Raw genomic sequence first — 72,089 nt, forward strand, 5'->3', positions numbered from 1 at the left:
CTGTACGCGCCACTCAGCAACACCAGTATTGGAAGAGCAGTACGAAATGCAGAAGTCATCTGCATACAGAGAAAGTGAGACTGATGGCCCTACAGCTGCTGCTAGACTGTTAATGGACACTAAAAATAAAGAGGCACTCAATACAGAGTCCTGCAGGACTCCATTCTCCTGGATATGGGGGGGGGGGGGGGGGGAGGGGGGGGGAGGGGGGGGGGGGAACTATGGGAAGCACCAACTTGGACACGGAAAGTATGGAGCAACAGGAAGTTTCGGATAAAAATTTGGAATGGGTCCTGGAGACCCCAATCATATAGAGTGGCAAGGATATGGTGTCGCCAGGTTGTGTCAAATGCTTTCCAGAAATCAAAAAAGACGGCAACCTCGAAAAGGCTGTTCGATGGCATACTCGAGAGACACAAGATTATCAGTGGTAGAGCGACCCTGGCAGAATCCACCCTGGCATGGAGCCAGAAGGCCCTGTGACTCCAAGAGCAACACAACCGCCGACTTACCATACACTAACAGCTTACAAAGAACGTCGGTAAGGCTGATAGCTATCCACATCAAGCAGGTTTTTACAGAGTTTCAGCACTGGAATGATAGTGCTCTCCCACCACTGCGATGGAAGGCGCCATCACACCAGATCTGGTTGAAGATAACGAGGAGATGTCACTTTAGTCTGATGAGAGATGTTTAATCACCTGACTGTGGATGCGATCTGGTCCAGGAGCTGTATCGGGGCAACATGCAAGGTTTCTGAGGAGCTCCCACTCTGCAAATGGAGAGTCATATGGTTCACTGTGATGTTCAGTGGACAAGAGTACTTTCCCTTCCATCCACCGTTTGACGTTGTGAAAGATGGGGGAGGGGTAATTCTTCGACACAGAGGCTTGAGCATAGTACTCAGCTAAGTGCTTGGCAATGGCATTTGCGTCAGTACGTAACATGCCATTGATGTTAATGCCAGGGATACCTGACAGAGTTTGGTACCCAAGAACACGTCTGATCTACGTCCAGACCTGGGAAGGTGCCGTATGGCACCCAATGGTCGAGATGTACCTCTCCCAACACTTCTGTTTCCATCTTTTTATAAGCTGGTGAACACAGGCACGGAGCCATTTAAAAGCTATTAGGTGCTCCAGGGAAGGGTGCCGCTTATGTTGCTGTAGAGCTCACCGATGCTCTTTAATTGCCTCAGCAATTTCCGGCGACCACCAAGGTACCAACTTTCGTTGGGGGTACCCTAAGGAACAAGGGATTGCGTTTTCCGCCACAGAAACGATCGTCCTTGTGACTCACTCAACCACCACATCAATGTTACTGTGTGGGGGAGATGCAAAGGTGACAGCAGAGGTGAAACCTTCTGTCTGCCTTGTTTAAAGCCCATCTGGGTAGGTGTCCATGGGCATGACGCCAGGGGAGTGACAGGAAGATGGGAAAGTGGTCACTACCACACAAGTCATCGTGGGCTCTCCATTGAACAGATGGGAGAAGCCTTGGACTACAGATGGATAAAACAATGGCTGAGCAAGTACCATGAGCCACACTGAAATGTGTGGGGGCCCCAGTATTTAAGAGGCATTGGTCGAGTTGAGACAGTAAATTTTTAACGTATCTCCCTCGGCCAGTGAGCATTGTGCCACCCCATAAGGGGTTATGAGTGTTAAGATCTCCCGAAAGTAGGAAAGGTTTAGGGAGTTGATGAATCAGTTCAGCCAATATTCAGGGGTATTGCACCATCTGGAGGAGAGATATACACTGCAGACGGTTATTTCCTGTGTCATCCTTATCCTGACAGCCACAGCTTCAAGAGGAGTTTGAAGGGGCAAAGGTTCACTACATACCAAGTTCAGGACATAGACACAAACTCCACCTGATACTCTATTATAGTCTCTATGGTTCTTGTAATAACCCCTATAGCCACAGAGGGCAGGGATCCGCATTGCTGGGAACCACATTTCCTGGAGGGCAATGCGGAAAGCAGGTGTAAAGCTTAACAGTTGCCGTAGCTCAGCCAGGTGGTGGAAAAGACCGCAGCAATTCCAATGGACGATGACGTTATCGTGAGGCTGGGAAGGCATGAAATGTGCAAGGAGGCAGGTTACTCCTCAGGATCACCTGCTGCCACCGATTGAGTATTGGTATCCATTCCTACTATGGATGAGGCATCAGTAAGATCCAGGTCCTCAGTGGACGCTAAGATCTCCACCTCATCCTCATATGCACAATTGGCACAGGGTGGTGGTGTTGGGGCCGCCAGAGTGTCCTGTTTCTTTGCAGTCTTCTTCTTAGATTGCTTGCCCTCTCACTTCTCTTTTGGAGATTGCTGGGAGGACTTCTTCGAAGTAGCTTCAGGCATGGAGGAAGATCATGACGCTCTTTGTCCAGCAGCTTTTGGCTCATTTAGCCACCGGCGGGTGTCCGCTGTGGCATTAGTAGAGACCTTGGAAGAGAGGGCCCCAATGGACCCCTTCCGCATGAGAGCCAGAGGACACTGTTGCTTCTCTGGATGGGGAGAGGGGACTGATGTCCCTGGCATTTGGGGGGGCATTGCTCCTGAATTAGGAGCTTTGGGAGCAATGGGATAAGATTTATCCCCTACTGCCAAGGGGGTGGATGTATTCTGGAGGCCAAGAGGGCCCACTGCTTGTGGTACAGTGTGTGGAACTACTGGCATTTGTGATGGCGATACTGAAGTAGCTGCAGCTTGTGTGGACATCAATGTCGTTCAAATTTACGCTTAGCCTCTTGGTAAGTCAACCGGTCCAGGATCTTTTACTCCACGATTTTCCACTCCTTTTGGAGTACTGTGCAATCTGGCTAGTAGGGGGAGTGGTGCTCTACACAGTTGATGCAAGTGGGAGGAGGCGCACATGGAGTATCTGGATGCACTCGACATTTGTAGTCTCGACACGTGGTGCTCAAGTGCAGCGGGAAAACATGTGCCAGAATTTCCAGCACTTAAAGCACTGTATAGGGGGAGGGACGTATGGTTTGATGTCACAGCGGTAAACCACCACCTTGACCTTTTCAGGCAATGAATCACCCTCAAAGGCCAAGATAAAGGCACCAGTAGCAATCCTGTTTTCTTCAGGTCCCCTGTAAACGTGCCGGATGAAATGAACACCCCGCAATTCTAAACTAGAGTGGAGCTCGTTGTCAGACTGCAAGAGGTGGTCACGATGAACAATAATCCCCTCCACCTTGTTGAAGCTTTTATAAGGAGTGACGGAAACAGTAATATCACCCAGCTGGACACAGGTGAGTAACGCCCGGGATTGGGCTGGGGGTGCTGTCTGAATCAAGACTGCATCGTTTCTCATCTTGGACAGTGCTGTCACTTCCACAAACTTATACTCGAGAGGTTCAACAAAAAATTGAGGCTGTCGCTGAGCAGCTGTAACCTTGCAAGTGCAGGTGATCATTCATACAGTACAAACCTGATAAATATGGCATAAAATACTGCTTTTTGCGTGATGATGACAAGTGCTACATCCTAAATGGATTCCCTTACTGTGGGAAACCTAAAACTTATGATCCAAGCAAGAGTCTTGGTCACCATGTCCTTATGAAGCTGGAACAGCCATTCCTCAACTGTGGTCGTAACATCATGACTGACAACTTCTTCACTTCCGTGAAACTGGCGAATGAGCTGGAACAAAAAAGAACATGTTTAGTTGACAGACTTCAGAGATCACTCAAAGAGGCCCCTCCTGTGGCACGAAGTGGAGAATGTATTGTATGCTTGTATAAGTTAGGTGACGATCTTCTCACAGTATACCAAGAGAAAAAAAAGTCCTTATTCTGAGTACAATGCATGATGAATGTCAGGTCAATGACAATATGGAGAAGAAACTTCCAGAAACTATGAAGTTTTATAATGAAATCAAGGGTGGAGTCAATGTTGTTGACCAAATGGCAAGACATTACAGTGTCCGAGGTGGCATCCACTGACTGCCTGTACATGTCTTTTACAACATTCTTGACCTTGCAATGATAAATGCTTATACAATTTTCAAGTTATGTACCTCTAAGAAGATTTCATGGTGGGAACTTATTCTCAAGAGCATCAGTCGAGCTTGCTGCCCCCTACAAATTACAAAGCGGAGCCAGACTCCCCTCTCAAGCACTTGGCACAAGTGCTGGCCAATATAGAAATAGAAGACGTCAAATTCAGGTTTCCGGCAAGCAACAAAAGGTGAATAAAACATCAAACATGTGCTGTGTTTCAAGTGCAACAAGTACATGTGGAAAAGCTGCGAAGCCAAAACTCTTGTCCAATGTCTGAACTGTGAGCCCATCCCAGCTTAGACAATACTGTCAACTATTTGTTCCTAAATATTTCCAAACATTTACAAGTATAGACTGAAATAGTTTGTTCTTATGTTTTTGTCCCTTGATGTCAACAAGCAACAACACTTTTTGCATTTTAGACTCTTTTAAAATACTCCATACTTACCTTCTATGTCTGTAAAAGTAAAATTCCTCTGAATAATCATATAAACTGTGTGTTTTGGGTCTGTTTCAATTTTTTTATAAAAGTAAACATTGCAAAATTCTTTTATTTGTTTTAACAAACTTCTATGTAAAACAGTGGAATTCCTTCTGTAAAATTTAAAATTAAAATAAAATTTATTCACAAAAATTTGCTTTTGATGATGTATTATTTATTTTAGAGAATAAATAATAAGTTTTTTGCATGTTAGAGTCTTCTTGAATGTAATGTCAACATGGCAAAGCCCAAAATACCATCCAAAAACCAATAAAATTGTGGTTTCTTACTGTGGGTAAAAAATGACCCACATGGTACTACTAGGGGTACAGAAAAGTCTGGTACTTCTAGAATTAAAACTTAGTCCTAGATATTAAAGTTTATGATGATGCTCTATATGCAACAGTCTGCTACAACGTCTGGCCAATATCCCGAACTATTACTTCCTTCTCCCACCACCTCAGTAAGCCTTTTCTTCCTAATTCTGCTTAATTATTCTAGTAAAATTTTTTGTTCTTGCTCTTGAGCACATTAACGCTCAATAGTTACATTACATTTAGAGAGACTGTTTAAATGCTCAGACAATCTTCACATAACTTCATTAGGAAGAAGAGAGACGCAATTGTACATTTACGGTTGTAGATTACCTTTTCAGCTTCTGATGCAAATGGGGGAAGTGGAGACCTCTCACTTACCTACATCTCTTACCTTTTTATTACATCCAATAGCTAGAACATTTTCAGCCTTGCTGTGTGTTTTATTCACTGAAGTGCACTCCGAATTTTGCTGTAAGACAAGATCTTCATACTCGGGCAACTGGCAAATGCAAACTGGTGGTGAGGGACAGGGATATATTGAAACAATACAGTGATTTCAATTATCAACTATGTCTTTTGTCTCAGATCTTCAGAAGATTTATTTCCTGCATCAAATGGCCACTACATTTGCCACAATACATTATGTTAGTATCTGAAGTGAGTAGTAAGGTGCTGGTTCTGTTTCTTACTCTCATTTTATTGACATGAGAGATGTGAAAACAGAGGCCATCCACTAATGATCTGGCATCCTATTGCAAGAAATATATCATTGTTCTCAGTCTTAACAGTAAAGGATGTAGTTTCTCAACTGCAATATCTGTCACTAACATGCTGAGGGCAAGTCACAGGAAGAGAATTTATCACAGAATGACACCCATTAGCTTAATTACAGCAGTCAGGGCCACCAACAATAATGCATCCCATGCACTTAGTTCTCTTGTAGGGACTGCATTTGCTCAATCCCAAATCAAATACAACACTGAACACTTGTGTTTCATTCTCACCAGGTGGACTGATTTGAGTTTATTGTTTCACACTACATTATGATGGCTCTGACGACTGAAAGAAAATAACATCATCAGCCACAACAGCTGTGGTTGTCCTTGTGTTTCCCTCTCCATCTTTCACTTCTCCATATGTTAATCGGCCAGTGATGTACACCCTTTGTCCCTTTTTGAGGTAGTTGTAGACCACTTCTCTCAATGAGGGCTTGAAAACACAGATTCTGTGCCAATCAGTTCGTTGCACAAACTCACCTGGAACAATAAATGAAAACAAATATTTGTAATGTTACAAGAGTTGATATGTGTCATAAAAGCATTTTTGTAGTTGGATACAAATTACAAAAAATGCTTTTAGAACAACATAAAAAATCAATTTTTGACAATATAACGTAATTGAATAGATAAAAAAAATCTACTCATCAAGTTGTGGCAGGGGGAACACATTTATAAAAAAAAGGTTCTCCTGCTTCTGCTTGGTGAATAATTTTTTTTATCTATCCAATTACGTTATATTGTCAAAAATTGATTTTTTTATGCTATTCTCAAAGCATTTTTGTAATTTGTAATTTTATTTCAACAAAGGCATTAGGGAACAGTGAAAACATCAGATTCCATAGGAAGGTGTGAAAGGCACAGATATGCCTCTCTTTAAGAACCTGCTACCTTATTCATTTTAATTACTTAGGAGAGCAACAAAAACATTAAATATGAACGGTCTTCCTGGAAATTTGATCCCAACTCTTACCAAATAAAAGTACACTAAATGACAGCATGACTTTACACAATACACGCTGTCTGCTATTGACACTGAAGTCCTAGTGTAGTGCTATTTCATCATGTGGCTGTAGTGCATCAATAACGCAGAAAAAAATATACATCATGAAGAGCTTCTTATATTTCCCTGTTAAGGAAGTTATTTACTAACTCACTCCACCCATCAATATTCCTGTCAGTGTTGCATTTGGTAACTCTCAGGCAGACTATTAGACAGAATAGTGGCAAGAGAAAATTTAGTACATGTTGTAATGGCAGCAGCACATTTACATGCACAGTGCTTGTCTCATTGCTAGGGAGCATCCTGCTGAGGATTATTCAATGACAAGCACCCAAACTCCAGGCAGTACTTCATGGTGACAAGAAAAAAGTACATGTCAAAACAGTCAAAAGAGGGGCAGAAGAATATTCATTAGAAATCATAAAAGGTTACTAACATACATCTGTAGCACGTAACTACATTCTATTCCACTAACAAGGGGAGACCGCCAATTGTGAAATTCAGATTCGATTAATACTGCGCATAATAAAAGCTCATGGCCAGAGGTGTAATGTGGCAAAGCACCAAGATGCACTTCTCAGCCGTTGTCGAGAAAATCGACAGTTAAAAGAAACCGTTGCGGTGAAATACTCTCTACGATTAATAATTCTCTACAGCATCGTGGCGCAGCGGTAAGCGCTCGGGTTCGTAATCCGAAGGTCGCCGGATCGAATCTCGCGGCATGCAATTTTTTTTTATTATTAGTTTTTTGCAATTCAAATATATATGTATAAAGTGTTAATGAATTGCTTATGCATGTTGGTGAAGGCGGATCGCTCTCCAGTTGTACCGCCTCCATTTTTCCGTTTTTTTTTTTTTTTTTTTTTTTTTTTTTTTTTTTTTTTTTTTTTTTTTTTTTTTTTTTTTTTTTTTTAAAAACAGGGTGTACCAAAGCTCTCCCGTCCGCACTGATTTTCGACAATGTTATAAGTTGCGCTAGGGACCGCGTCTACCTTCTTTCGAAGTTAGCAGGCAACTACGCTGTTATGCGGTGGCTCGTTTCGGCCCATTCAACATCTGTCCTTCAAGTGTAACGAGCGAGTAACGGAGTCTATATTTCATACCTGCCACAGCAAATTTGTGTTCGTGGGGTCTCTATTCTAATTCGAACGTTTGACTTATGCTATACGTATTCGTTTCGGAATATCGTTTCTACATCTTCCGTTAACTATAAGTGGTTAACATTATGAAGACAATTAACAACATTTGTGAAATACAACTTTGTTTGCGGAAAACATAATGATGTTCGAAGTCGCCAGTTTTTCCACGACAAACGACTTTCAACAACTTATTATATGCATAATTGTTGCAACTGATTGCCGGGACTTTATATATATATATATCTAAAAACAAAGATGATGTGACTTACCAAATGAAAGTGCTGGTAGGTTGACATACACACAAACATACACACAAAATTCAAGCTTTCGCAACAAACTGTTGCCTCATCAGGAAAGAGGGAAGGAGAGGGAAAGACGAAAGGATGTGGGTTTTAAGGGAGAGGGTAAGGAGTCATTCCAATCCCGGGAGCGGAAAGACTTACCTTAGGGGGAAAAAAGGACAGGTATACACTCGCGCACACACACACATATCCATCCACACATATACAGACACAAGCAGACAATTTAAAGTACATTGGTCTTTAAATATGTCTGCTTGTGTCTGTATATATATATGTGTGTGCGCGAGTGTATACCTGTCCTTTTTTCCCCCTAAGGTAAGTCTTTCCGCTCCCGGGATTGGAATGACTCCTTACCCTCTCCCTTAAAACCCACATCCTTTCGTCTTTCCCTCTCCTTCCCTCTTTCCTGATGAGGCAACAGTTTGTTGCGAAAGCTTGAATTTTGTGTGTATGTTTGTGTTTGTTTGTGTGTCTGTAGACCTGCCAGCACTTTCATTTGGTAAGTCACATCATCTTTGTTTTTAGATATATATTTCCTACGTGGAATGTTTCCCTTTATTATAACTATATATATATATATATATATATATATATATATATATATATATATATATATATATATATATATATTTGAATTATAAAAAAAAAAAAAAAAAAAAAAAAAAAAAAAAAAAAAAAAAAAAAAAAAAAAAAAAAAAAAGAGGGTTGCATAGCACGAGATTCGATCCGGCGACCTTCGGATTACGAACCCGAGCGCTTACCGCTGCGCCATGACGCTGTAGAGAATTATTAATCGTAGAGAGTATTTCACCGCAACGGTTTCTTTTAACTGTCGATTTTCTCGACAACGGCTGAGAAGTGCATCTTGGTGCTTTGCCACATTACACCTCTGGCCATGAGCTTTTATTATGCGCAGTATGAATCTAATCTGAATTTCACAATTGGCGGCCTCCCCTTGTAAGTTCAAACTAATGGTAGACCTCCACACCAATGACATGTACAAGTCATTGACAATAAAGTTCTGCTGTTTTGTTATTCACATCAGTAAAAGTGCTACTACCTGCTCTCTCACAGTAAATCTGTCTGCTACACAATCACATGTAATTTAATTACGGAAGCAAGCCACGTAACTGTAAAGACAATGTACATGTTATGTCTCTCATATTAAGAGAACATCCTACTGGAATAGTTGTCGATACGGAAAAAGATTATTTGCAGTAAGAGAAAATTTGATAAACAGTTGTAGAAATACTGAAAATTATTTTCCGTACAGATGCCATTCAATATGTTCTATTATTATGTAATCATAGCTTGATGCAATAAGGACTTGACCAAGTAAGTGCTATTCTTAATCCTTCTGAGAATCTCTGTCAACATTCTTGAAAACCATTAGATAAGACTTAGCTAGTGACAAAATAATCTATTTAGTGCATTTTACTGATCCTCTAAGATTCATTTGTACACAGATTTTTGAAAATATTTTGATCCACAAAGCAACAGTAAAAGCACAAACTTCACTGAATATACAGTGGTGTTGCCACATTCAAGTAACGATTGGAAAACCATCTTATTAGGTAGCATCATATTCATCAACAAAATGTGGAAAAATATGTTTGGTTTCTGGAATCAGATTCCTGGCAAATTACAAATGATGGCTGAATAAAGCAACACATCTAAAATTTGGTCCAGATTGTTAAGCTAATAATAATAATAATAATAATAATAATAATAATAGATGCTGCTGCATAAGTGTGATGCAACTACCATTCTATGTATGTATTCAGCTATTTTTCTTCATAAGTAGGTGAGGATGAGTAATTTGTGTCCAGCACTAACAGATCAATACTGGTGAGCATTATTAATTTTTTTTAATAAGTTTCTCTTTAATGCCCTTAGAAATTCATGATGTATAAAGCAACTACACCTGGATAGCATAGTGCCAGCAATGGCCAACTGAGCACCAGCAAATACATGGCAGATCCGTGCCTGTTGCTAGAGCATAACAAACCTTACAAGAATTATCATGCTGAGAGCCTAGGCAAAATTTGCCAATACCAGTGCTTTCTTATTATTTAGTGAACACTGTTACAGTCCAGAAAGCGACGTTAGACTGTCACAGTGGCCATTTAGAACTGATCTCAGCAGATGTTTATACTCTGGTATATGAACATAGTTTGTGTAAGTGTATCACTGTCACCTTTTTTTCCATTTTTAACTGTGGTAGTGAATGGACTGGAAGCACTTTTTGTTGGCGAAGAAAATAGTTTATGTTTGGTGTGCACAGAATTGATAAAAAATTTTGCATAATTGTCAGAACATATTAACCAGAGCCAGTGCTAGAAGTAGGACTTTTTTGTGTAGCCAAAATGTAATATGGAGTGCAGTAGCAAAGCAGTCCTCGAGATATTTGTTTTATTTCTGTTTGGAATTTCAACACAGCTATTTCTTACAGCATGATCATACAGAATTGATCACAAATGATCAGGAACACCAAGTAAAACATATTGGGTTGTACAACTTTGCCTAACACGAATTAAAAAGAAGCTGTTCATTGTCTTCAAAAGGAAGGATTACAACATCCTGTACTAAAAAAGTTCACCACCGTAGTTAAGGGATGAGCATAGATGGCTGTCATATGGATGATCCAGGTTAGATTCCTCGTAATGACAACGATTTTTCGTTGGTGGAGGACTGGTACAGGGTGCACTCAGCCTTCGAAAGCCAACTGAGAAGCTACTTGACCAAACAGCAGTGGCTCCATGGTCTGAGAAGGGTCAAAACGTCCGTGAGAGCAGTGTGCTGACCAAATGCTCCTCCTCACCACATTCGCATGATACCGCATGACAGAGGATGACATGGTGACCGGTAGACATTCCTTGAGCCTTCACAGCTTGGTAAGGTGCTTTTACTAAAATAAATCCCTTTAACTTTGTAGCTGTTAAAGTCACTGTTATTGGTAACTAACACCTAAACTAATAAACACAGGAAGCTGTCAAAGTAAGCAGTGACTTCTTTTAATTCTCACAGTTGCTAAATCACAACACTGTATTTAAAGTCATTGTTAGTATTTGAGAAAAAGACATGTTCAGCCGAAATAATACTAGTGAGTGGAGCTTATAGGTGCTCGACACTGGAGTTACCAGTGCTTTTACACATATTAAACAAAACAAATGTGGATAAAATGATTAAAATTGTTGTCACACAGTGAGAAAGAAACCTATAAAATGACACTCATTCACTCACTCCCACCTGCTTGCACTGACCTACACAAACACTATCTCACAGGCCTTAATACAACAGAGAATGGTGAAAGGTGCTAAACATGAGATTAAAACAGAAATAAAACTACAGAAGAGATAAAACAAAGGCACAGGGGAACTGCGACTAGCTAACCACTTACAAAAAAAAAAAAAAAGCAAATGTGAGACAGTCACACTTTTAACACATTAAGAACATCACACGACCTTAGAACTCTAACCACATTCCTTTCAATGTCACTTAAAATAGAGGGCAGAGCTGTCGGCAAATCTGGTCTGAAAATAAAACATAGTCTAGTAAAATGTGGCACACATTATTTCTACACAACAAGCACCACTAGATGCAGCCACTGGTCTTCCACTGATGTAAGACTCTGTACGTCAACAATGAGGTGATATCATCCAGGGGGATAGCACACTAACAATTGAGGGTTGCTACACACCTCCTTGGATGCTATATCTAACCTTTCATTGCCTGGTACCCAGCACAAAGACATCTCCTTCCCTAGTCACTGTAGTTGAAGGAGGGCATCCTGGATATTGTGGACTACTGTATCTGCTTGGTTGTGTTGTAAGTGAAGGGCACTCAGAGAATTGGAATAATAAAGGACTTTAGCACATAAGCATGCCCGACTTGCTACAGTTCCTGCAAGATCACATTCAGTTCCGCATTGAAGACAACAAAGTCTTGAGGCAATCAAACCTTGAGGACACAATGAGCAAAAACAACAAAGCAACCACTGGAATCCCCCTGTTTTGCCCAAGCCATAAAGACAACTGAACAGTTGTGGTGCTCAGTTAAAATGGAAGAAAATAAAGCAATAAAAACGTATGCAAGAGTGCAATCTCTCCTGTACTGCACTAAATCTAAAATTACCAATCATGGTGGCAGGTGGTTAAAACACTGGATTTGAGGTCATATGTTTTCCACACCAAGTGAATCCAGCACATGCTGCATGCAGATACCAAATGGCACTGCAGCTCGTGGATGATTGGAGAAAGGTGTTCAAGAGGTGGACAAGCAACAGTATGGTGGGCAGGTGAATTTGGAGCTGCGAGGAACTTACACACCTGATGCACCACGAGGAGCTTCTGCTGGAAGGTGAGTGGCCGTTCCCAAGCCTCAGCACAGGGACTGGGTACGGGGCCGGTCCTACAGGTGCCTGTGGCCAGCCTAATCCCCTCCTGATGGACAGCATCAATAACCTTCAGGTAAAAAAGTCTCACTGACCTGTACACTGTATATCCATAGTCTAGCTGTGAATGCACAAAAGCCCTATAAAACTACAGCAGGTGCACCTTCTCTACTCCCCATGACCTGTAGCTAAGGCACTTTACGACTTTACGATACTCAATGCCTTCTGGGTTCTGGTTTTCAGGTCTCTCAGATGTGTTAACCACGACAGTGTGGAGTAAAAAATGAGGCCCAGAAATCTTACAGTGTTTTTAAAATGCAGAATGAATCCAGCATATGCAAGTCATGTAAATTACAGATACGACAAGAACAATCAAAATGCGCACACACAGCTATTGCTACAAATGCTAACAGCAATAAAATCAATGTAGCTTTTTACAAACTACTTCTTCTTCAGTAGCTCTACAGCCCTTGGTGAGCCTTGGCTTCTTCAACAATCTTTCTCCACACTTCTCGGTTATTTGCTGCTCTTTTCCACCCCCGGACTCCCACATTGGTGATATCCATTATTACCTCATCGATCCATCTTCTTCTAGGTCTCCCTTTTCGCCTAACTGAATGGATCATACCTTTCATCATTTTCTTTGGAATTCTATCCTCTGCCATTCTCTCCAAGTGTCCTAGCCATCGTATTCGCTGTGATTTCACAAATTTTACTATGTCCCTGCCTTGTATTAACTCTTGTAATTCGGCATTGTAGCGTATTCTCCAGCCTTCTTCCTCCCTTATTGGCCCATAGATTTTGCGTAGTATTTTCCGCTCAATGCTTCTTAGAGCATTTTTATAGTGTTCTGTCAACGTCCATACCTCTGAGCCGTACGTGATAACTGGGCGGACTAGGGAATTATATATTAGCAGTTTAGTTTTTCTTGTAACAAGGCTATTTTTGAAAAGCTGCATATTTGCAAAGTAAGCTCTGTTTCCTGCTTGTATTCTTTCCCTTATAGCCTTTCCAATACTGTTATCATTTGTTATTAGGGCTCCCAAGCAGTTAAAAGAGGACACTCCATTGAAGCATTTCCCATTGATGTTTAGGTTTTTAGGGGTTCTTCTGGCCTCAGATTGTGACATTACCATATATTTTGTTTTGTTTTCATTTACTATGAGGCCGATTTTTAAGGCTTCTGTTTCCATTGCCCGGTATGTTTCTAGGAGTGTATTGGTATTTCTTCCTACTATAGCAATGTCATCAGCGTATGCACATATCTGGCTAGTTTTCATAAATATGGTGCCTCTTTTGTTGATTTTATTTACTGCACTATGCAGGGCTATGTTGAATAGGACAGTGGAGAGACTATCCCCTTGCTTCACACCTTTATTAAAGTCAAAGCTATCACTTTTTCTGCTAAGGACCTTTACTTTTGCTCTTGTCTCTGTCATTGTCATTCTGATTAGTCTTATTAATTTAGCACATATACCAACTTCTTTCAGTACTCTGTATAGTTCTTGCCGATTTATGCTGTCAAAGGCTTGTTTGAAATCGATGAATAAGAAATGCAGATCTATATCATATTCATAGAACTTTTCCATCGTTTGCCTTATCACAAATATTTGATCAGTTGTTCCTCTGCCTGGTCGAAAGCCACACTGATATTCCCCTAGTATGCCTTCTGCACACTTCTGTATCCTTTCGTTTAATATACTTGTGAAGATCTTATAAGCTGTACTTAGGAGTGTTACACCTCTACAGTTTTCACATGCTGTTCTGTCCCCTTTCTTATAAATGGGGACTATTATTCCAATTTTCCAATTATCTGGCATAGTTTCTGTTTCCCATATATCTGATATTAATGTGTGCAGTTCCTTTATTACAGCCTCACCACCAGTTTTTATTAATTCAGCAATTATGCTGTCTTCCCCAGGGGCTCGATTGTTTTTTGACTTGTGCACAGCCTGGGAGACCTCTTGTAGAGTTGGCTTCCTTGCCTCATTGGTTTCATTGTCTACTTCCAGCTCCACTCTCCCTCCTGTGCAGCTGTCTCTTCATCTTCTAGGCTGGTGCTTAGTGTATCTTTGAAATACTCTGCCCACCTTCCCACTATCTGTTCTTCCTCCCTTATCATTTTCCCATCATTACTGGAACAGGCCGTTGTTTTTGGATGGAATCTATTCTTCAATTTGCCTATGGCATGATAGAACTTTCTTATTTCACTCTGTTCCTTTAGTTCTTCTAGTTCTTGAAATTTCTTCTTATTCCACTCTCTTTTCTTTCTCTTGCACAGTCTGTTAGCTCTTCTCCTTAATTCTCTATATTGTTCCACATTATTTCTGGTTTCTCTCTGTAGCACTTTTGTTCTTGCCCTGTTCTTTTCCTCTATTGCTGACCTGCAATCTTCATCAAACCACTCCTGGGTTCTTCTGTTCCTTCTTATGCCTATTATTTCCTCTGCAGCATCCTTAATGGCTTTTTCAAACCTGTTCCACCTTTCATCTACTCCTACTGTGGTCTCTTCATTGCTCAACTTTCTGCTTAGTGTTACTTGGTATTTTTTTACTTCATCAGGAATGTTCAGTTTGTCTGTATTCCATTTCATCATCTTTCCCATTCTGTTGCTCTTTGTTAGTGACAGTTTCTCTCTCAAGACTGATTTTATCAAAAAGTGGTCTGAATCACAGTTTGGTCCTCTGCAGCTCCGTATATCCGTAACTGACGTGGAGTGGCGTGCAATCACTAAAATATGGTCAATCTGATTGACTACTCCATTGGCTGCAGACTTCCAAGTACCCAGATGGATCCTTTTATGTGGAAAGCAGGTACTTTTAATAATCATATTATTCCTTGCTGCAAATTGGCATAGTAAGTCTCCATTCTCATTGTTTTCTTCATGTAGTGAATATTTTCCAGAAACTCCATACGGATGTTCATTCCTCCCTATTTTTGCATTAAAATCTCCTATTACTAGCATCAGGTCATATTTAGGTACTGCACAGCATACTTTTTCCAAGTCTTCGTAGAACTGTTCTTTAATTATATCCTCTTTTTCCTCTGTTGGTGCATGTGCATTAACTATTGATATATTCCTAAATTTACCTTTTAGTCTGAGTCTGCACATCCTTTCATTTATAGGTTCAAATTCTAGAAGGCTTTTCCTAACTTCCCTAGTTATTATAAACCCTGTTCCAAGTTGGCCTGTTCTTTCTTCTGGTCCACTATATACCAATGAGTAATCAGGTTTATCTATCTGCCCATTCCCCTGCCATCTTATTTCCTGTAGCCCTACAATATCGTATTTGAATTTTAAAATTTCATTGGCTATTTCTTTCATTTTTCCAGGCTGAAGCATTGTCCTCACATTCCACGATGCTACAGTTAGATCCTTTATCCGTTTCCTTTGCCGGGGTCATGATACATGCTTTCCATCCAGTTTCCGAGGCTTCTGTTGAATTTCTGTAATATTCTTTTTTTTACAGTATGGGGTTATTAGCCCCATGCCCAACCCCCAACCTGGAGGACCAGGATTTGTATGAGGTTTACTCTTCTAGGGAAGCTGGCTTCACTGCGCCTCTGGAGCCCTCCCTGCCCTATGTTGTGGGGCACACTTTGTCTGGCTCCTCTGTCGAGACCAGACCGGCTTGGGAGACCCTGCCAGTAGCTATGCTACCGCCGGCATAGCTCTCGACTTCACCGAAGCACGCAAACCCTCCCGCCCGGCACTGAAGGTGCCTACTATAAGGCGGTGTCCCCTGGGAGGGCTTTTTACAAACTGCACTTCAGAAACTTTCAACATTCTTTAATAGCAATATAACCAGCACACTTCTTATTGTCTAACATTTTGAATGTTACAATTCCTGGGTAAGAATATCAAGCGCACACAATTAGGAGCAGCTGAAAATTTTAACCATAGCTTAAATAGAAGAACTTACCCCAATCAATGAAACAAATCAAGTTATCAGATTATCCATTGTAATAATTTTATATCGGTTGCAATTTCACCTTAGTCATATATTTACGATTCATTGCATTACTCACCCGATTCATATTTGTAGTTAGTGTGTGTAGCAAGTGAAAATATGACAACTGGATGTTCTTCAGTACCCCTCCTTTGTGGCTCAGCTCCAACACGACCTAGGAGTTTGACTTCATTTATTGCTGAAAAAGCAAAGATATGATATAGTATTTCTAGTGCCCTGAATACATCTGAGCTACGTACAAGGCATATGGCTCCTAACTCTAAAAATTGATGTAGTTTTAGTAGTTTGCAATATGCTAGATATACATGGCCAGTCACATTAATGTGACCAATGCCTATGTTTGACATCAAAGTGCAATAACCATTCACAGATGGCAGGTGGCAGCACTAGCAGTAAAGAGTATATAAAGCATGTTGGGGGGCTGAAGAAAATAGTGCAGTCATTGTTATAACATGGAAATGCAACAATTTTGGGCCAGGGGTGGAAGCATTTCCAAAACTGCTATGTTTGTAAACTACTCATGTGCTTGGTATACTGTGGTTCAAGTATACCATGCATGGCAAAACGGCACTATCAAAAATCGGCGCTGAACAACTGTGGTGCTGTAATAGAACATTATGACAATTAATCCACAGTCTCCCAAGATGTGAGATGATGTAGAAATTATAACCTCTGTGTAACATTGGTGTTGTGTTTCTGTTTTTAAAAACAACTGTCAGGTCTAGCTCACTTCTTCCTGTACCATTTACTTTTTGGTGCCTTTTCTGTCTGCATGGAAAAGTAGAAGGTGATTTTGTTCTACAACTTACATTAATTGCATTTGATTCAAAGCTGTATTACCTAATGAATTTTGTCTTTACTAAAACAATGACACTATTCATCAGCTGCCATTGCTGCTGCCTTAAATGCAAATTGCACAATCAATAAAAGAACTTGCGTTTAATCAAAATTTGTTTCACAAAGTCCGATCCTTTTAAAAGGAGCATGAAATACTTATGTTTCCTTCCACACACACATCACTCCATTAGTAATGGACCATCTATCACTGATTGTGTCAATTTTACTGCCACTCCCGTCTCTAAGATAATTCCACTCTCTCTTCTTGTTAATCACATCAACCCACCTAAACTTAATTATTCACCAAAGAGGAGGAGGAATAATAGTACAACACAGGCCAAAGATGACAGGTGTGAGTGACAGCTGCAGAGATGTGCATGGGCAAACAGACATGCAATTGTTAAGCAACTGACTGCACAGATTAACCCAGGGACTACCAACAGTGTCCCTCAATGACCGTCCAGCGAACATTGCTCTGTATGGGCTTCCACAGTGGGTGCCTGGCTCATGCACCCCTGCTGACTTCAGCAGTGAAGGCTGAAATCTGCAATGCCAACATTGCAACTGGACATCGACTGAGTGGCGATAAGCAACCTTCTTCAATGACTCACGTTTTATGCTCTTTTCAACAGATGGCGATTGGACTGTACAACATGAAATGTCTGAAAGCAAACACCACACAACTATCATTGGAGAGTCCAGTCCAGAAGAGGGAGTGTTATAGTCTGAAGAATGTTTTTTTGAAATTCCCTGGGTGATCTCCTCTTTCTGGAAGGCAGAATGAATAAACTCAAGTACTCATTTATCCTTGTGGATCATGTGCACCCCAAACATTGTTTACTTTTCTTCGGGACAATGGCATCTACCAGCAGAACAATGCAACATGAAGCACAGCTCACAGTGGATGCTTGTGGCTCATCGGGTACCAGGATGAGTATACAATATACCCCAGACCATCATACTCCCCAGATTTAAGCCCAACCGAGAATCTGTGGGACTACCTCAATGAGGCTGTTCGTGCCATGGATCCCCAACCGAGAAACCTGGCACAGGTGGCCACGGCACTGAAGTCAACATGGTTCCACATCCCTGTTGGTATCTTTCAGAACTTCATATACCATATTCCTGCATGTCTCACACTGCAAAATGGTAGTTATTCAGACTTTTGACAAGTGGTTACATTGATGTTAGTGAACAATGTAGATCTGATTGCCATACTTTTGACTTTAAGGCAAGATCACATGCCTTACCTTGGACACACAAAGGATCACGTGTTTCCATTCTACACAGCATTTACACAATTACAGTTACGATGTTGCAGCTTTCTCTCCCACAGTCACGTGATACCTTATGTGTGATTAATTTCCCCCACCCTTGTCAGGCATCTTACCAAGCTTTGAGAAAATATTTCCAAGTAAAAACATTATCTTATTTCTACAATTTAGCAAATGTCCCTCAATAACCCTTAGCCATTCTGAGCTTAAGAATTCCATAATCTTAAGACTTCTTACAATACAAGGAGATTGTGTTCCAGCTCTCTGCTCCTCTCCATCTACATGTTCACAATACTTTAAATTAGCACTGTAACTATGTGATGATAGTTCACATTAAAGGGGAGTACCAAGCTTTTTCTGTGTGTCCCCTCAAGATTCAATTTATGAATGAATTCATCATATCTGATGCACCATCACATATTATTTTAATTATGGAACACCCAAGACATGAGGAGCCACGGGAATTCATGTAGCGGCTCAATATCAATGCCCACAGAGAAGTAAGTTAATAATATCCTGGACCCCTTTTCTTCAACAAAAGTTGGGAAGAGGTGTTAGTCTGCGAGGGAACTGTAGTAAAAACTAGTATTAATTCCGTGAAGGAGGAGGGATGGAGAAAACTAAGCATTTCTTACAAAATAAAACTGAAAATGATTAAAAATATGTTTATTAATTACCAAACATACTAATGCTATCACTTCAGAGTAAGTGCCAACTAGGGATAATGTACTGAACTGCCAAGAGTATAGTTCTTATGAGAATTCTGTATATTTTTTTGCTCTCAGGTAGGTTAGTAGTTTATGACACTGGCTGTAATAAGATCATGAATTCGAAGTGCAATGCTAGAGAACCCATAGTCATCTGGCACTTTCAGTTACAAACAGTGAAGAGAAAAAATTCTGGGCGTACTTGTTGCTAGTTAATACCCATTATACATTTTGACTTTCTTCAAACTGCTGCAGGATTCATACATCTGACTGTGGGGTAATGCGGAACACGAGTTTGGTTTGTGAAGACTATTTTGTGTCCATGTGCGGGGGAGGGTGTGGGAGGGGAGGCTGTGAGTGAGGGCAGGTTATCCTCCCTGGGTACACCCTTGCCTGAAGGGGTACACTGTGACTCAACTGTCCCATCACGCACAGTGTCCACATCGTACAGGCAGACAGTAATGCAGTAACATGGGAGTGAATTGTTGGAGCTAAGAAACAATGAATTGCTGATGAGGAAATCAGTGGCTTGGTTGTTCTGTTCCCCAAAATGTGTGTGAGATACCCACATAAACATCCCCAATTAAACTGTTGAAGGCCGCTGTTGTTCCAAGTACTGCCACAGCTTCCCCAAGATGGGAGAAGACGCCAACCAAATATTGTATGAAGGCGCAGCCTATAGCAAAACTGTTTCCAGCAGTATCACCTATCAAGAATCCTTGAAGTCAAAAAAGGAGGAGAAATAAGCTGTTGACCATTCTAGAAAATGACGTTGCCATTGGTGACACAGCAATAATCTGTTTGGTCTTTTGGTGCATTTTAGACAAGGATCAAAGCAGTCTTGGACCACATTTAATTTAATTATTTATTTATGAATCATCTTACAATGATACAGGATTTGTCATTGTAATACAATGAAAATAAATAGCTCAAACATACTAATATGGCAGTAAAGTGCTATGACATCCAGATTTAATAAAATGATAAGTATTATTCATCAGTTGACTTTGAGGATGGAGGGGGGGAGGGGGGGGGGGCAGGTGGAGGCAATTGAAACAGCATTACAATGTAAGATTACGGTATAGAGCCAAATTCTGCACCTCTGATAGTGGATAATTCAGAGTTCATACGATGATAGGAGCATTAAACACTTGAAGGTTAGTTGAACTGAAGTCGTGACAGCCCCTCTACATAGCAGATCATCTGTGGAGGGAAGCTGCATCATTGTTGACTTGATACTGCCTATGAAATACCAGTGAGTGCGCATGTTATTTCTTTAAATGGTGTTGTGAGACTCCAGCATTAATATTACAGATACCAATGATTTAGAGCTTCTGCCAGAAATAATCTTAATTGGGTTCCACATTTTCAGGAAACACCTGGGCAGCTCCTCCACAGATGGTCTGCACTTTTTTGAGCTGATGCAGTGCTACTGCGCTTTTGTATAGATGTCACTTCAAAATAATCACTAGAGTGTCACTAGCTACTAAGTTTCGATGGGACATCAAAGAATAATGAGTAGCCAACAGTGAAGACACTAGACAGGCAATAAAGAAAGATCAACTGTGAACTTTTAGCATTCCCTCCAAAGTATTTGAGGAAATTACAAAAATAAACCTAAATCACCACTGTCAGATGGAAATTTAAACCACACTCCTCTAAAGTGTGGGTCCAGTGTCTTAGCCACTGTGTCTCTCGCTTCATCTGGTACATAAGTCTCAGTGATATGGTAACGACAGCCAACATATTACAGATGCTGTTTTTGTATTCAAACACAGCTCAACTTGATGGATGCTGTTTTTGTATTCAAACAGCTCAACTTGATGGATGCTGTTTTTGTATTCAAACAGCTCAACTTGATGGCAGTTTATTGGTGGGTGATTTGGGCAGAGGGGCCAAACGGCAAGGTCATCAAACCCATCAGATTAGGGAAGGAAGTCTGTCGTGCCGTTTCAATGAAACCATCCCAACATTTGCCTGAAGCAATTTTGGGAAATCGCAGAAAACCTAAATCAGGATGGCCAGATTTTCATCCACTTCCTATCCAACAGTATCAACAAGGAGAAGAGTAGTGAAAAATATTAATCATGTAGAACCATTATATGAGACTAGCTTGGTGCTTAACATGTGCTGCTCTAAAATGCACATACTACCTGGCGAAGCAAACTGAAGACCCATCAGGTTGGCAGTACCATTGTGTTTAAACCTGAGAAACTGGGTAAATAGGCAGTAATAGCATACACATCAGTATTGTTACAAATTGGGCACTGCCACACACTACACATCTACACGCTATGTCACGTCCCGCATAGCACAAAGATTCAATGTAGATCAGAACTTAGGTTTGACAACACTCCTAGGACACTATCAATTTTCCAGCATTTATTCACTGTTGTTATATGCATGAATCCAATTATAATCTAAATAGTCCGCTAGCTGCTTCAATTCTGGCACTTTTTTTTATGAAACAATATCACCTCGTTTATTTTTATTATTCTCCTTTTAGAAATCTCTGCTTGATAAAACATTTATGTATATCATCAACGGAATATGTACTGCATTAACTTCACTGTTTCTTCTCTGGGGTAGACACTGCATTTCCACTCATCTCAGTATCATCACTGTTCTGCTGCAATTTGCACAGCGCATACTTACTCAGTTTTAATATTCTGGTTACACATTCCATCAGCTTTTCCTTTACAATTGTAATTTCTTTCTTCTCCTCACTATCAATATACTTAATGATGTTAACAGCAAGCACACACTGCTCCCAAAGACACTTTCCAAGCTTCCCCATGGCAGCAATGCACACCACTCTGGACTGGAATTTGGCTCACTTAGTCATGTGCTCAAGTCATTTCTACTACCTGCAGACCTATGGTTTGGTTTTTTGGGTAATACATTCTGCAATTGATGTGACCCACCAACTCAGTCATTTGGGCAGACTGCTAATGCGCTTCAAAGCACAGTAAGCAAGTTCTGAAGTCCAAAAATTACAAAAGGTCGGGTAGATGATTAATATATCCTTTGATTTGTTCATATGTCACTAAGTTCATTTAGTAGTTGGAAAAAGCTTCATATACTCCCCTTGGATGAGGCACCTAATACACAAGAAACTCGAGAAATTGTAGAAAATACACACAAGCGAGGATGGGTATATATGATTTACAAATACGGCTATCCCACAGTTACTCCTATTGTCTCTGATGCCATCCTTGCAATGATGATTTACATGGGTCAACCACATGGTGTGGTACCACCCCATCTCCTTTGACACACGATATAACTGTGTTACGTTGTGCGACATTATTGGCATCTTTGAAATGGATTGTTTTTGCAGAGAGCATGTTGGAGTAAGTGTTGGTGCACTCTAGCATGTAATGTTTATGTTTCTAAATTGTTTGTGAGTGATGTTAATGTGGCGTTATACTTAGTGCTGTGTGGTACTCGGTGTTTTGGGAATTTGTATTTTTTGGCTTGTCAATGACTTCTTTCAATGTTGTTAGTTATTAGCCAACGTTTTTTTTTTTTCTTCAGTTTTGGAATTGTTGGTTTATTGTATTGTTAATGGTTAGAAATTTAATTTTGTTTGTATGTTGTTTTATGCTAGGTGTGGATCCTAAGACTAAAATTATTAGTTGTTCATTAGTTGCTGCTATGGGTGAGGACATCGCTGCTAGGATTAAATTTTTCTAGTTATATGGTCTCTTGGCAGCGTCTGTAAGGTGTCAGCAGTCCAAGGAATTTGTGAAATTAACCACACTGTTTCTTAAACCAGGGACGAGTACACGTAGAGTACGGGAGTTGCAGTATTTGGAGGGTATTAGGAAGGGTTTCTGGTTTGAGATCTCTATTATGGTTGTAAAAGACACTGTTTGGCTAACTTTTTATTGGTGTTATCATTTGTCAATTCAGTTTTGTTTCCCTGACATGTCTAGTTTAGATTGGTTTTCTTTTTGTCATGAGGTTTAGTGGGTTTCTGGGGCGTGCAGGGGTAGTTGTTGAAATTGACGAGTCTGCATTTGGGAAGTATGGAAGAGGCAGTGGTGCTGTGGATACCTGGGTGTGGGGGCTGTTGTTCCAGGTGCTGAGTTTTGATGAGGCTTTTTAAAGATTATGCAACAGGGGCTTACACCCATACTACAGAGGATGTATTGAGAGGCTGTGAAGTTTTTTACAGGGAGAACAAAACGGTGCTCTTCTACCCTACAGTCTCATCTTGATGGGTATTTTTAGAGGAAGAGTTGGACTGATATTTATTGTCTTGTCCAAAGGTTGTTAGTTACATTTGTGGACGGGGGAGAATTGTCTAACATCTTTCAGAGTATTGCGTTAGGAAAGTGGTTTTTTGTGGTGGTGCAGAAAATTAGGCTTGTGTTAGCGCGTTTTGTTTGTGTTGGATTTTATTTATTTTCCAAAGTTGTGAATGATATTCATATTTTTTTGTATAGGTATTGTGTTGGGGAAGGGAATTAGCTGGTTATTTTAGATTTTTAAGTGTATACACGTGTACGTGCGTGTGCACGTGTTTTTCTTTTTCTTTTTTTTTTGGATCAACCTATACAATCTGTGTGCTGACTTTGGCGATAAGAAAATTGTTATGGTTTTTTGTTCGATTGTACGAAATGTAATGTGTTTGTTAACATACATAATTTTCTTTGAGGTGTGCATATCTAAATTGATGTTGAAGCAGGTTTTTCATGATTTTATAGTTTGGCTTGGTAGCTGAAATTCATATTTAATAGTTTATGGTGTTGAGAATCATGAAGCATGTTGTGGTTATTTTCATCTTGTTATGTTTCAAGAATAGTCAGTTCTGCTAGTTGTGGTTTGTTGGTATTGTGTGCTTTGTTTCGAGCTGTTTAGTTCAAGTGAAAGTATTGGTACTGGGTTTTTGGAGTTATGTGTGGATTTGTGGTTTCGTGGACTCTGAGCTATATATATTATAGAGGGAAACATTCCACGTGGGAAAAATATATCTAAAAACAAAGATGCTGTAACTTACCAAACGAAAGCGTTGGTATGTTGATAGGAGACGATAAAAAACACACACACAAATTTCAAGCTCTCGCAACCCATGGTTGCTTCATCAGGAAAAAGGGAAGGAGAGGGAAAGACAAAAGGATGTGGGTTTTAAGGGAGAGGGTAAGGAGTCATCCCAATACTGGGAGCGGAAAGACTTACCTTAGGGGGAAAAGGGACAGGTATACACTAGCACGCGCGCATGCGACCCCCCCCCCCCCTCCCACACACATCCATCGGCACATTTCTCAGGTTTTTTGTTAATTACAGTTTAGTCGATTGCTGAGGTCTTTTTTCGTAGATTTCTGCATTAGTATTTGTCTTGTTATTTCTTTATTATTAGGATTGTCATATTTTTAGTTTGTCCCCAAAACAAAGCCCCCTAATGCCTCTACTTATCCCATTAGTTTCACATTATCTCTACAATTAAATAGTTGTCATATTTTTCATGTGTTTTCTTGTATGTAATGTGTGATGTCACTGTCTACACTTTAAACAGTGGTATCCAAAACCCAACAATCAAAAACACATTGAACAGTAGTAGTTGGGTTGGGTTGTTTGGGGATGGAGACCAGACAGCGAGGTCATAGGTCTCATCAGATTAGGGAAGGATGGGGAAGGATGTCGGCCGTGCCCTTTCAAAGGAACCATCCCGGCATTTGTCTGGAGCGATTTAGGGAAATCAAGGAAAACCTAAATCAGGATGGCCGGACGCGGGATTGAAACAGTAGTGGTAAAGTGGCCTCACAGAAAATAGTATTGACCCACAACCAACTACATAGCTTACAGACAGAAAACCAATAAACATAACTTCTTACACAAGAACTCAACAGGAAGGAATTTGCAACTAAAAGAACATTGACACAAGGATGAAAACATGCGCAAAGTGAAACACGGACGAAGTTTTGGGAAGATAAAAAAAAAAAGAAAGCCAGGTTCCATGTGCTTCTTAGAGGGCAAAATGCATATATAGTGGAATCTGCCATGTTGATGACATCATGGGTGAAAACTGACGTGTGGTACTGTAGTCTTTGGTAGGGTGGTCATTGGGATTCAAATGCATACACTAGACTCTTGCTAATCTGGCCAATCCTGGTACATATGGGTGCTGGATTAGCAGAAGTGCCGGATTATTGAGAGTCTTAAATCTATTTTATTAATTTATTTTGAAAACATAGGGGATATAGTACTGTACCTTATTAAACCAAAGGATACAATTTTAAAACAGAGGATATACTTTATTACATCCAAAAATACATTAATTTCCAAAGAAAACTTAGTCATTGACTGTATACTGTACATAATAATACAGTTGTATTACTCACTATGAAACATGTCCTAATTTTTAACTGTCACAATGATGATACGCGATGGTGGCATGCTCTATCACGCAACTGCTTTACAACCATTACAAGGGTACTGCATGTATCTGGTTGTCGCATAATGTATTCCAGGAGGAACTCGGTAGCTTCAGCACCAGCAGTGTGAGAAATCTTCTTGCTCTCTCCTCCTGTGTCCTCTTCTCCATCACTTTCATCATTACTTTCTTGCACACTTTTGATTATTTCTTTATCTGTCAAAGTGTGGTCCGTGTTACAGTTTTCCTCATTCAGCCACTTAGTATCATATCATCATCAATTTCTTCTCCTCCTGGAAGGTTGTGGAACATTTCAATGTACAAAGTAATTGATAATTCTGAACTGACTGGCTCATCGCTGTCACTCACTACTGGATCCAACTCGGCATTAATGGATGGCCACAGTTTTCTACAGCTCTTTATTATGGTAGCACTCTCCACTTAATCCCATGTTTCAGCTGCTTGGAAAACAATATCATGTATGTTAATTGCTTTCCACACCTTCAGCATAGTCTCGATAGTCATTTTCACTTACGTTCAGCAAGGAGACGAGAAGTAAATGTTGATAATGACATTTAATTGATTCTCAAATTCCCTGGTCCGTGGGCTGAATTAGGGCTATCACACTGTGTGGGAGAAAGAGTGCTTGTATACCATCGGACTCTAGAGAAACATCTGAAGGATGACTGGGAGCATTGTCAATTATAAGGATAGCTTTCAGTGGAAGCTTTTTCTTCTTTAGCTCTTTTCTCACTGCTGGTACAAACGTTTCATGCAACCACCGAGAGAATATCTGTCTGTCCATCCACACTTTCTTCTGAGCACAATACTGTATTGGTAGAGTACAGTCAGTGTGTCGAAAATAACATGGATGTCGGGATTTTCCAATAACCATAAGCAGTAGTTTATGACTCCCATTTGCATTACAACATGCCATTAATGTTATGTGCTGTTTCTGTTGCTTATAACCACAAGCTTCCTTCTCGTTCTTGGCAGCCAATGTTTTTGAAGTAAGCATCTTGTAAAAGAGTCCTGTTTCATCAGAATTGTACAAGGCATCAGCAGTTAAATCTTCTTCCTCTATTATCTTCCGTATCTTGCTTACAAATACATCAGCTTCCCTATTGTTAGCTGAGCGACTCTCTCTAGTGATTGTCAGCTGGCAAATGACATGTCGTTTTTTCCAGTTTGATAGCCAACTTTCGCTTGCTGCAAACAAGTTACTACCGCCAAGTTGTTTGTTAAATGCAGCTGCTTTTTCATTTATAATCAGGCCACTGTCTGGAATTCCTTTACTGCGTTGTTGTATGAACCATCTATAAACAGCTATGTCCAATTCTTCATTCTCACTCTTTCGCATAACCTTCCATTTTCCCAACTCACTATCCATTCGTGTTGAGTACTGTCTAATATCATCATCTTTCTTTTTGATGTCATACATTGCTTGAGGTCTAGTGTAACATGTTTCCTTTTAGAAGACATGATTCCAAACTGTAAAGAAAGCTACAATTTCAAATACACTATATGAAGCATTGTTTACTTACGCGTTGTTACGCACAATAGTTCATTGTTAATGTATTTTTGGATGTGCACTGGATTAATGAGAGCTGTATTAGTGAGAGTCTAGTGTAGGTGCATTTTCAACAGCTAACAGATTCAGTTGTGCACACATTTAAGTATGTTTACCTGTACACGGGCACCTTAAATGGAAGTTTCTTATACTTTATGTACAGTTTTTTCCACTGCGTGTTTGCCTTTTGTAGGTGCGGTGGAGAAATACAGCTCACAATGCAGGCTTTAAGAAATCTGTTGGCATGGAGAGATGGACTGCTTTATATGGTGCAATTTTGTAAGTGAACTTGCCTGCCTCTCTGTCAAGGTGTATTTTCAACAGTTTATGCAAACAACATTAACAGAAAGATGATGATTGAGGGGATTTCGAGATTGCAGTTGGTCGTCAAACTTCACTCCACAATATTTCAACTGGACACCTTCACACGAGCCATCGAAGACTGACAAAGATGTCTCCACACCGCCTTATATAGTGTGCTGATAGTATTGCCACACATGCATCAGTCATGGTGGCAGAAGGCCCACACCACCCGGCAGCAGCGCCATCACTGGTGGAACTGCAAGGATCAGCTGTCTTTAGCATTGCCACTCGAGCAGTCATCCAAGTATTCTGGCGTCTTTCGAGAAGACAGGGTTCCATGCATTATCCAACTGGTAGCCACTGTCACGATTCATTAGATTTTCTGCGCTGCATATTTCAATGGACTCTCTTATAATTGAGTCCCAAAAAGATATTACTGTGGCCAAAACTAGTGTCTTGTCATACTCCATTGAATGTTCCTTGGAGATACAATGTTCACGATTGCAGACTTGCTGAAGACGAGTGCAACCTTTACATTCAGTGTGACATTGTTCCACTGTGCGTATTGTTTGTCCTATATAGGACATACCACACTGGTAAGGTATTTTGTAAATTCTTACCTTCCACAATAACAAGTTATCCATCACTTTTCCCTGCAGGTCCAAAATCTTAGATTGGTGTGTGGAAAAGTACTTTCACTTGGAAATTACTACAGATCCTTGCTATTTTGAAGGAAATAGTTCCAACAAAGGAAAGAAAAGCTAGGGACTTTGCTGGTGTGAGGACTGTATTCTCTGAATGTCTCTCCCCTCAGTGTATGAGCTTTACTCCTTTACAAAATAATGTGGCACTGAAACTTCATGGCAGATAACAACTGCATACCGGACCGGGACTTGAACCCATAATCTTCCTTTCCCAGGTAAGTGCTCTACAGCTGAGCTACTCAAGTATGACTCACGCCCTGTCCTCACAGCTTTACTTACCTCATCTACTACCTTCCAAACTTTCCTGAGGTCCCCCTCAAAACTTGCAGGACTAGCACTCCTGTAAGAAAGAATATTGTGGAGACACAGCTTATCCACAGCTTGGGAGACATTTTCCGAACGAATTTTTCACGCTGCAGTGGAGTGTACACTGATATGAAACTTCCTGGAAGATTAAAACTATAAGCTGGACTGGGACTCAAACATGTGATCTTTGCCTTATCTGGGTAAGTGCTCTTCTGGCTAAGCTACCCAAGCATGACTCATAGTCCATCCTTGCAGCCTTACTCCCACCAGCACTTCATCTCTCTTCTTCCAGGAGTGCCAGTCCTCCAAGTTTTACAGGAAACCTTCAGTGAAGTTTGGGAGGTAGAAGATAAGGGACTGGCGGAAGCGGAGCTGTGAGGACAGGTAATGAATCGTACCTTGATAGGTCAGTCAGTAGAGCCCAGGTTTGGGCCTCGATCCAGTGTACAGTTTTAATCTGCCAGAAAGTTTCATATCAGCTCACACTCTGCTGCAGAGTGAAATATTCATTCTGAAAATGTGACACTTTCACACTAAATTAGGTGTTTGGAAGAACATTTCATGCAAACTTTTGGGGAATAATATTTTATCCTCATTTACTAACATGGCAAGACTACAATGTTGCATTTGGGAAGACATCCACAATTTGATAGGACTAGATCTAACGAAGACTAACATTCCATTAATTTATTCTGGAAATACTGCTGTGTTTAAAAATCAATGAAAAAGCTGTTGTTCCCTACACACATTCCTCCCATCAGTGAACAAACCCTTCTTAAACTCTCAGTTCCAGAAAACAATATCTTTGCCTGGAAAACTTAAACCATGTTTTACAACTCTGCCATAATCTGACATCAGTATAAGTGTTTCATTTGAAAACAAGATCATTTATTGGAAAGCAACACATGGTGCTTGGTACTGCTTCAGTTGGAAACAATGCATACTACTCTGCTGAATGAAGAGTATTCTCATTTTTACTTCCCAACACCATGCGATTTATGAAATAACACAAATTCACCCAGCAGAAGATCTCATTAGTAGATATAAATCATTTAGGAGTATAGAAGACCACTACTGGTGCACATATTGTGACCAAAATCAGACAAAACTGGGAAAGACTCGAGAACCCATGGAGACTGGCCATAACATCAATAATCAGCCACCAAAGAGTAACAGGTAGACAACAAGAGAGAAAGTCAGACAGTGCAGATGGCACAGCAGAATAACAAGTCCAGTGAGCAAACCAAGGTCATAAACCAAGACAATGATGCGTAGTGAAAGCAATACTGCACAGAAATCAGAGTTGACTGTCAAGTTCCTGCTCCGTTGGCTTTAAAGGGAAGCTGTGACCGTCAACAGGCTTTCACATCATGTGTGTCTCTGTGGCGGGTGCTCATGGTGGAAACAGCAGCACCAGCAGATGCAGCTTAGCGGCTGTCATTGATTCCAAATCATCCAACAACCTTCAAATATGCCGTGTCAGGATACCAGATCCCCCTGAAAAGGGCTTGTAGAGCAGGAAACACCCTAGCTGAGGCTGGGGAGGGCAAACAGGTGGCACAGGGCGAGGTCCAGGAAAATACTGGGGGACCCCCCAACATGCTGAGAGACTGGCTGACTGGCCCAGAGCGTCAACAGTGAGCCACCAGGAAGCAACAGGTGGACAACAAAAGAGAAAGACAGACAACGAACATTGCATGACATAATAACAAGTCCAGCAGGCAAATCCAGGTCGAATATTAAGGCATAGTGAATTCAGAACAAAGACAAAGATGTGTAGTGAGATCAATATTGCAGTGCAGAGAAATCATAACTGACTGCTGAGCCACTGCTCTACCGGCTTTTAAAGGGAAGATGCAAACATCAATAGGTCGGCACAGTGGCCACACTCTGCAGTGGTACTAGCAGTGCCAGCAGCCACAGCGGTGCGGCTAGCGCCTGTCATTGATTTCCATACTAATGTGCAAGCCTTCAAACACACTGGGCTGGGATACCAGCCTCATGCATGGTGCTGGATGGATGCTCATCATCAGGATTGAAGTTTGGGAGGTGGCTTGGGATGGGGTAGGGGTTTAGACATTTTGGTTTACAATTCCGTGCATCCTGTATTCTATTACTTTCAGCCACTAGACTCCAACAGCATAAATGAATTTGAAATTTGTCAAGCCCAGGAAGTGTTCTTATAGATTTCAACAATTTTCAACAAGATCCTTCAGTAACACCAAACACCTGATCCCTGCAAAGATTAGATTTATACTTACTGCCATTTGCTGTGATTGTCTACCATGGTGTAGTGTTCATGACTGCTGACCAGCAACATTTCTGTCACCAGTCTGGTTCATATCTACGACAGTTATTTATCATTTAACATTTGTGATTCTGGGAATTAACGTACTTATGGAGTATTGTACTTTCTAGAACACACTGTGTATGTATAAACAGGAGAACTTTGGCACAGAGAGGCAGTTCAACTTCATGTGTACCTGCCTCTGCACTCCATAAATGTTCTTTCAGTGAGAACTGTTAGTTACTGTTGATGACCCTTCTCTCGTAATTGGTACCAGATTGTTGATTGTAAATGACAGTTTATTAGAGATGCATTAACGTGACTTCAATAAGGCTTGCAAAAGTCATCATCTCTATTGGCAGAACCCCAGTACAAACAATACCTTCCTAATATGGTCTGTATAGTTGAAATACCAATGAATATAAAATCACTGGTTGGCCAGAAGCACAGAAGCACGTCAAGAATCTACAATTTTTTTGAGACATTGGCTAGCGTGTGCATATCAGTGTGTGTGCACAGAGACATTGGTTGGTTGATTTGGGGGAGGGGACTAAGCAGCAAATCATTGGTCCCATCGGATTAGGGCAGTATGTGGAAGGAAGTTGGCCATGGCCTTTCAAAGGAACCATCCTGGAAATTGCCTAAAGCGATTTAGGGAAATCACGGAAAACCTAAATCAGGATGGCTGGATGCAGATTTGAACCGATGTCCTGGCGAATGCGAGTCAAGTGTGCCAACTACTGTGCCCCCTCCCTCACGGTGCACCTGTGCTCAAGCACATGCAGGCGCGCGTGCGCGCCCACACACACACACTCACACACACACACACACACACACACACACACACACACACACAGAGAGAGAGAGAGAGAGAGAGAGATATGTCTATGTTCCTACATTATAGACAAATGGCATGCTCACAAACCCATAAAGACCTTCAGGATTAGTATAAAAGTAGTCACTACACGTTTTGCTTTTTTTTATAACTACAAAGAAATTGAGCCTTAAGGCTTTATAGAGGCAATTCTTTGGTTGCCTTGGGCAACACTGCTGAAACAGATCTTTTTTAACACATGAGAAAGTGAGTAACATTTTCTTTGTAAAACTTTATACTGGTACATTTTTTGAAATATAATCTGCTTATCATGACACTGGTTTGGGTCGGATGATCAAAAATGTTGTAATACGCATATGAAATGTGTCTAGGTTTTGAGGCATGGCATGCTCACAAACCCATAAAGACCTTCAGGATTAGTATAAAAGTAGTCACTACACGTTGTCCTTTTTTTTATAACTACAAAGAAATTGAGCCTTCAGGCTTTATAGAGGCAATTCTTTGGTTGCCTTGGGCAACTGTTTTATACAGTTAGGCTACTTCAGTACTGATAGAAAAGAAATATGGGGGCAATCTGCAGTGTAATAAACTCTGAAGAAAAATTTCAAAAAGCAAGAATCTCTAGTAAAGCATTCATTTCAATAACTGGTTTCGGTAAGACTATGTTATGACCTTTGGATCTACAACGGATGGAACCAAATTGGCAGTGTAATAGGCTTACATGTTGAGTACAATAATGTACAAAGTTAAATGTCCATAAACTTAGAAAAGTAACAGCTCAGCAAATTCACATTATCTCCTCTGTCTGTGCTATGTACCGTGTCACATCAAGAATAAGCACATGAAGATCAAGAAAGATCGTTGGATATCAACATGTCAAATTTAAAGTAAATAAAGAATAGTGTACTGTGACAAGAAGGTGAGCATTGGGTTGAAAGGGAAAGTGTACAAGTCGGTGGTAAGGCCTGCTATGACATACGGGGCAGACAAATGGCCAATCCCAGCAGCCCAGGAAAGGAAGATGGAAGTGGCAGAAACGAGGATGCTGAGGTAGATGTGTGGGGTAACAATGAAGGACAGGATTAGAAATGAATTTGTTAGAGTAGCTGTAAAAGTGGGACCCATGGGGAAAAAGATACAAGAGAGCAGACTAAGGTGGTATGGACACTAACATAGAAAAGAGGAGAGTATATCGGATACAGAGTTGAAGATATAAAGATTGAAGGAGCGTGAAGGAGAGGAAGATCGAAGATGAGGTGGAAGGATAAGATATCCGGGGACCTAAGGGAGAAAGGATGGAAGAAGGAAGAGGCAATGCATAGAATACTATGGAGGAGAAGGATCCAGAAGAGCAACGCCGACCCTACGTGATGCGGGACAAGGCGACTATAAAGAAGAAAGAAAGAATAGTGTACTGCATATAAGTGCTCATGCTCACATAATAAAAGAAACAAGCATTGAACTATTTCTTGAATTCGGAAATCCTTTAACATTCCGAAACATTGACTTGTGGGAAATTTTAGGTGGCAATTATAATCTTATTAGTGCCAATGGTAAAGTTAGTTAGTTGGTTGCGTTTTCCATTGATCAATCGCACGGTATGGTAACCGTTATGATGTGGAACGTGTCAAGTGCACAAGCATATGAAACTATATATATATATATAAGACAAACATTCCACTTGGGAAAAATATATATTAAAAAAGATGCTGTGACTTACCAAATGGGAAAGTGCTGATTAATATTTCTATTATTTACCCCATTCCCTTAAATGGCACAAAATGCATATACTATATTTATAGATTTATTTATTCCTAGTCAAGAATTCATCTATGGTATAGAAGCAGTTGTCAAGGAGATGTGATTTCCAACTTATTTTTGAAGCTACTACTGCTGTCTGTCAGACATTTTATTTCATCTGGTAGTTTGTCGAAAAATTTTTATAGCAGGATATTTTACCCCTTTCTGTGCCAAAGGTAGGTTGAGTAAAGGATAGTGAAAGTCTTTCTTTTTTCTGGTATTATAATCATGAATGCCACTGTTGTTTTTAAACTGAACCATGTTGTTGACAATAAATTTCATTAGTGAGTAAATGTACTGTGAGGCTGTTGTAAGAATTCCCAATCTTTTAAAAAGATGCTTACAAGATATGCGACTATGAACCCCACACATTATTCTAACCACCTTCTTTTGAGTAGTAAATACTTTTTGTCTAAATGTTGAGCTATCCCAAATTATTATTCCATATGACATCAGAGAGTGAAAGTATGCAAAGTATGTTAGTGTACTAATTTCTATATCCTCAAAATTGGCAATTATTCTGATTGCAAAAGTTGCTAAACCTAGTCGGTTTACAAGATCCAAAATATGAATTGTCCAATTAACATTCTCATCTATATGTACACCCAAAAACTTAGTATGCTCTACCCTGTCTACTGACTTCTGTTGATGTGTTATATTTATTGAAGGAACTGTACTTTTTGCAGCAGAAAATTGGATGTACTGCTTTTTTTTCAAAATTTAGGCAGAAAAACAACTAATGACTTTCCCAAAGACCTTATTTGTATCATTTTCAATTGGAGTTCCTTTTACTGGATTAATAATGATGCTTGTATCATCAGCAAACAGTGTCAGTTCAGTTTCCTGTTTCAGATAGGAAGGGAGGCCGTTCACTTGTATCAAGAACAGTAGGGGACCCATGATTGACCCTGTGGAACACCTAATTAATTTCATCCCAGTTAGATGAAGTGGCAAAGTTATTTAAATCATTTGACCCATATAAGGAAACTTTTTGCTTCCTTTTCTGTAGGTATGACTTAAACCGCTCATATGCTATTCCATTTATATCATAGAATCGTAATATCTATAACATAATGTCATGGCTCACACAATCAAATGCTCTGGGCAAGTCACAGAAAATTCCTATTGGTGACATTTTACTATTTAAAGACTATTATATGGACAGTGAAATTGTATATTGCTGTCTCAGTGGAACAGTATTTTTGAAATATGAACAGTTACTTACTAAGTATCCCATTACTGTAGAGATGCCAAAGCACTCTTGAGTACATTACTTTCTTGAAGATTTCTGAAAATGCTATAAGCAAGGATACTGCCCGATAATTATTGACATCTGTGGTGTCCCCCTTTTTGTAGAGAGGCCTAACAATGGCATATTTTACCCTGTCTGGGAAAATACCTTGAGTTAGTGATGCATTACATATGTGACTCAGAACATCAGCTGTAATTGCTCCACATTGTTTTAATATCTTATTAGAGATGTCATCTACTCCAACGGAACATTTATTTTTCAAAGATTTAATAATTTTACTTATTTCACAAGAGGTTGTTCGATGAAAGTTAATCTGACTAAAATTTTTCAAAACAGGCTCTTCCATGTACTGCCTGGCTTTTTCTTTTGAACTGTTCTCACAAATTTTTTCTCCTACACTTAAGAAATGGTTGTTAAATACAATAGCCACTTGTGTACTGTTGGTTAGGATGGTCTCATTCTCTTTAATAGTAACACTACCTACCCCAGTCGTTACTTTTCCTGTCTCCCTCCTAACAAAATTGCATATTGATTGTGTTTTCATTGGCGGAGTTGTTAATTTCTTCTCGGACATACACATTTCTTGACTTCCTTACAACGTTTCTCAGTATGTTAGAATAATTTTTATAGTGTAAAACTACTTCTGGAGCTTTACTAGTTCTTGCTGTCTGATACAGCTTTCTTTTCCTTTCTGAAGACACTTTAATATCTGTAGTAATCCAAGGTTTATTTAGGAAATAATGTTCAAAAAGGGATATAAATTTATCAAGAAATATGTTGCGTTTATAATTAGCATTTGGCTTATATATATATATATATATATATATATATATATATATATATATATATAAAAACAAATATGATGTGACTTACCAAATGAAAGTGTTGGCAGGTCGACAGACACACAAACAAACACACAAAATTCAAGCTTTCGCAACAAACTGTTGCCTCATCAGGAAAGAGGGAAGGAGAGGGAAAGACGAAAGGATGTGGGTTTTAAGGGAGAGGGTAAGGAGTCATTCCAATCCCGGGAGCGGAAAGACTTACCTTAAGGGGGATATATATCTCCGCACATACACAAGCAGACTATCCATGCCCACAGTTACATCGTGTTCAGACAGAGTGTATCAATCTCATCCTTATTTTTGAGATCATCTAAACACATTAACAGCTCATCTACTTTATTTTTTATTCCCCTGATATTTTGATGAAGTAAGTTGATACTGCCCTTAGCTTTACCCCTTTTTAATGTAGATGGCGTTTCTTTTGTTCTATTTATCTTGATTGTCATCTGTCTGGACTTCACCAACTGTATAATAGAGTGAATACACAACAGTCTTAATTCATGTATCGTAATCTCCATTTGTAAATTATAAGCTATTTACTGTCTTCAATCCACAAAGTAAAAACTGTCTCAACTGGGGTAACGAACGTAATTATGTTTAGAGGGGAAAAAGTACCTGCAACTGCTCACAAGTGTAGCTGATAACTGAACATTTAATTCCCTCAGTTTCGATGTGTCACTTCATATGTCTTCTCCATTTGTCTATGAAGCTCGCTAAACTTAATTATATGATCAGTGAACTGATGTAACTGTTAACCATGAATTCATTACGAAATCAGAATTTGTTCTGCTTGTCAACTGTCTTCACGAGAAGTAAAATGGATCCAGTGCCTATCCCTAGGAATACCCGCGAAGAATACGCACGCCTACAAGTTCTTGCTGTAGATCAAATACGCTACCTGCTCGACCACATACAGTACATGAAACAAAAGAGGCACAGTAGTTCTTATACTCACTTTTCTCGATGTTCGATGTTTCAAGTTTCTCGGCGAACTGTCTGTTACATCGTAAAATCGAGGAGTACAGCTGCTGACTCAGGAGCCCTGAAAACTGCCATGCGGCCGCATAATTCGTCAGACGACTGCTAAAATAAAGAGCGCTGTAGATGCTGATGGCGTAAAAATTACCTTTCTGCAAAACATGATAAAGTCGCTTCCAACAAATAAACTATTATTTTCGTCTCCTTCTACTCTCCCTCCTAATATTTTGAAAACACACCCACGTCCCAAAGTTAACATCTGCAAAGTGCTTTCAGTTCAAGATTTATTTTTTCGATCGAACAAGTATAATCGACATGGCCGAATTTAAGAACAAAATTTAAAATGGGAGGACACAATTGTATCAATCAGTCCTTGTTCAGTATTTTAAAAAGATACCAAGTACGATATTTCAACTAGGCACCTGCCAGAAATTGATGTGAACTCTTGAAAACTGTCTCAACGGCACCTGAAGATGTCTGGCAAGCGCGTAGGTGCGACTGGCTCTAATCCCAAACCAAGAGGGAAAATTTCCAAGATTTGTAAAACTGAACACAATCACGCCCTTTGATCCACGGGCTCTGACACAATTCGGTTTGCTAGGTATCAAGCGTTCATTTGCGAATGATATGTTAACATTTCATAAAAAGAAGCTTTCCATCTTGTGGAGTTCCAGCATGTACAGCTTACTTAGCCATGTCGTCTACTTTCTAATTTACATTAAATCCACAATGAGCTTTAGTACATATAAATATAATTCGCTTTTGTATCCTTAGCCATTCATAATACATAGGTCAAACTTTCAGTATATGTTGTCAATGTTATCCGAGAATTTAATCCGTGATAGAGCTTGTAGCGGATCCTTGTAGTCTGACAGAATTACAAAGGATGAGTACTTCAGACTCATGCTACTCTATATCGCTTTTAAGACTGTGTTAGTTTCAGCCATATAATTCGACATGTTTGTGGGTAAGTGAAATTTTTGTGAAACTGAAGATTCAATATGGAACATCCTATTTTATTTTCGTCGTCAGTCTTTAAGCCGTCTGTATATATGTGAATTGCTTGTTTTTATGTTCTTTCACTTTTGTTTCCCATGTTTTGTTTATACCTAGAAAGCCAGCCTTTCCATATGTCGTGTGGAATGGGATGTAATCTCTGAGAATGAAGTAGTCATATGAGAAAACAAGCTACTGTCTGTGTGTGTGTGTGTCTTAGCAATTTCGCTGTTCAGAACTGCAAGTTCATTGTATGCTAAAATGAAATTATTTGTTGTTTTGCCCCAATTATTTGGAGGTTTGTGGCAATATCAGAGTATCTGATGTATTGGGCGACGTGTACAGTATAGTTTCTCCACTAGGAACCGCCCCTTGAGAATTTTATTCCTTATATGAAGGTCTGTCTCACGTTCTCCAATCAATAGTGCAGTGGCTGGAATACTTTCCACTGCTCCCAATTAACTGCGTATGCAGCAGAATCGGAACTTCGCTACTTTCTCTAATAGCTACTTTTTAAACAATTGTAGAGTACGCTTATGTAATACAATCTGGATCGAATGAGAGAATGATACAGAAGTAGCAACATAGATAGATGCCCCCCCCCCCTTCCCCTCCCATAAATCATGTAGTAGTGAGAAATGTAATAATATCAAGAATCTGCTCACTAACTTCAAATCTGATGCTGATATGCACCGCCCAGATTGTTTATTGTCCAGCACCATTAATGGGAAATGAATATGTGTCTTCACATTTATAACATTACATGCATGTAGCACAATATTTTAGATAATACTTTGGTATGTCACCATTCTAAATAAATATTACTACTGAAGATTTCACTGGCGCCATCATCATATCACTGCCGAAAAGCCTGTGGCTCAAGTTAGTTATTGATGAGGTGAGTTTGTTTAGCATCCTGTAATATTTTGTGGGTAGTGGGAAATACGTATGCAGTCAGCATACTGAATGATACCAACTGACTAAGTTACAACTCTTCCCATATTGTATTTGTGGACTCCAAATAGGAGTGGGCTGAAAGCAGTTCGATAGGCTATGCTATTGTGCAGTATATGGTGACACTTGAAGTCATTTTCCACTCTGATATATATATATGGTTTGCTCACTGATTAGAGTTGTCATACATTTCACAAATTAATATGGTGCTCCTAACTGTTGTAACTCACCTAGTAGGACGCTTGTCTGTACATTATAGTAGATCGTCAAGATATCCTAGAACAGGGCAGCTGTTCATTTACGATTGCTGAAGCCAGGTGCTATGGAAGAGACTAACATAGACATGTTGTCCATACAAATTGTAGTTCTCTGAAATCCAAATTGAGAGTGAGCTAGTAGGGATAAGCATCCTAGCCATCATTCCAAGAACCTTCTAATCAATTTTTTTCAGTTTTTACTGATGCAAGATGATAATGCCATTGGTTTGTGGGCTGTAACTAAAGATGGGTCTTTTCCCTTTTTGTTAATAGGAACTTTAATCTGTGTCTTCCAGCCTTAAACCTGTTCTTGTCGCATATATATTAGCTTTATATTTGAAGAAGCTGTTCTAAAGCGTTCCAAGGCGTCATTTATATCATTTAGAAGGGATCTGATCCAGTTCTGGCATGAATTTGGACAGTCTTTGATGACTGGTATCAACTGGCCTACGTCAAATGATGCAGTTAAAATATGTTGGATCTCTGTACTTTCCTTTGCATCAACAGTGAAGACCCATGCTGAAGCAACAAGGTCGCTGAATTCTTCTATCCATTCGCATGATTGCAAGAGACTGGATGTGGGGGCGATATTTCTGAATCTGTTGATCTTGAACGATATCTCCAATAGTGGTCTTAGCCAGGATGTTTTAATATTTAATCCGGCTGTTCCTCTTGGTTGTCTTAAGTACCTTCTTCGTTTTAGCTGCAATTTGATTATAAATCAAGAAGGTGTTCATTTTAAGCTGCTGAATGTGCCTCATTTTGTTAATGCTCTTCTTCTGTCCTGTAGTGATTTGTTGCATTCTTCATTCCACCACGGATTACCAAGTCTTCTTGCTTTTACTATTAGGACACATCCAACATAAGCGACAGAAGTGACGAACAGCACACAACAGCTACAGATGACAAACCACAACCACAGGTTGCTGTTGTTGTTGAGGTCTTCAGTCCTGAGACTGGTTTGATGCAGCTCTCCATGCTACTCTATCCTGTGCAAGCTTCTTCATCTCCCAGTAACTACTGCGACCTACATCCTTCTGAATCTGCTTAGTGTATTCATCTCTTGGTCTCCCTCTACGATTTTTACCCTCTATGCTGCCCTCCAATACTAAATTGGTGATCCCTTGATGCCTTAGAACATGTCCTATCATCCGATCCCTTCTTCTAGTCAAGTTGTGCCACAAACTGCTCTTCTCCCCATTCTATTCAATACCTCCTAGTTAGTTATGTGATCTACCCATCTAATCCTCAGCATTCTTCTGTAGCACCACATTTCGAAAGCTTCTATCCTCTTCTTGTTCAAACTATTTATCGTCCATGTTTCACTTCCATACATGGCTACACTCCATACAAATACTTTCAGAAACGACTTCATGACACTTAAATCTATACTCGACGTTAACAATTTCTATTCTTCAGAAACGCTTTCCTTGCCATTGCCAGTCTACCTTTTATATCCTCTCTACTTCGACCATCATCAGTTATTTTGCTCCCCAAATAGCAAAACTCATTTACTACTTTAAGCATCTCATTTCCTAATCTAATTCCCGCAGCATCACCCAACTTAATTCGACTCCATTCCATTATCCTCATTTTGCTTTTGTTGATGTTCATCTTATATCCTCCTTTCAAGACACTATCCATTCCGTTCAGCTGCTCTTCCAGGTCCTGACAGAATTACAATGTCATCGGCGAACCTCAAAGTTTTTATTTCTTCTCCATGGATTTCTGTACAAATTGTAAATAGCCTTTCGCTCCCTGTATTTTACCCCTACCACCTTCAGAATTTGAGAGAGAGTATTCCAGCCAACATTGTCAAAAGCTTTCTCTAAGTCTACAAATGCTAGAAACATAAGTTTGCCTTTCCTTAATCTATCTTCTAAGATGAGTCATAGGATCAGTATTGCCTCACGTGTTCCAATATTTCTATGGAATCCAAACTGATCTTCCCTGACGTCGGCTTCTACCAGTTTTTCTATTCGTCTGTAAAGAATTCGCGTTAGTATTTTACAGCCATGACTTAATAAACTGATAGTTCGTTAATTTTCACAGCTGTCAACACCTGCTTTCTTTGGTATCGGAATTATTATATTCTTCTTGAAGTCTGAGGGTATTTCGCCTGTATCATACATTTTTCTCACCAGATAGTAGAGTTTTGTCATGACTGGCTCTCCCAAGGCTGTCAGTAGTTCTATTGGAATGTTGTCTACTCCTGGGGCCTTGTTTCGACTCAGGTCTTTCAGTGCTATGTCCAACCCTTCGCACAGTGCCATAGCTCCCATTTCATCTTCTACATCCTCTTCCATTTCCATAATATTGTCCTCAAGTACATCGCCCTTGTATAGACCCTCTATGTACTCATTCCACCTATTCGCTTTCCCTTCTTTGCTTAGAACTGGGTTTCTATCTGAGCTCCTGATATTCATACAAGTGGTTCTCTTTTCTCCAAAGGTCTCTCTAATTTTCCTGTATGCAGTATCTATCTTACCCCTAGTGAGATAAGCCTCTACATCTTTACATTTGTCCTCTAGCCATCCCTGCTTAGCCATTTTGCACTTCCTGTCGATCTCATTTTTGAGACGTTTTTATTCCTTTTTGCCTGCTTCATTTACTGCATTTTTATATTTTCTCCTTTCATCAATTCAATATTTCTTCTGTTACCCAAGGATTTGTATTAGCCCTCGTCTTTTTACCTACATGATCCTCTGCTGCCTTCACTACTTCATCCCTTAAAGCTACCCATTCTTCTTCTACTGTATTTCTTTCCCCCATTCCTGTCAATTGTTCCCTTATGCTCTCCCTGAAACTCTGTACAACCTCTGGTTCTTTCAGTTCATCCAGGTCCTATCTCCTTAATTTCCCACCTTTTTGCAGTTTCTTCAATTTTAATCTACAATTCATAACCAATAGATTGTGGTCAGAGTCCACATCTGCCCCTGGAAATGTCTTACAATTTAAAACCTGGTTCCTAAATCTCTCTCTTACCATTATATAATCTATCTGATACCTTCTAGTATCTGATACCTTCTAGTATCTCCAGGCTTTTTCCACGTATACAACCTTCGTTCATGATTCTTGAACCAAGTGTTAGCTATGATTATGTTATGCTCTGTGCAAAATTCCACTATGTGGCTTCCTGTTTCCTTTCCTTCCCTCAATCCATATTCACCTATTATGTTTCCTTCTCTCCCTTTTCCTACTACGGTATCGAATTCCAGTCACCCACAACTATTAAATTTTCGTCTCCCTTCACTACCTGAATAATCTCTTTTATGTCATCATACATTTCATCAATTTCTTCGTCATCTGCAGAGCTAGTTGGCATATAAGCTTGTACTACTGTAGTAGGCATGGGCTTTGTGTCTATCTTGGCCACAATAATGCATTCACTATGCTGTTTGTAGTAGCTTACCCGTACTCCTATTTTTTATTCATTATTAAACCTACTCCTGCGTTACTCCTATTTAATTTTGTATTTATAACCCTGTATTCACCTCACCAAAAGTCTTGCTCCTTCTGCCACCGAACTTCGCTAATTCCCACAGGTATAGTTACAGAAGTGTGCAAGGAGAGCGATGTGTGGAGTGCTGCTTGTCCTCCACTACAACTTGCGATGTTTGAAATCGTGTTGTGCACCATGTGTGAAATTGAGAGGAACAGCTACAAGCCTTCTTTGCAAAGCGCTGGAGCTAATGCACCAGCTACTATGAAATATTTATTATCCAATTTTAAGAATACTATTTCATATTTTCACTTGATAAACGAATAAATTTCTTTTCGTTATTCATCATAGTTACTGTGCAGCATGAATCTAAGCAAATGACTGAACGAAATTTTTGAGAGCTTGCACAGTTAAAAACACACTGTATAGACTTTCCTCATAGTTCATTTTAGGTCATACATATCTGCATGTGAAATGTAGCTGAGTTATCGGATTTGTATTTAAAGTTGAGAACAGAATGAAATCTCTCTTATTTCTCACGATTTTCGACTGTATATGTGGTGGATGGGTCGCGCACAGAGCACTTAATCGCACCCCTATGCATCATGCATCATATGGTAGTAAAAATCGTCATATTTCATAAACAGTTGAAGATAACGAAACGAGTTTTCTTGCAAATGACTGCACACAAAGACGACATATTTTGCAGTGTGATTATCACTCAAAACGCTTTATTCAGTTGTTTGGAAGTCTGGTTTCGAAATAAATATTCAGTTGCTTGAAAGTAACCAGGGTAATTAAGGAAAACTCCAGGGATAATTGAAATATTTCGTGAGCAGCGGCTGCTAGCTATGTAAATGATGTTTCAAAAAGTTCATCTCTTCAAGCTCTAACTATTTTGTGCATAAAATTACATTGGTACGATATTTAACTGTCAAAAATGCTTTCTTCGAATTAAGAATTAAAATTAGGGCATTTTTGGGAACAGGAGTCGCTAGGAAGACGAATGAAGCGTCAATAAGATCATGCTTTTCGAATATAACTTGAAAATAGAAAAATTGTGAAAGAAATTGATCAAAAAATTTGTGAAATGATTTGTCTAAAAGAAATAAAATACATTAGAGAAACATTAGACATGTGTCTGAATGATTCTCAAAATCACTTGTAGCTAATGAGGTGCATCAAATATACCTCCAATATACTCATACTTTTAGAAAAATCTTTTCACAAACGATTGAACTTTTTTAAAAATTTGTATTTATGTTTTTGTGCTTACTATTTTGATTAATTGAAGCTTTTGGTATTAATATTGACTTGTGATGAATTACATTATCAATAGTTAGTTATCAGTAAAATTTCACAGTTGTTCATTATGATTTGTTAGGAATTAAATGTGAGTGATTACTGGTATTGGTGTGTATACACTTGAACATCACTTGGGCAAGACATTAAAGAATCTACTTTGAGATGCAATGTAAACAATACAGATAAAACTTGCTACACAGAACATGTGACAGATTGTAGTTGAGTTAGTTAAAATATAAAATCATTAGTAAAAACCTTCGCTAAATATGTAAAAATTCTTTATTTTTAAAAATGGAAGCGCTTTCCTTTTTAGTAATAAATAGTTTTTACTGCTTTAGCAGCGCCTTCCTTTGTAGAAATAAATAATTTTTGCAACTGCAGCAGATTTTATTATTGATGATGAATATCAACAGTTGTGGGTGTACCATCAAGAAAAACGTGTGTGTAGAATAAAATGTAGCTGGGGACAAACCTGGGACCCACAACAATTCAGATTACAAGCGAAATACGCTCTCATGACCCCAAGAACATATTGTGACAATAACCAGCTATTTTTCCATATTTATATGAATTCATCATTCTTACACTCTTATCGATTGTTGAAAGTTCTTGATCGCATACGAAACACTTGTCTTTGATTCATTGATGAGGTAGTTGGATGTATCCCTCCCCAACAGCTTACATTTGAAGAATTAGTTTGGTAGTCTTTATAGTTGACGACATAAATTATGAAATTTTCCATGAGGTTCCTCCTTTTGTACATTTCATGCACAGCGCTCTTTTATGGCCTTATTATCCCAAGCAAAGCTAATTTTGCAGCTTTACTCTCCAGTTACAACGTTCCACGATCTATGGTGCCGTTTTATAGAAATAGCTGGTCAGCCCCAGTAACCATCTAGTAGCAAGAGTTTGTCACTCACATACAGAACACCAGGACATATCACCGAACTCTGCTAGTTGTAGTTGGAAGGGTGTCCAGATGTCGCGCACTGTTACTCACTTCTGTGCAATGGCCACAATGGTGTTGTTGTACATCTACATCGACATGACTACTCTGTAATTCACACTTAAGTGTCTGACAGAGAATTCATTGCACCCCTCTTTTCTACCATTTCTACTCTCAAACATGACCAGGTAAAAACACATACCTAAATCTTTCTGTGGATGCACTGATTTCTCTTATTTGTTTCGTCGATCATTTCTCCCTATATAGTTTATAGTAGGTCGTCAACAAAATATTTTCACGTTCAGAAGAAGAAGTTAGTAATTGAAATTTCGTGAAAAGGCCTCACCACAATGAAAAACGCCTTTGTTTTAATGGTTGTCACTCTCATTGCATGTCATGTCCTTGGCAATTTATCCCCTATTTCGTGATAGTACAAAACGATCTGCCCTTCTTTGAACTTTTTCTATGTCCTCCATCAATCCTATCCAGTAAAAATCCCATACCACATGGTAGTACTCCAGAAGAGGATGGACAAGTGTAAGCAGTCTCTTTAGTAGATCTGTTGCACATTTTATATGTTCTGCCAATAAAACAACTCCATTCATATTAGCCGAAATTTGTAAAAACAAGATGAAACGTGGTAGCCCAAGCAAGCTGCAAAACCTATTGCATTTGCATGGGATCGAAAATCGACTGCAGAATTGGAAAACCGGGAACCAGAAATGGATTTTCAGAATCCACTTTGAAATGCTGGTATGACCACCCAGAAGCGTTATTGGGAAATCGGTTTACGAAATCCGGTTTTGGGAGCCCCACGTAAACGAAATGATTATCTGAGTGGTCTTTTCAATTTAAGTTGCTTGTAACAGTAATCTGCAGATATTAAGTTGAACTGAAAAACAGTAGATTTCTGTGATTTATCGTGTAACTGAAATTTAACGGATTCCTCTTAGTACACATGTGGACGATTTCACACTTTACATTACTTGGAGTCAGTTGTCTGCAGCACACAGATGTTCTGTCTAAATCATTTTGTAGTTCATATTGATCCTCTGATAATTTTACTAGCCGGCAGTTGACATCAGCTTCTACAAAAAATCTATGAGTTGTTGATAATGCAATGTACCTAAGCTTCAAGAGACACAAACCAGATTAGCCAAATGTAGAGCAAGTGATAACGTCATTGAAAAATCCAATAATAAATAAGAGGCTGTTGTTGTTGTTGTTGTTGTTGTGGTTTTCAGTCCTGAGACTGGTTTGATGCAGCTCTCCATGCTACTCTATCCTGTGCAAGCTTTTTCATCTCCCAGTACCTACTGCAGCCTACATCCTTCTGAATCTGCTTAGTGTATTCACCTCTTGGTCTCCCCCTACGATTTTTACCCTCCCCGCTGCCCTCCAATACTAAATTGGTGATCCCTTGATGCCTCAGAACATGTCCTACCAACTGATCTCTTCTTCTGGTCAAGTTGTGCCACAAACTTCGCTTCTCCCCAATCCTATTCAATACTTCCTCATTAGTTATGTGATCTACCCATCTAATCTTCAGCATTCTTCTGTAGCACCACATTTCGAAAGCTTCTATTCTCTTCTTGTCCAAACTATCTATCATCCACGTTTCACTTCCGTACATGGCTACACTCCATACGAATACTTTCAGAAATGACTTCCTGACACTTAAATCAATACTGGATGTTAACAAATTTCTCTTATTCAGAAACGCTTTCCTTGACATTGCCAGCCTACATTTTATATCCCCTCTACTTCGACCATCATCAGTTATTTTGCTCCCCAAATAGCAAAATTCCTTTACTACTTTAAGTGCCTCATTTCCTAATCTAATTCCCTCAGCATCACCCGACTTAATTAGACTACATTCCATTATCCTTGTTTTGCTTTCGTTGATGTTCATCTTATATCCTCCTTTCAAGACACTGTCCATTCCATTCAACTGCTCTTCCAAGTCCTTTGCTGTCTCTGACAGAATTACAATGTCATCGGCGAACCTCAAAGTTTTTATTTCTTCTCCATGAATTTTAATACCCACTCCGAATTTTTCTTTTGTTTCCTTTACTGCTTGCTCAATATACAGATTGAACAACATCGGGGAGAGGCTACAACCCTGTCTTACTCCCTTCCCAACCACTGCTTCCCTTTCATGTCCCTCGACTCTTATAACTGCCGTCTGGTTTCTGTACAAATTGTAAATAGCCTTTCGCTCCCTGTATTTTACCCCTGCCACCTTTAGAATTTGAAAGAGAGTATTCCAGTCAACATTGTCAAAAGCTTTCTCTAAGTCTACAAATGCTATAAACGTAGGTTTGCCTTTCCTTAATCTTTCTTCTAAGATAAGTCGTAAGGTCAGTATTGCCTCACGTGTTCCAGTGTTTCTACGGAATCCAAACTGATCTTCCCCGAGGTTGGCTTCTACTAGTTTTTCCATTCGTCTGTAAAGAATTCGTGTTAGTATTTTGCAGCTGTGACTTATTAAGCTGTTAGTTCGGTAATTTTCACATCTGTCAACACCTGCTTTCTTTGGGACTGGAATTATTATATTCTTCTTGAAGTCTGAGGGTATTTCGCCTGTTTCATACATCTTGCTCACCAGATGGTAGAGTTTTGTCAGGACTGGCTCTCCCACGGCCGTCAGTAGTTCCAATGGAATATTGTCTACTCCGGGGGCCTTGTTTCGACTCAGGTCTTTCAGTGCTCTGTCAAACTCTTCACGCAGTATCGTATCTCCCATTTCATCTTCATCTACATCCTCTTCCATTTCCATAATATTGTCCTCAAGTACATCGCCCTTGTATAGACCCTCTATATACTCCTTCCACCTTTCTGCTTTCCCTTCTTTGCTTAGAACTGGGTTTCCATCTGAGCTCTTGATATTCATACAAGTCGTTCTCTTATCTCCAAAGGTCTCTTTAATTTTCCTGTAGGCGGTATCTATCTTACCCCTAGTGAGATAGGCCTCTACATCCTTACATTTGTCCTCTAGCCATCCCTGCTTAGCCATTTTGCACTTCCTGTCGATCTCATTTTTGAGACGTTTGTATTCCTTTTTGCCTGTTTCACTTACTGCATTTTTATATTTTCTCCTTTCATCAATTACCCATTCTTCTTCTACTGTATTTATTTCCCCCATTCCTGTCAATTGCTCCCTTATGCCCTCCCTGAATCTCTGTACAACCTCTGGTTCTTTTAGTTTATCCAGGTCCCATCTCCTTAAATTCCCACCTTTTTGCAGTTTCTTCAGTTTTAATCTACAGGTCATAACCAATAGATTGTGGTCAGAGTCCACATGTGCCCCTGGAAATGTCTTACAATTTAAAACCTGGTTCCTAAATCTCTGTCTTACCATTATATAATCTATCTGATACCTTTTAGTATCTCCAGGGTTCTTCCATGTATACAACCTTCTTTCATGATTCTTAAACCAAGTGTTAGTTATGATTATGTTGTGCTCTGTGCAAAATTCTACCAGGCGGCTTCCTCTTTCATTTCTGTCCCCCAATCCATATTCACCTACTATGTTTCCTTCTCTCCCTTTTCCTACACTCGAATTCCAGTCACCCATGACTATTTAATTTTCGTCTCCCTTCACAATCTGAATAATTTCTTTTATTTCATCATACATTTCTTCAATTTCTTCGTCATCTGCAGTGCTAGTTGGCATATAAACTTGCACTACTGTAGTAGGCATGGGCTTTGTGTCTATCTTGGCCACAATAATGCATTCACTATGCTGTTTGTAGTAGCTTACCAGTACTCCTATTTTTTATTCATTATTAAACCTACTCCTGCATTACCCCTATTTGATTTTGTGTTAATAGCCCTGTAGTCACCTGACCAGAAGTCTTGTTCCTCCTGCCACCGAACTTCACTAATTCCCACTATATCTAACTTCAACCTATCCATTTCCCTTTTTAAATTTTCTAACCTACCTGCCCGATTAAGGGATCTGACATTCCATGCTCCAATCCGTAGAATGCCAGTTTTCTTTCTCCTGATAACGACATCCTCTTGAGTAGTCCCCGCCCGGAGATCCAAATGGGGGACTATTTTACCTCCGGAATATTTTACCCAAGAGGACGCCATCATCATGTAATCATACAGCAAAGCTGCATGCCCTCGGGAAAAATTACGGCTGTAGTTTCCCCTTGCTGTCAGCCGTTCGCAGTACCAGCACAGCAAGGCCGTTTTGGTTATTGTTACAAGGCCAGATCAGTCAATCATCCAGACTGTTGCCCTTGCAACTACTGAAAAGGCTGCTGCCCCTCTTCAGGAGGCTGTATGGAGGGTAATTAAAACATAATTATTTACAGCTAGATTTTGTGAAAAAGTTATAAGTAATGTTAATGTCACTGCTGATGTATTTGACCTCTTTTTTGTCAATGCTGCAAATCGTAATTCCTCACCTTCTCATAAGAAGGGTTTTAAATGTGCAATAAAACCTAATTCCCAATTGGCCAATATAAGCCAGTTTTAAAAAGTTTTTCCTGGTGCTGTGCCAATTTGTGATGAGAGAATAGTGGAAGTGTGATGTAACTAAATCAGTAGCAAAATTAAGTGGCTCCAAATCAGATATTTATAGTCTCTTAAATTTTGTGATTAAAAGTAATGGAATTGATATCATGCTCTTCTGTGCACACTTATAAACTGGATGTTTGTAAGTGGTACTTTTGCAGAATGCCTAAAGAAGACAGTAGTCATTCCATTGCAAAATAGGGTGATGAATCCTACACTAATACACTGACAAAAAATTGCAACACCAAAAAGTAATTGATGCAGAGTAATGAAATAACGGAAATAAACTTGTCTAGATAACATATCGCAAGATCACTGGTTAATGTAAGCACGAGATAAGCCATTGCGAATGTGAAATGCTGGTATCTTAGTAGCCAGTGCAACTGCCAAACTGTTGGATGCAAGCATACAAATGTTCGTGCATTGTGTTGTACAGATGCCAAATGTCAATTTGTGGGATAGTATTCTATACCTGTTGCACTTCGCTGGTTAACATGCAGGCAGTTAAAGCTGTTTGTGGAAGTGACTGGAGTTGTCGTCCAGTGATGTCCCATACATGCTTGATTGGAGACAGATCTGGTGATCGAGCAGGCAAATGCACCATCTCAATTCTCTGTAGAGCATGCTGGGTTACGACAGTGGTATATGGGAGAGCATTGTACTGTGGGAAAGCACCTACTGGAATGCCATTCATGAGTGGCGGCACAAAGCTCGGATCACCAGACTGACTTACAAATCTGCAGTCAGAGTGTGTGGTATAACAACGAGAGTGCTCCTGCTGCCATATGAAATCAGACCCTAGAACATAACTCCAGGTGTAGGTCCAGTGTGTCTAGCACACAGACAGGTAGGGAACTGGGCTCCTTCTAACCAACACACAACATCACTGGAAACAAGGCAGAACCCACTTTCATCAGAAAACATAATAGACCTCCACGCTGCCCTCCAATGAGCTCTCGCTTTACGCCACAGAATTCACAAATGGCAGAGGTTCGGAGTCACTGGAATGCACGCTATCGGGCGTCTGGCTAGGAGCTGTCCTTCAAGTAACCGATTTGTAACACTTCATTGTGTCACTGTGGTGCCAGCTGCTGTTAAAATTGCTGCTGCAGATGCAGAGTGATGTGCCAGAGTCGTACGCTGAATATGATGGTCTTTCCTCTCGGTAGTGCCATGTGGCTGTATCGAGCCTGGTCTTCTTGCGACTATACATTCTCGTGACCGCCATTGCTAGCAACCATGTACAGTGGCTACATTCCTGTCAAGTCCTTCTGCAGCTCCGTGGAAGGAACATCCAGCTTCTTGTAGCCCTATTACACGACCTCGTTCAAATTCTGTGACATGTTGATAATGGCGTCTTTGTCGCCTTAAAGGCATTCTCAACTAACATCAACTTACCATGTCCATTCTCAAAGGTAACTAACACTCACGACCGTTACAGCGTGATTTTAAAGGAAACCTAATTTGCATCCTTATAGTTACACTACTAGCTCCACGCTTGAGCAACTGGCGTAAAATTTGAATACATCATCTTTCAGATAAAGAAACATGCATAACAACTTTCGTTGATCTTGCACAACTCCTCCTTGATGTTGAGATTATTTTTGACCAGTGTAGCTATCGTTCACCTTCTCTGCCACTTATTTTCTCAAAAATAATTAAATATTGCTTACAAAAGCAAATTTATCAGCATTTGTTAAATATAGACCAAGTCTCATATTGTTTTAGCCCCAGTTATCAACAATTAAAGCTGTTGAAAATATTTTTTCTAATATGCAGTCCTCTTTTGTATCCTAATTATCTGCTAAAGTTACAGCAGTGAACTTCAGGAAGGTATTTGATGCTGTAAAGCACACAATATTACTGGAGAAACTATAGTGTTATGGCATTAGGAACCTGGAATTCTTTCTCTTTAATTCCTATCTCAGTACCAGGAAACAAATTGTGAGCCAAAATGGTCAAGAGACACTGTTTCTGAATGTTATTACAGATGTTCCACATGGATCGGTGCTTGGGCCACTACTGTTTATAATATTTATAAATGGCGTACCCAGTAGAATGCCATGCAAATCTGTGCTTTACGTAAATGATAGAAGTTTCATCATTTCTCAGAAGGACATAAATAAACTAGGGGGCCAAGTAACGATTTCCTCAGATTATTCAGTACATGATTTCAAGCCAATAAGTTAATTAACTATGAAAAGACTGTAAAGATTGCTTTCAGTTTATCCTTTGTTGATGTTGAGTCCACTTCTACCAAACTCCTTGGAATATGTCTAGATAAAAAAATTAACTTCAGAGAGTCGCATAGATTATATATATCGAAAGCTATATCTGTTTACTGTAAAAAATCATGCACATTTCTTCTGAAAAACTGCTGATCAGCCTCTGTCATACCTTTTTTCATTGTCATCTAAGCTATGGCATTCTTCTATGTTGCAATTCTCCAGGCACCAGGAAAATTTTTGTTTGGCAGAAGAAAGCATCTCTTGGATTAGTAAATATAATATATCATTTAAGGCTGGTTTCAAAGAATTATGGATAATGACAGTCCCATCTCTCTTTATATTCAGCTCCCTTTTGTACATAAATGAGAACCTTAACAGTTACAACCTTAGGCAGTCTGTTCATAATCATAATATTCAGCCGGCATTAAAGATAGAGATATCTACAACTCGACATAAAAGAGCAAAAGCCAGTTACGAATACATAGCAATAAAGCATTTCAAAACATTACCTGTGTAGTCACATGCTGATTCTCGTAACAGCTTTGAAAATAAGACTCAAAAATGGCTAAAAGAGAAGATTTTTGCTCTCTTAAAGTACCTGAAATCTCTTCAAAAGTAGATCTGATTTACTAAATAACTCACAATACTGTGTCTCTGTACCTTTTGCTATGCTTCTTTGCTCCCATTCGTATTTTGTCTTGTGTATATAATGAAAGTGCAGGTGTCAAAATAATGTTCAGCTCATAATTTATTATTGACAACAGTGGGAAATTTTTGTATGTGCCCTCTATTCCTTCTTTGTCTGAAACTTACTAAGTAACTTAATTTTCAGTTACATATTTAACTGTTAACCATATGGAGACATCTTTATGTACTAGCTGTGTTGATTTGTCATGTACATTGTTTTATCACATGTCTTTTAAGTATGTGTAACATCATAATGCATGTAAGTATGTTTCTCAGCATATCATGCTTTATAAAAACTCTTGTACATTACCCTAGACGAAATCGAGTGAATGCAAATGCTTGAAGCTGGATGAATAAATAATTAAAAGAGAGCTGTCCGCATTGCCTCCCAAATCATTTATATAGATTAGAAACAACAGAGATCCTATAATGCTTCCTTGAGGAACGCCCAGATATCACTTATATTTTACTTGATGACATCCCATCAGTTATTATGAACTGTATCCTTTCTGACAGAAAACCACAAATTCAGTCACACAAATGAGACAGTACTCACAGGCATTCTATCTGATTAGAAGTCGCTTGTCTTTTGTGAGGAACTATGCCAAAGGCCTTCTGGAAATCTAGAAATATGAAATCAATTTGACATCTTCTGTCAACAGCAGCTATTATAATATGTTTGTCAATAAAGAACTAGTTGTGTTTCACAAGAATGATATTTTCTGAATCTATGCTGACTTTGTGTCAATAGATCGTTTTCTTTGAAGTAAATCATAATGTTTGAACACAGTGTATGTTCCAGACACCTACAGCAAATCGATGTAACTGATATGGCCCTATAATTCAGTCGAATACTCCTCTTTCTTTTCTTAAATACTGGTGTGACCTATGCTCCCAACCAGTCTTTAGTATGAATTTTTCATTGAGTAAGTGGTTTTATACGATTGCTGGGTATGTATCAACATACTCTGAAAGGAACCTAACTGGCATAAAGTCTTAACTGAAAGTTAAGCCTTTTTTAAGCAAATGTAGCCAGTTCACTACACTGTGAATATTGGCTCCTGAGTTACTCATGTTGGACGTTGTTTTTGATTCAAATTCTACAATATTTACTTCACCTTTTTTGTGACATAATTTCTGAAAACCGAATTTAGCAACACAGCTTTAGTGATACTGTCACTGTAATTTTACCATTGGTATCACCCAGCGAAGGAAATGATTGTGCCTTGCACTGGTATATTTTAGATACAACCAGAATTTCCTTGTATGTTCTACTAGATTTCGAGACACAGTTTTATTGTGAAAACTGTTAAAAGCATCATACATTGAAGCCTGCACTAAATTTCGAGCTTCTGCAAAGCTTCACTAATCCTGGAGATACTGTATTCTTTTAAATTTGGCATGCTTTTTTCATTGTTTCTGCATCAGAGTTCTAACATGTTTTGTGTACCATAGAGGATCAGCTCTGTCTCTATTAATTTATTTGATATAAATCTCCCAGTTGACATTGATACAATACCTTTATTTAAGCCATATCTGGTCATTACGGAAGAAACGGAGACTATCTCTTAGGAATACATTAAGTGAATATTTATGCACTTTTTTAAATAGATATATTTTGTATATAATTGATGGATTTCGGTATTGTGGTATTCAGTCTCTCTAGAACCACCTTCTGGTCAGTAATATATGTATCCTTGATGCTTCATATTTGAACAAGATTATTTGTTGCTAAGATCTGAGGTATGTTTTTGCAGTGCAAAAAAATTTTCAGAGAAAGAATTTAGTATAATTTAGAATGAACTTTAAACGTATAAGAATGAGTGCTGATATGTCCTTGACTTTATAAAGTAAAATGCTGGTTTGGATTTGAAAAAAAAATTATTTACACAAGATATTACCCCTTGAGCTCAACACATTTATGGCATCTTTCTTCCCGCTTCTTTAAACCACACAAAAAATTTGATTGTGCTGTAGACCAATCATCTGCAGCCTTTACAGCTTTCTAAATGTTCAGAAATCGTTTTCCCTTTAGATATTTCCTGAGATTTGGTACCTGGTAATAATATGAAGGTCGAAGGCAGTCGAATAGGGCGGATATTTGAGGATTTCAAATCGAAGATTTGCCAGTTTTTGCTCCCTTAGTGGGGAGGGGCAGTACCTTCCAGAAACAAAATTCCTTTTCTCAAAATTCCTCGAATTCAGTTGTTGCTTCAGTTGATCAAGAAGTTCAGAATAGTTTTTGCCACGACAGTTATACCATGTTGTAAGTAGTCAATAACTAAGATTCCATCTTTATCCTAAAAGATTTTTGCAAAGAAATTGTCTGGTGATTTTTGTGTTTTGAACTTTTTTCGATGAAAAGAACCACTGTGTTTCCATTCTTTTGACAGTTCTTTGGTCTCTGGATCACAAATGTTGTACATGTTTATCCATTTCGATGAGTTGATCCAAAAATCCAATATGATCCAAGTGAAAGTTAACAAAAATGGGCTGCAAAGCAAGCCCTCATTCACACGTCAAAAATCTCATGAATAATATGACCAACATGTTCTCCATATACACACAGGGTTTCTGCAGCCATTTTAGCAGTTATCATGAAATTAACATCATCCATGGTGTCTTGTGCTGTGACTTGAGTTGGTATTCCAGGACGCTTTTCATCTTCTGCGCTGAAATGCTCTGTTTTAAACGCAGCAACCCAATTCTTGATACTGAAATAGGAAGGGCAGTTACCACCCAATGTACCAGACATGTCATCATAAATTTATTTGGCCATGTTCCCTTTTTAAAAAAGGTAGTTAATCACAGCACAACTCTCTTCCATTGTGGATTCTCTGTTTTGTTGTGCCATGTGCCATGTGACCTTCAAGCACGCATAGAAAAATAAAAACCAATGTTGCCACTAAGCAATTACTATCACATATAATGTAAAAAACAAACCATCAGAATTAATCTACATCAATTTGAACCAGGAAAAGGCAAGGTCTTGTCAGCAGCACCTCCCTCCCTCCCTCAGTATTTTCGCCAACATATTTAGGGTAGACTGAAGTGACTACCAACGTTAACTGTATGAGTGAGGTACCTGTCTGAGATAATACTGTTACACCACAGAAGAGAAAAGGGGAAGAAATTAAGTGTTTCTTAAGTTCACACCAGCACAGCCAGAGGCGACACCAGGCAGAGGTGGTGACATAGCTATGCAGCAGAAAGAACAACAAACACTGTAAGTCAGTCAAATACACAAGCACATATTGCTATGTTGGCACTAATCGGCAGGTTGAAGTTACACGATCATCAAAATGTCGGTCATAAAAGAGAGACAGAGATATATTCGTTAGTGCTTGTTATGTGAAGCAACAAGCCTTAGATGAGATGTAATAACACCTTTCAGAGAGCTAAGAGCCTGTAAAAATTGTTAAGCAAACATAGTGAAATGAAGACTCCTGACCACTAGTAAAGAAGCAGGCCACATTCAGTCATAACGAACAGAGCCTAATATCGTCTCCATAAATACTGTAGTTCACCATCTCTAAATTCAGTTGATCATTAGGATTGAGTTCTTCCATTCTGAAATCAATTGGTTGTTAGGATTCATGGCGTTCATACCGAAGCATTCGATTAAATAAATATTGCAGTACAGTCAAATCCATGTATTAGATGTTCCAGTACTTCTCATGAACATGCTGCTAGCCATTCCCGAGATGAAAACAGTCAAGTAACCATGACATGCTGCCCGTGGGACTTTGGACTGGTTGCCACCTGCTACATGGCTGATGGGAAACTGAGGGCCTTCATCATCAGTACATCTCACAGTGCTTATTGCACAAATATCACTGCTGGCTATGAGGGCCATCTGGTGCCTCTGTTGCCAGTAATTGCTATAGGCATTTATGAGTTTTAAGGGCCTACCTGTCTGGTGTGGCCAATACCAGCCGACTACCTGACTTCTCACACTGTGATACATCTTGATGGTTCATCACAGGTCACTGTCTTCTTCCAGAGTGGGATCAAGTACGATCTAACACAATATTATACAAATAGTCACATTACACCTTCGCCTGCAGACTGTCAGACAGCAGCCCATAAGACTTTGGTTGAACTACTTGTGTAGGTCACGTGGCAACCAGCCAGCTGCACTGGCAACAGAAATCAGCGGATTTCCAATGAGTCACTGGCATCAGGCATCAGCCGAGGCTGATGAGAAGGCATAGAATTGTAAAGCTGAACGAATAAATGTTAACTTGTTAATAATGTATTATCAGCTTCGAAAGACGTTCTATAAGTTCCACCAAACCAGCCTCCCAACAATGAGATGTCTCTGCTCGTCACGCCTACAATTTGGCGCCACAAGTGATTGTTTGGTGACAACAATACAACATTGACGTCCTGGAGTGATTGACGAACCGAGAGAGAACATTGGAGCAGGAACAACAACCACCTAATGTCTCGAACATGGCTACACCCCTAAGATAAAGCCATAACTCGCTGAGCCCAAAGAACATTTCCTACTGGTCTTTTTATTTTATTGCTTTGTTATGCCCAGGATTGGACATAGAGATTGGCATAAAAGGAGAATTTATTTGGCGCCCACGAGATGTAAGGGCTGTAATTTTAACTGGTCATAGTTTACCATGTAGTAGAATGGTACCAGTAATTTGCACCACTCGTAGGAGTTATGCTAATTCAGCACACAATTGAACTGAGTGTTACTGGGCAATGAGCAGACATAAAGATTATCTGTATTATTATTTGTATGAGTTTTGGATGCGACTATGTCTGTAGAGTTTTGTTATCGCTTTTGAAAGAGGGTGTGTTTTGTTCGAATTAGTGCTGTAAGTGTAAACTGGTAATAAAGTGTACAAAAATGGTAGAAACACAAGCAGCAAATACGGTTGATACTATAGCCACTCAGATAGAGCAAGTATCGAAACTGTTAGAGGATATACCTCAGAAAAAGTAGTATAACGACGAATTAAGGAAGCAAATAGAAACTTTGCAGGCTGTGCAACAGTCACAATAAGATTCAGATAAGGTTAAGGCAGTAATGAGTGTACACTTCTCCTCCACAGATCCTTCATCAGCTAACCTAATAACATCCTCCCCCAGTAAAACAACAAAGGACTTGACAGTATTTATAAATGATGTTTTAGGCACAGCCAAATTGACTATCTGGTCAGATGAAACAAATCTGCAGATGGCCAATCTATGTCTAATGGCGACGCTATATCACTACAGAGACGGATTCTGCTTCATGAGCATAGTAAAGGGCAGGAAACAAAAAATTCTAGTAGACACTGGTGCACCTGTATCGGTCGTTAGTCTGGACCTCATGGGCAGGAGGACAGTAGACACTCCAAGGTACAGATTATGTGGAATGGAAACACGAATTCCTAAGGTGTCACCAACGGAACTGTGAACATCTTCATTAAAGATAGTTTTGCATGACAAAATACTGGCAGGTAAAGGGAAATTGATTTGGGTAACTGTGGATGTTGACGTACCACAAAGAGTATTATATGTGGCTGAGCCACTGCAGAGCAATGAGTCATTAGATGAAAGGCGTTGTTTTCAGTGCGGAAGTGTAGTGCTTGTAAGTAACATAAATGGAGAGTTCCTGGTTCCCCTGAGACTGGATAATTTTGGCATGGATGAAGTGAGTCTCCCAAAGTGATTTATAGTAGCAACTTTAGATATACTGCATGAGGATGATATTGATAGATCAATAGGTGATCGCAGCCTGAAGTAAACTGTCAGTGCATCTGCACTTGAATGACCGTGAATGGGAAGCCATAGAAACATTATTGGTGGAATACTCAGGCTTGTTTGACTCAGATGGTTCATTGCCAGCAACACCTGTAACACAACACTGCATCCAACAGGTGATAGGATACAAATCTACAAGAAGCCATACAGGACAGCAAAGGACTTACAACTGTTAGTAGGTGAATTTGAAGATCACCAACTAACTGAAGGCATTATTGAACGTAGAGATATACCCTGGTCAGCCAATATTTAAATTGTATCAAAAAAGTCATCCAGTGGAACCAAGATGAACAGATTCTGATATGACTATTTCCTAAACAGATGCACTATAATCTAAATCCTGAACATCATGGAAAGTTTGGACAACTTGAGACACTACAATTACTTTTTGACAAGGGGTCTTGCAATTGGTTACCACCAACTTGAAGTATTTCCAGAAGACAGGCCTAGAACGGCATTTGCAACACACTTGGGGTCTTCTCAATAGCACAGGATGGCATCTGGATTAAAAAATGCTCCTGCTGCGTTCCAACTATTGTTAGCCAGAGTACTTCATGGGGTTGAAACTGAAGATATGTATGGTGTACTTTGACGATATAGAGTTTTTTCAAGAAAGGTGGAAGAGCATGTTAAATGCTTGGATGAAATGTTCAGTAGACTGAGAACAGCATGTCTTACACTTAGCATAGAGGAGTGTTATTTTGCTCAAAAAGAAGTTAATTTCCACAGACATACTATCAGTCAAGAGGATGTTGGGACAGATTCTCATATCATGTCAGCCATGAATGATTTAGCAACATCAGAGACAAAAAATAACTGCTGCAATCCTTTTTTGGGTTATGTAACTGTTACTGTGAATTTTTAAAGAGATATGCCAAAATTGCCAAAACATTAACTCAGTTACTTTGGAAGAGAGTTAAGTTTCGGTGGATAGTAGAATGTCAGGAAGCATTTTAGACTGAAGAAAATACAAATACCAGATCCTGTGCTAGTTTTCCCTGATTTGTGGTCCTGCTGTGCTAGTAACAGTGTGTTAGGTTGTGTTCTGAGTCAGAATTACAATGGGGAGGAAAACCTGGAAGCATACACATATAGCCAGTTAAACAAGGCTGAGCGAAACTACTCAATAATCGAAAAAGAGATGTTGACATAATACGAGGGGGACCCAAAAAAACCAGATTTTTTTGTATAAAAAATTTATTCATGAATGTTTGTCAAAATTCCTTCTATCACTTTCAAAGTACTCTCCATTACATGGGATACACTTGTCAAGTCCTCTTGCCCACTGTTTGAAGAATGTCTGGAACTCTTCAACTTTGGTATCGTCCAGTGTCCTTTGCGAAGCTGTTTTTACCACCTTTACATCATCCTAACGCTTCCCTTTTAACGTTTTTTTCCGTTGTGGGAGTAGTGAAAAGTCATATGGGGTTAGATCTGGCGAATAGGAAGGGTGGAAATCGATAGAGCATCACTGATATTCCATATAGTGGGTCACTCATAGGGCTGTGTGTGTGTGGGGGGGGGGGGGGGGTGCGTTACCTCTGCATATCCCCTTGAAGACATCTTCAAGTTTTCAAATAAAACTGCTGGTTAAACAGTCTGGCCAAGAGGTACAAATTTCCAATGCACAACTCTATGTATATATAAAAAAGACAATGATCATTGTCTTGACATTCGACCTCACTTGCATTGCTTTCTTTGGTCTGGGAGAGTTGGGAGTCCTCCACTGGCTTCACACTTGTTTGGGCTGGGTCATACCCATAACACCAACTCTCATAATCTGTAACACTTTTGTTCAATAAGTTTGGATCACTTTCAGTCTCTGGCATACATTCATGCACATTGCTTTGTGCTCCTTTGTGGGACGAGCTTCAGCTTATGCCCATCTCTGTTGAAATTTGGTCGACCGTAGAATGACGATCCAGGTTCTGTAGATGCTGCTATGGAATACCTCAGACCAGACATTTCAACTAACTTCCATAATATGAATTTGATCTCACTATCCCAGCAGAAAAAATGTCCATCACAAAATCTTTAAAATAAAAAATACCTAGTGGGTATGATAAAATAGCAACAAAGTTGATTAAAGAATGTGATTCACAGTTAAGTAACATATTAAGCTATCTGTGTAACAAGTCGTTTATCAGTGGAATATTTCCTGAATGGTTGAAATATGCTGAAGTTAAGCCACTGTTTAAGAAGAGAGACAAAAAAATAGCATCAAAATTCCGTCCAATTTCACTTTTGCTAGCATTCTCAAAAATTTTAGAAAAGGTAATGTACAATTAGCTTTATAACTACCTTATCTCAAATAACATACTGTCAAAGTCGCAGTTTGGATTTCTAAAGGGTTCTGATATCACTGATATCACTAACAGTGATAATGTGCTTGATTCATTAGACAAAAAATTGCAGGCAACTGGTATATTTTGTAATCTGTCAAAGGCATTTGACTGTGTAAATCACAATATCCTTTTAAGTAAATTAGAATATTACAGTGTAACAGGAAATATTGCAAAATGGTTCAAATCTCTGGCAGGAAACAAAGGGTGTTATTAGGAAAGAGACATGTATTAAGCTATCAGGCATCATCCAACTGGGAACTAATTACATGTGGGGTCCCACAAGGTTCCATTTTAGGGCCCTTACCCTTCCTTGTGCATATCAATGACCTTTCATCAGCAACTTTATCAGATGCCAAGTTCGTTTTGTTGCCGATGATATAAACATTGTAATAAATAGCAAATAAAGTGTAGTCTTAGAAAGATCGGCTAGTAAAATTTTTGTGGACATTAATCACTGGTTCCCAGCCAATTCTTTGTCACTAAACTTTGAAAAAACACACTACACATCAGTTCAGAACTTGTAAGGGGTGTCCCACGAGTACATGCCTAACATACGATGACAATCAGATAGAAGAAGTGGACTGTGTTAAATTCTTGGGATTACAGCTTGATAATAAATTCAACTAGGAGGAGCACACCTCAGAACTGCTGAAGCATCTTAACAACTCTCTATTTGCAATGCGAATTGTGTCAGACATAGGGCATATAAAAATGAAAAAGCTGTCATACCATGCGTACTTTCATTGCATAATGTCATAAGGGATTTTTTTTTGAGGTAATTCATCCAGCCAAGCTGAAGTTTTCTGGACACAAAAACGTGCAGTAAGAGTTATATGTGGTGTGAACTCAAGAACATCCTGCAGAAGCCTGTTTAGGGAACTAGGAATACTAACTGCTGCTTCCCAGTGTATTTATTTCTTAATGAAATTTGTCATTAAAAATATATATCTTTTTCAAATCAACAGCTCAATCCATGGAATCAGTACTAGAAATAAAATTAATCTTCACAAGGATTTAAAGTCACTTACTCTTGTACAAAAAAGCGTGCCTTATTTAGGATACACATTTTCAATAACTTGCCAGCAGCCATAAAAAGCTTAACAACCAATGAAATTCAGTTTAAGAGAAACCTAAAGGATTTATTGGGGGCCAACTCCTTCTACTCCATTGATGAATTGCTCAGTAGGACCACCTGATTTGTGTATATGTGTTCATTGTAAATAAGTGTACATATATATGTGTGCTTGTGTGTGTGTGTGTGTGTGTGTGTGTGTGTGTGTGTGTGTGTGTGTGTGTGTGTGTGTGTGTACCTAACTTCTACATCATTCCACTTGGGACCTATGGAAGGTACATTAGCTTATTTTAGTTGTAAATATTTGTCATACGTTATTGTTTTTTTCTGACACGTTCCACATCCTGGAGAACCTCCTCACTATGGATCAATTGGAAGGAAAGTAAATCTAATCTAATCTAATCCTCGTTTTAGTTTTGGCAGATTTTTGCAATGTTTTCCTCTTTTTGCCATATTACAGTCCATCCAGAGCGAGGTTGGTCTTCAACACTCATCTTACCACGTTGAAAGCGTCCAAACAAGTCAAAAACTTGTGTGCAGCTCATTGCATGCTCCTGGAAAGCCTCATGAAGCATTTGATGAGTGTCTGTTGCCGATTTTTAAGCAGAAAACAAAATTTCACACACACTCTTTGCTCTTTTAAAATTGCCATAGCGACTTTGCATGCAGAAGACAGCAACAGTCAGAGAAACACAACACTATGTTCACATGTTTAAAAAGATGGGCACACAAATTGAGTGAACTGTGACACACAAGGGCTTACTGTGCAGGTCCACAAAGTGTAGTCCAATACAAAGTCACAGAAGTTGGAAGCTGAAAAGGGGTTTATAATGCTAAGACTTGTTGCATTTTAACCTATAACCATAAAATTCGATACTTGAGATATCGCTGTATTCGAACTATGTTAAATATCCCTGACAAAGGGAAAGAAGTAGCAAGTATTATTGCAAGAAACTAAAAGTGTAGTAAAGAATAATTTTCATCGCTATAATGACTGCAATATTCAGAGGTTATTTGAAAATGTATAAAACTTTTTAAACAAGCTAATAAGAAAGGCGAGGATACACTTTGAGTTTTCAAGTTAGCATTGTGTGTATGATCTTGGCGCTGAGTGGTGTGGAAGGGATGGAATGGAAAGAAAAGACAATAGTCAAGGGTTATGTAGCCTGGTGTATATAATTAACTGTGTCATGTCTGGTTATGTTAATATGCTTTTAGAGTTGAAAGTGGGCATACTCAAATGAAAGGTGGTGTGACAGTGGCATTTGTGTCACAAATTCATCTCCAGAATTTTTGGACTTGAAAAACAAGACTATCCAACATCAATCTATGAAGCATTTCAAGAAACATGGCTACTGCAAGCAATGTGGTAGTAATAAATTAAATCCTTTTCACTGGAGACATAAAGAGTCTAACCAGTTATCATTCTGCAATCTTAGCCAACAGCATCACTACAGTTATGATAAATAAGGCAAGAACTTGTTATTAAATCTAAGTGAGTAGAACGATATTGATAATTACAGTCCAAATTTTATATGCCATTACTAAATATATTCTGTTATTTAAAAAAATGTGAAACTTCCTGGAAGATTCAAACTGTGTGCAGACTGAGACTCAAACTCAGAACCTTTGCCTTTAACAGGCAATTGCTGTACCATCTGAGCTACTCAAGCATGACTCATGACCCATCCTCACAGTTCTACTTCTGCCAGTGCCTCATCTCCTACCTTCCAAAGGCAAAGGTCCCAAGTCCGAGTGTCATTCCACAGACAGTTTTAATCTGCCTGGAAGTTTCATATCAGTGCACACTCCACTGCAGAGTGAAAATTTCATTTTTAAAAAGATCTGTTAAAATCATTATCCTAAAGTTATAAACTGATCCTAATTTTCTTGTCATCAATTTTAAATAATTTGTGTGAATTATATGGTCAAGGGTTGTATAAAATGTTTTCATAATCACAATGACAGTTGTAAAAGTACTTAGCTAGAAAAGTTTTAAATTTATTTGTGCAAATATGAAATTGACTGGTCGCATTGCTAACTCACTTAATGTTTTAGATCTTGAAATTACTTACAGTTAATCTTCAGTTATTTAATTTTCATTGATTTGTAACTGCAAAACTTAAAAATGGTAGCTACTAAGCTACATCAGAATTTTACAGTTTGTATACATCTTGATTCCAAGTAGAGCATTGACAGTTAATGTTGTATCCGTAATTGGAGAAACAACAAATAACGATTGGCGTGAGTTCCTAATTCTGTTTATTGCCAACAGTTCGACAATAACAACACAACTTGGTGCTTGATCAAGAGCAGCAACTGGGCTGCAGAGTCCAAGTCCGGTACGGTAAACAGTCTCAGTGTAGCGTCGTTCTGGGGTGCGACGTCGAAGTAGCACATAGGTAGCCCAACACGAGACTGCCAGGCGTGGCGGCATATGTGGCTATATAGGGCGAGTGACGGAGGAATATGCCCGCCGTACCCGAGTCTGCTTGTTGTGTCTTGTTATAATTGGCAGTGCAGCCTAACGTAACTATCTCTCGGGAGGACGCCGGCCGAGGTTGCCCTGACAGTGCGGAGGCATTCAGTGTGTTTGAGGCCCACAGCTGCGCTATACAGCTGTGCAGAGCTGCGCATAAGCGGGGCGTGCCGCCCGTTGGCTGTATGACATAAAGACTGCAGCCACGCAGCTGCAGGCGCCATGGTGTGGGCATTGACTATACCACAGTTAATTTACTAAACTAAATTCATTTCAGTAATAGTTAAATGTCTTCTGAAATAAAATGTTTAATTGGTCCTTCAGAGACAGAGAGTTCAAATCTTCATATTGATATCTTTTTCAGAAGAATTGTCATATGGTAAGACTATACCAGTTTACAATCTGTTCACTACTGTATTGAGGATAAAACTACCAGGAAAGGGCGCCTATTCCCATGGGCAAGTAGGAGCCACATCCCCCTCCACCCCCCCCCCCCCCCCCCAGCTCTGAGGGAAAAGAAAAGAATATGAATTAGTTAGGTGTTTTTCTTTCAAGAAAAAGTCTTTATTATGTAATTCTTAACAGAAATGGGCCTTGAACTTTTTTATAGCTACTTATAAGCTGATATCTGTCTTCTAAAATGTTAGATGTGCTCCATACACCCAGGTCTTGCCCCTCCTACAAACAGTCGTCATACACCCAGCTCTCTTTCCCCCTCCCCCTCCCCACTTCAAAGTATCGTATGGGCACTCTTGCTACCAGTTAGGCAGTGAAGTTCTTATTAAATGACATATCCTTTGTTACATGCCGAAATTATTGCAAATTGAGCCCCATTAGCCTCATCATGCCTTGGAGAGAGATTCCAATATAAAAATAGCTGCCTAAAAGCTAACAATATTCCATTTGGTTATACATGGTGAAATCAATAATTAAATATTGTGAGATTCAGCAAAATAGTGACATTATAAAGTGCAGATGAAATGCTAATGATCAACTCAAGCCTTATACTACTACACTTTAGCTAAGGATGGTAGGATGTAGATGGGAAGCTACTAAAAATGTAGACAATGAGGATATAAGATATGACAGGAATTGTATAGGATATAGCAGAAACTACAAAAGCAATGGTGGGTTGGCACACGACACAGCTAACAAATATGTAGTAGTAGTAGTAATAGTAGTAGTAGTAGCTTTATTCATCCATAGATATCTTTCTAAAAGGATACAGGACATGTCAAAGTATTTACAAATTTAGATCAATTTAAAATAAGCTAATTCATATACACATATATTTACAGACTTCTAGTTACAGACAATCATTTGATTTATTCCTGGTATACTTTTTTTACAACTAACTTATTAAATAATGTAATGCCACACTGTTCCTCATAAATCACTATCAGTCATTGCACACACTATCCACACACTGTTTCATAAGCCTTCACTCACTACACATGCACGCGCACACACATGCGCACACACACACACACACACACACACACACACACACACACACACACACACACACACACTGCTGATCTCTGGGCAGTTTTCTGTACCGCAACTTCCCATTTGCTATCCTGAAAAACTGAGTCGGCATCCCTCCATCATGAGTGAGATGTTGAGCTCAGAAAGAGGAAGAGGTGTTAGTATTGTGCCATGTGTAGCTTGCTGATAAGTATTTCTTGAAAGGAAAAAAAAGAAGAAAAAAAAATAAAGTGAAGGTGTTATGTGGAATGTTGGCTATTTTATAATCATTAATATTACTATTTATTTGTATTACATTTTTTATAAAACCCCTACTCTGTTTTAGCTAAGTAATCATTCAATGTATAAAATGAATTGCATAACAGGTACTTTTTAGCTGCCTTTTTAAATAAGAGTATTTTTGCAATTTCTTTAACCTCTTTTAGTTATTTATTGTACAGTTTTATTCCTTGGTAGAAAATGCTGTTTTGAGTTTTATGTTTACTTCTTCTTGGTAAATATAAGTTGAGTCTATCTCTTGTTGTATGATCATGGACAGAGCTGTTTGTCCAGTAATTACCAATATTATTTTTGATGTGTACAACTGACTGGTAAATGTATTCACATGGAAAGGTTAAAATCTCCAGTGTTCTGAACAGATCTTTACAATGAGCTCGACTAGTATTTTTGGTTATTACTCTTATGGCTCTTTTCTGGAGTTTGAAAATTTTGTACATATTCTGTGCATTTGTTCCCCAAAAAAGAATGCCACACCTATGAATTGAGTGTACATATGAATAATATGTAACTAAAAGACACTGCATGTTACACTGTGATGATAGGATTCTAAGGGCATAACATGCTGATGACATTCTGTTTGCAAGTACTTTTGCGTGTTCACATCACTTCAACTGAGAATCAATATTCATTCCGAGAAATTTTGCATTTGTTACACATTCTATAGAGGTGCTATCTTAATTTAATTTAACATTGTAATTTTTCCTCTTCAAACTGAAATTCATGGCATTAGTTTTCTTTATATTCAATGTCACTTTATTACTTATTGACCAATCATAAACTTTCTTGAGAGTTTCATTTGCTTTCTCGGCAAGGAGTTCTCTTGTTTTCTCAGTGGCTATAATATTGCTGTCATATGGAACAAGGGATAGTGTATATTACCAAAACAGTGCTAGAGTAAACGACAGAATTAGAGCTTTACACATGGAGCACCATGGATACCCTGAATAGTAATCCAGAGGAGCTACAAAGTGACCTAAGTGCACGCAATGAAAGGATGGGAGAAGCGAGAGTTATTGGGAACAATAGCAGACAGCTTGAGGGACGCAGGTATTGCAACTGAAAAGTTGCAAGGCGTATTTCATCACGCCATCCATAGGCAATTGAGCACAACACTCCTAACACTACAGCAATTTCTGCTGGCTTACAACATGCACAGTGGGGCTTTCGCGCAGGGTTACAGGAAGTCGCACATGTAACAGAAAAATATATAGCTTTGTTTGATCACACAACTACTGTTACAGTTTGTACTGACCGAGCTAGTTTAGACATCACCATACGATTTCTGATGGTAGACGTAAATGCACGATATCGACGTTTTACGATCCATCCATATCTGATTAAGTGGAAGCCCATCAATAAATGGGTACAAGCAGAGAGAGTGTTACCATTTGTCCAGACAGAATATTTCAGACTGACGAATAGGCATGTGAAATGCAAGTATTTCTTGGAAATAATGGAAGCAGTAGAGTCTAAAAGGCCACATTACCAGAAAATTGGAGACCACTGGATTTACTCCATATTTTCACCAGAAACTGTGACTGTCAACTGTTACAGAAACGGAAAATCAACAGGGGTGACAAAATTAGAATTGTGAAATAGCGGATTACTAACCGACTGTACCAAATGTGTCATAGCCAGAACATAGTTTCAGCCTCCAGCTACTGTCATAGGAACAACAGCGATTACCTTTCCTTGACCAGTGTTGTGATGGCTGGAAGAACGATTAAGCATTTACCTGAACAGAACCTAAACTTCCTAAAGAAAACTTTGGATTCCTGTCTATCACACTCCTTAGGTGAATTGATAATCTAGAAACATGAAAGAATTTCACATGATCATATGCTACAACATATAAAGTAAAAACGTCAGCAAAACGTAGCTGTTAGTGTGTCTGCAACAAGTGTTGTCCTGATTCTAGTACTCACTTGTGCAATTTACTTCTGTTGGAAATGCAAAATGTCTCGTTCAAATGAATCATCAAATACCATCAAATGTATGGATACACACTACCGATAAGAACTAAGAATAGATACTGTAAAGCGTATTAGTAGTAGGAAAACACACCAGAAAGACAATGTAAAGTTTGATGTTAAGTTAAGACACACTAAGATTACGAGCCTTATGGTTCAGCTTGTGAAGCAACTAAGGAGTTGAACTCAGAGTAATATTAAATTGTAAATTTACAGACTAGTTTAGTAACAGACAGAGGAAGCAAACTTAGGATGAATTTCTTGTAGAAGAGGGGAATGTTACACTGTAGAGTAGAACAGGGGAAGAAATAAAAAAATTTTGAAATTCACTCTGGCGTAGTCATAGGTGACACCAGGCTGAGATGGTGACGCAGCTATATAATAGAAAGAAACAATTAACACTGTAAGTTGGTCACTCACATGAATAGATGTTGTTACATCAGCACCAATCATCAAGCACAAGTTGGACATTCAGGAAAATGTCAACTGTGAGAGAGAGACAGACATACATTCATTAGCTCTTGTTACAAAAAGCAGCAAGCTTTACCTTGGATGCAACAACACCTTTCAGAGACTTGATAGCCTGTAACAAATTGTTGAACAAACACAGTAGAACGAGGACCGCTGACCATTAGTAAAGATGCAGGCCACGTCTGGTCATAATGAACAGAGCATCAAATCATTACCTCTCACCTGTCTCCATGAATACCCGGTTCCCCAGTTCTGAATTCAGTTGATCATTAGGAATGATGGCGTTCATACTGAAGCAGTACAGTCAGTGATTGATATGGTGTAGTGACATCTGTGTGTTAGATATTCCAGCACTTCTCGTGAACACACTGCTTAGTGTTTCCAAGATGACAACATACAAGTAGCTTTGCAAATGTCATCTGTGGTCTTGGAGTAACGTCTCATCAATAGCAATCAAAAAATCCTTCGTCCCACATTCAAATCCTGCCACCACTTAAATTTTGGATTTATAATCAGCATTGGCAGCAGAAGACTTTTGGCGTAAGAAGTCACCCTCATCCTGCCAATGGCCTTGTCAAAGTGAGCGGAGAAGTAGACAGAGGTTCAAGGCATTCTCTTATCCTGGGGGTGGGAAACTATCCCTAAAGAATTAGCAATGATCAACGGCATGAGGGTGCAGAAGGCAATGAAAACCACTGCATTACAGACACATAACATGTTTCCACAGGACATGTGGTCTGTAACTGAAAAAGTGTCATGCGATCTCTCCATTGGCAAAAGAGTCTGGAGTAGCCACCATTCAGACGTTCAGGAGGGGGCTGCCATAGAGGAGGTGACAATGAGTAAAAGACTGAATAACCAACGAGAGGATAACATTCTACGAGTCAGGGCGAGGAATGTCAGAAGCTTGAACGTGGTAGGGAAGCTAGAAAATATGAAAAGGGAAATGCCTACGCTCAATGAAGACATAGCAGGGGTCACTGAAGTGAAATAGGAAGAAGACAAGAGATTCTGGTCACATGAGTATAGGGTAATATCAACAGCAGCATAAAATGGAGTAACACGAGTAAGATTCGTTATGAATAGGAAGGTAGAGCAGAGAGTTTGTTACTTTGAACAGTTCAGTGATTGGGTTGTCCTAAAAGTAATCGACAGCAAACTACATCGACAACGATATTTCAGGTGTACACGTCGATGCCGCAAACTGAAGATGAAGAGATAGAGAAACTGTATGAGGATATTGAAAAAGTAATACAGTACTTAAAGGGAGATGAAAATGTAATAGTCAAGGGGGACTGGAATGCAGTTGCAGGGGAAGGAGTAGAAGAAATGGGTGTGTTAGATGAAGATCATTTCGGCTTTAGGAAAGGTAAATGCACCAGAGAGGCAATTCTGACATTGTAGTTGGTAATGGAAGCAAGGCTAAAGAAAAATCAAGACACATTCATAGAATTTGTCTACCTGCAAAAAACGTTCGATAATATAAAATGCTGCAAGATGTTCGAAATTCTGAGAAAAATAGAGATAACTTAAAGGGAGTGACGGGTAATATACAAGAACCAAAAGGGAATAATGATAGTGGACAACAAAGAACGAAGTGCTTGAATTAAAAAGTCTGTAAGACAGGGATGTAGTCTTTTGCCCAATAGTTCAATCTGTACATTGAAGAAGCAATGGTGGAAATAAAAGAAAAGTTCAGGAGCAGAATTAAAATTCAAGGTGAAAGGATATCAATAATGCGATTAGCTGATGACATTGCTATTCAGAGTTAAAGTAAAGAAGAATTAAATGACTTCCTGAATGGAATATACAGTCTAATGAGTAAGAACATGAATTGAGAGTAAATCGAAGAAAGATGAAAGTAATGAGAAGTAGCAGGAACGAGAACAGCGAGAAAATTAGCATCAGGATTGAGGGTCACGAAGCAGATGGAGTTAAGGAATTCTACTGCCTAACCAAAGACAGACAGAGCAAGGAGGACATCAAAACCATACTAGTACTGGCAAGTAGGACATTCCTGGTCAAGAGGAGCCTACTAGTAACAAACCTAGGCCTTAATTTGGGGAAGAAATTTCTGAGGATGAATGTTTGGTAGTGAAAGATAGACTTTGAGAAAACCAGAACAGAAGTGAATCGATGCATTTGAGATGGGGTGCTACAGACGAATGTTGAAAATTAGATGGACTGATAAGACAAGGAATGAGGAGGTTCTACACAGAATCGGAGAGAAGAGAATATGTGGAAAGCACTGACGTGGAGAAGGGACAGGATGATAAGACATCTGTTCAGACATCAGGAAATGACTTCCATGGCTCTGGAGGGAGCTGTAGAGGAAGACAGATATTGGAATACATCCGGCAGATAATTGAGGATGTAGGTTGCAAGTGCTACTCCGAGATGAAGAGGTTGGCATCACATTACTATTAGGAACACTGACATTCTTCCAACACCAGTACGTGTCATGGTGCTTATCGTAGTAACATCACCGTCACCAATGGATGTATGACCCATCTTGTGCCTCTGTTCTGATCATCGTTGCAGATACTTCCAGGTGCCAAGGGCCTCCCTGCCTGCTGTGACCAGAATCAGCCGACTATACTACTTCTGATAGCATGGTACATCCTGACGGGTCATTGCGGGGTATTGTTATCCACCAGTGTCAGATTAAGAGTATTCTGACACAGTGTGAGGCACATACTCACGCTATGGTTTCCCCTGCAGGCTGTCAGTCAGCAGCCTCCAAGACTTTGGCTGAATTGCTGTGATAGTGGCCTTGGCAACTAGCCATCCATGCCAATACGACTCAGCAGAATTTCACCATGATCAGTGGCACGAGGCATTAGCCAAGGCTGATGAGAAGACACAGAACTATAAATTTGAACAAATAAGTGTTAACTTGCCAACAATGTTTTATTAACACCGAAAGACTCCCTATAAACTCCACAGGACCCTCCTGACAGCATAGAGGTGTCTCCGCTCAGCATTCCTGAATGCTCAAGTTGTATTTGAGTCTTTCAGCAACTGTAACTGGTAAAAGGAACCAATTATTAATTTATTCTAGCTATCAAGTAAAATTTATACCCATAGTAGCTCACAGCTATGACAGTTTGCAACCATAATGCCAATTGTTCTTGGCTTTGCCCTTGTCCTGTGTTTGCCTGCCCACTTTAACACCACAGCCTTATTTGTACTTTCTGAAGGTCCTGTAACTTCACGCAGCATCCACTATCTGTGCAGCCACCTCTGAGTTAATGTACCCCTGACCCACTCAGCAGAACCCGAAACCCCACTCACCTCATGGCACAAATCGAAGAATCTGCAGCCTACATGGACACTGAGCCATGTGACCCTCTGAGTTCTACCCTCATTCTACCCTCTACTCAGCTCCGCACCAAAGGTCCACAATAAGTCCTGCTGACGATTCTTGGAATGATTTTACTTGTTGTGTGGTATATACAGTCCGTAAGCTATGAATGAACTCTCTGCGATGTTTGGCTTTTATCAGCTGATTGTCAGGGATTTGGCGGCATTTATGCTAATCTCATTTTTTCGTTTTCCATATCGATGTATCAGAAAAAATTGTTTATTATTCAGACAGTGCATAGTCGTCCTTAGGTTAGTTAGGTTTAAGTAGTTCTAAGTTCTAGGGGACTGATAACCTCAGACGTTAGGTTCCATAGTGCTCAGAGCCATTTGATCCATTTGAAGTCTTATTTATTTTAATGGACATGTGTCAGACATCGTCCAACATCAGAGGTGTCATGGAAAATCGTAATATCAAAGAGAAGCTAATGTTATGTCTATTGCTGATGGCCTCATCAATGGGCCTTAGTTTAAAGTTGCAGAACCGACACTGTAAACAATCACGATGTAATAGTATACACAAGACATTATGGTCTTTCCTGCCTACTCATTCATATGGCATCCCCATGCTATGTGATGGGCACTGAAAGCACCACAAATTACAAATGTTGTGTTAAATCTTGTAGCATTGTACATAGGTATTGCTCAAAATTCCGGCAAGTTGGTGGACGATACACAGATGCAATACTACATTCATAGTTAGGAAGTGAGGTTCTATTACACTTATAAATAAGTGCTTTACTAATTTGTAAAGCTATTTTATGAACATCCCAATCTGATTTTATCACTCAATTCATGGTACTGATTGTTTCTATTGAAGGTTGACTTACTACAGCAATTGAATAAACACTGGAGTCATATTTGTACATGGAGAACTCTCTATTGGTGCAGAATTTTTATATACATTGGTTTATGTGAAAGTACCAGTGTTGTTATATCTGCATATATGCATTATTAATCTTTGAAGATTATCAGTTACCATCACAGAAACTTCTTTCATTCACTTCAGAATGGTGTGTGTAAAATATATATATATATATATAT

General features: G+C 39.3%; 1 protein-coding gene across 1 annotated transcript; it reads right to left on the reverse strand.

Moving 5' to 3' along the window:
* Positions 1–5,383: 5,383 nt before the first annotated feature.
* LOC124622167 (single-stranded DNA-binding protein, mitochondrial) lies at positions 5,384–36,760 on the reverse strand. Its single transcript, XM_047147811.1, has 4 exons — positions 36,619–36,760; positions 36,448–36,541; positions 16,452–16,571; positions 5,384–6,065 (listed from the first exon to the last, which is right to left on the reverse strand). Exons 1-4 carry the CDS (start codon positions 36,727–36,729, stop codon positions 5,851–5,853), a joined length of 540 nt encoding a protein of 179 aa, XP_047003767.1. The 5' UTR covers positions 36,730–36,760; the 3' UTR covers positions 5,384–5,850.
* Between the last annotated feature and the right edge of the window lie 35,329 nt (positions 36,761–72,089).

This window comes from Schistocerca americana, chromosome 7 (assembly GCF_021461395.2).
Source record: "Schistocerca americana isolate TAMUIC-IGC-003095 chromosome 7, iqSchAmer2.1, whole genome shotgun sequence".
Taxonomy (NCBI): domain Eukaryota; kingdom Metazoa; phylum Arthropoda; class Insecta; order Orthoptera; family Acrididae; genus Schistocerca; species Schistocerca americana.

Excerpts from the sequence above, each read along its gene's own strand:
- LOC124622167 (XM_047147811.1), bottom strand. The coding sequence starts at position 36,729 with ATGTTAACTTTGGGACGTGGGTGTGTTTTCAAAATATTAGGAGGGAGA. Across the intron at positions 36,542-36,618 it reads TTATCATGTTTTGCAGAAAG|TTTTCAGGGCTCCTGAGTCA; the intron begins GTAATTTTTACG and ends GCCGCATGGCAG. Across the intron at positions 16,572-36,447 it reads AACATCGAACATCGAGAAAA|CAATAAATGAAGTCAAACTC; the intron begins GTGAGTATAAGA and ends TTGCTTTTTCAG.